This window comes from Epinephelus lanceolatus, chromosome 1 (assembly GCF_041903045.1).
Source record: "Epinephelus lanceolatus isolate andai-2023 chromosome 1, ASM4190304v1, whole genome shotgun sequence".
Classification (NCBI taxonomy): Eukaryota; Metazoa; Chordata; class Actinopteri; order Perciformes; family Serranidae; genus Epinephelus; species Epinephelus lanceolatus.
The window spans coordinates 13,725,575-13,797,663 of NC_135734.1; the positions used below are offsets into that span (position 1 = coordinate 13,725,575).

General features: G+C 40.1%; 3 protein-coding genes and 1 long non-coding RNA gene across 5 annotated transcripts; 3 read left to right on the forward strand and 1 right to left on the reverse strand.

Annotated features, from left to right (window-relative positions):
* Nucleotides 1-16,341: 16,341 nt before the first annotated feature.
* On the reverse strand, nt 16,342-20,464 carry barx1 (BARX homeobox 1). Its single transcript, XM_033627521.2, has 4 exons — nt 19,911-20,464; nt 18,221-18,524; nt 17,332-17,416; nt 16,342-16,877 (listed from the first exon to the last, which is right to left on the reverse strand). The coding sequence occupies exons 1-4, from the start codon at nt 20,110-20,112 to the stop codon at nt 16,710-16,712; spliced, it is 759 nt and encodes a 252-aa protein (XP_033483412.1). The 5' UTR covers nt 20,113-20,464; the 3' UTR covers nt 16,342-16,709.
* Nucleotides 20,465-24,541: 4,077 nt separating this feature from the next.
* On the forward strand, nt 24,542-41,768 carry ptpdc1a (protein tyrosine phosphatase domain containing 1a). Of its 2 annotated transcripts, XM_033627664.2 has the most exons (10): nt 24,542-24,747; nt 30,707-30,802; nt 33,372-33,543; nt 33,907-33,987; nt 34,164-34,282; nt 36,890-37,027; nt 37,121-38,223; nt 39,667-39,852; nt 40,295-40,405; nt 40,592-41,768. In XM_033627664.2, exons 2-10 carry the CDS (start codon nt 30,715-30,717, stop codon nt 40,703-40,705), a joined length of 2,112 nt encoding a protein of 703 aa, XP_033483555.1. In that variant the 5' UTR covers nt 24,542-24,747; nt 30,707-30,714; the 3' UTR covers nt 40,706-41,768. The 2 variants fall into 2 exon arrangements, with proteins under 2 accessions (XP_033483555.1, XP_033483554.2); XM_033627663.2 differs by lacking the exons at nt 24,542-24,747; nt 30,707-30,802 and adding an exon at nt 32,914-33,263.
* Nucleotides 41,769-43,420: 1,652 nt separating this feature from the next.
* Nucleotides 43,421-47,781, forward strand: LOC144458574 (uncharacterized). Its single transcript, XR_013487952.1, has 2 exons — nt 43,421-43,469; nt 45,962-47,781. It is a non-coding gene; the product is annotated as an uncharacterized LOC144458574 (long non-coding RNA).
* A 1,212-nt stretch (nt 47,782-48,993) lies between these two features.
* wnt7aa (wingless-type MMTV integration site family, member 7Aa) lies at nt 48,994-60,440 on the forward strand. The gene is made up of 4 exons (XM_033625716.2): nt 48,994-49,524; nt 49,898-50,124; nt 52,712-52,983; nt 58,728-60,440. The coding sequence occupies exons 1-4, from the start codon at nt 49,454-49,456 to the stop codon at nt 59,205-59,207; spliced, it is 1,050 nt and encodes a 349-aa protein (XP_033481607.1). The 5' UTR covers nt 48,994-49,453; the 3' UTR covers nt 59,208-60,440.
* Nucleotides 60,441-72,089: the final 11,649 nt, after the last annotated feature.

Consider the following 72,089-nt stretch of genomic DNA (forward strand, 5'->3'; position numbering starts at 1 on the left):
ACTGTCCTGGGCTTTAATGGGATGCACTGGCATGTCTGCTTCTGCCCCCCAGTGTGTTAACAGGTCATGAATCTTTTGCCAATTTAAGCACCATACTGTTAGACAGGTTTTTTTTTTTTTCTTCCTCGGAGAGACATGAGTCCGTGTATGGCTCGTTGAGATATTCTTGGCGGCCGCTGTGTTATTTGGTTAATCTTGTGGGTGGAGGTGGGGGAGCAGTGGGTAAAATGGGAGGGATCAGGGACATTATTGGTTGAATACCCATCTTTGATTTGACTGCAGCAAAGTAACCCTAGAATAACATAAAATGTGTCATTGTGGCCTGGGTGGCCTTGGAACAAAACCGTTTTTTTCATGTCAGTGTCATGAGCTGAGAACTTTTGAGATGTGGTTTGGCCGCAGAACATTCAGCTTTCATTTATTCATTTTCTGCAGTATTATGCTTCTGCAGTGCCCCAGAGGTACTACATTAAAGAGCAGTTAGCATTATCACATGTGCTGCACTATAGCAGGAAGGCTTTTCTAAACTTCAAACCTGGCCATTTAATTCTTTGTGTCTATTAGAATAGTTCTGTAGCCATTTAAAAGCTATTAATCATTGACAGTGAGAGCAATACTTCAGCTTTTTTAAAACTTATAGTGAGTGGACCTAAAATGTTGCTACAAAGTTAGCCTGCAACTTGAAAATGAAAACTGTGTGCATCCACAACTATGGCAAATGTGCTTCAAAGTTGAATAATGATAATGACTGTTATGTTTATAATGATATTAGGCTATAAATAATCATCAAAAAGAGCTACATGTAGCATTTTAACAGTAGTATATCACAGTACCAAATATGGCTGCTGAATCAATGTATTCAAATCCAGCCAAATTTTGGAAATAACTCAGTACAATTTTTTCGATTTCAAGTTGACCAGTGCTAACTGAGCTATAGCAAGCTAACGTAAGCTGTCTTGACAGTGCTGACCAAAGGAAATGGTGAGCTAGTGACTCCAAACTGGAGGAAGCTAATGTAGCTTGTAAGTTGTGTTGCACCATCCAGTTTAAGTTTCTAACCTTCCTCTGTCAGAGGTTAGCTAGCTTCACAAAATAAACCAATGTTGCCTTCATATGGAACGTGTGAGCTGATAATCATGACATGACAAGCCATGTACACGATATGCTTGCCAGGTTAAGTCGTGATAGTACTGCTGCCAGGCAATGGCAATATGTTAGCTACTGTCTGCTTCTGGAAGCCACTGAAGCTAACGTTTAAGCAAGCTAGCAAACAGGTCCCATATTGTGGGGAATGCAAAGGCATAATGACAAAGGTAAAAGATGTGTCCATTGGGAATTTCAGCTCTTTACTTAGACACATTAATAGATTATGAAGAACAACTCTATACAACTTATATTAACTTACCTTCCACTGAAAAATGTACTTCCATTGCCTCTGCCATTTCTGAAACTGTCAGCCAACAACTAACAGCTAACAACTAACAGCTAGCAGATCGTTAACTCTAGCTTCCAGAAAATTTCCACTGACAAGGTTGTGAATAACACAAGAGGAGGACATTCAGATGGACGACTTCATTTGAAGGCAGAATTATTGTTAACTTATAGTCCCATTAGCAGCAGAGCTAATTCACAGTTAGCATGAGCATTAGTGGCAGGCTAGTGTGTTAGCGATTAGCTTGCCAGTTACAGTTGTTCACTAACTACCCTTACCAGTCGAGTAGCGTCATCAAGCCTCAAGCTCCGGCTGTTTCGCAAGGGTGTGCCACATGGACTGCGTTGGAGCACTTTCAGGTGTGACAGAACATTTTAAACAAGTGCCATGAGATCCAGCCATTACAAACAAGCTACATAAAATCACACAAGAGGAAATGGACATTGTCGTTCAGCGTTATTAAGACAGATCTCTGTATGTTTTCTTCTGCAAAAAGAATGTTGCTTAATGTCTGCCAGCTTTACTAAACAGATAAACATGTTGGAAAATCATTTTTTCATTAGCATCATGAATGCTTCCAGCAGCTGCTGATGACAGAAAGTCAAAGCTTTCTGTTTTGTCACATAAATCAATTACCACAGGCCATTTTCACAGCAGACCTTTTGACTTGTCATAGCATGGAAAGCATGAGTGTTATTGATAACATTAACAATGGCTCTGTTCTATTAAACTATCCCACTAAGCTGTGACAGTGTGACAGCAAGCTAATGCCAGGACCCTGAAACCGAAGCAGCTATATGGAGTCGAGGACATTCAGTCATTCCAATGTTCACACCTGTGTTTTCCTGGTGTGACATGTCTAAAGTCGAGCTAAGTATACACACAGTATATGTGTATACAATATATGCAATGTGTGTGTGAGGGTGTGTGTGTGTGTGTGTGTGTGTGTGTGTGTGTGTATGTGTATTTTGGTCTGACACCACTGTTGGCAGAATGACATTGACGTTTCCAAAATAAATCTTTTCCTGATCTTGCACACTATGGTTAATTTTGGTTAGGTTTGTTACAAAAACAATGTGGTTAGAGAAAGATCGTGATTTGGATTAAAATAAGTATTTTGTCAAGGTTACAAGACCTGTGTTGTCATGGTTACAATAACAGCAAGTTGGTTAAGGATAGGCGTGTTGGTTAAAAGAGTCGATGTTGGGTAGAAAATGGGCAACAAACAATGGTTATAACGTCAAACTGTTTGTTGACCCAGCCATCCACATCCATCTCCTCCCTATTTGGACTTTGTGGTTCTATAATAACGTCACCTGACTTCTTCCTTTGCTAATGTCATAATCTCAGCGGCCACTAGATAGAGTGGTCACTCGACCGTAAACATGTTATTTTTGTGCACTTGCTGAAACAACTGATGCTGTTGGGATCACAGCCTCACTAAATAAGATGTACTGAAGAATAGATCATAAAGCCTGAACAGATAGGAGGATGTATAGAAGGTTAGGTAGTCTAAGTCATGTCCAACATGTTTTCCATGCACATCTTTTACATCCATCCTTTTACATCCACATGTTAAGGAATCTCTTCCACATATCTTGCCACTAGTCATGGCTATACAACGGTGATTATAACTGTCACCTCTTGTTACTGTCTCCAAGGCCATCATAGAATTACTTACAGTTCCTGTGCCAGGAGTTTCTGATTGTTTTCACTGAAATCCACATAAGGCCTGTGAGGAAACTTCTCCAGTGATTCCAGAGCCATGTGAGGCACATCTGGGAGATTACTACGACCGTGTCTTCCAGTCGACAAACACCGAAGGCCTTCTGCTATTTTAATCCACACTGAATATTCCAACAGCCTGCAATCAAATCAAATGAGAGAGGATTGGAAATACAACAGAAGGTTGTAAAATTAAAAGCAATTGCCGGAAATTGAGCAGTATAATTGTGTTGTGCATGTCTTGTTCATATAAATACTCAGACAACATGTATCCTGAAACTGCTGTGATGCACATTCTTTGAAGATGTCATTGTCAGGACTTCATAACCCATTAAATCAGAAAACAGTTGTTGTGATATGTTGTAATACAAGAGCTAAAACAAAGCCTGAGAAGCTGTGATTGTGCCTTTTGAAATAGCCAAACCAATTTTCTTCTTTATACTTTGTCTTTGATATTGGGTTAAAGTATTTAGAATTACTGATAATTGCAATAATATGATGCAGCTGCAGTCAAGCTGTCATAATATCATAAATACTGGAAACATTCCTGGTAATTGGTTGTAATTGGTCTAAGGGGAATGATTTGTCCATTCATGCACATACTCCAATAATGTATTAATTATTACTGTCTTGCATTGTTAGAAAAGAAAAACATAAAAGGGAAAAAATATGATGTCAAGGGATCAATACAGGAAATAAGAGGCAATCTTTCTCTGCATGATTCTGTAATGTAAAAAGACATTTAGATAACAAAAAACCTCAAGAACACAAGGGCGTGGGTTCCACTTTTCCACTTTTCAGAATCTAATATTTTGCCCGGGCTGTGTATGAAATCACTTCCTATTTACTATGCAGTGCATATTTACCATCTACCTTATTTATTTATTTATTTATTTATTTTGAGTGTCCCTTTTCTAAGCGTGAAAAGGTTTCCACTTCAGGATTAACATGACCAAGTGAACGAGGGAAGGAAAAGGTTCTTGGGGAAAGAAATTACGCAGGGCTGAAAAGAGCTGATGCAGAAACACATCAGACAAGCCAGTCCATCATCCTTAGGTCATCAAATACCGACGCTTTGACACACATCTCAACATGTGAAATTGCCCTTGGTGTCTGAGATGAGATGCACCGAGCTTTCAAGTCACTTACTGTACGCCCATCCATAGCAATAATTGACGCTGAGAACACCTGATGTAAGAGAGGATGTGAAGGGATCAAACAAAAGAGGACTTTCACCCAGGAGTTTGTGTCCTGTGTGAAAATAAAAATCAATGTTGTTTTAACGTAACTTCACGTAATTAAAATGTTGCGCACTGACTTCAAACAGGTGACGTATTTATGTCATATGACAAACATATTTATGTTGACCTAAAACATGATCTTTTTTCTAAACGTAACCAACTAGTTTTGTTGCCTACACTTAACCACAGCATTTTCACAATATTAAGCACATGTTACAGTGTGTTGCAGCTGTCCATCACATGTCAGAGGGTGCCCTGTGGGTCGCTATGAGATGTCAAGGGGTGTGACAATGCATCCGTATTTGACAACATAGGAATGAGAATGTGATGGACAGGCCAACAAGTTTAGCACCTAAAATATCATTAATAATTCCTCATTGCACACTGTGTGGCAAGTATGAGAAGCCAATGTCAAACCAGGAAGTCACTCTGTAAACTGTGACAGGCAGTTTTCTCCTCTAATAAATGTGACTAACCTGAGGTGTGTTTTAAATCTGTGTGATTTGTCTGCCTGCTCCTGCTTGTTGCCCGCTTGGACCTATCTCTAGTGATGACACCATGATCCCAGATCTCAACAGTTAATTTGGTGAGACAATATTATCATAACCAATGGAAGTATTGGATACCAAATAAAACCCAAGTTGTAGTTTTTCCTCAGTGATCGAGAGCTGTAACTCCTTCATACATCCAAGGCACAAAGTGTGTGGGATTTAGTGGCATCAAGTGGCGAGGCTGCAAAACTGAAACTTCTCCTGTGTGCTTACTTGCTTGGCACACAGGAGAAAACCCAAATGGCCCGACATGTTTTGGTTTGTCCATTCTGGGCTACTGTAGAAACATCATGGCGACTCTGTGGAAAAGGACCACCAGGTGATTGTAAGCTAATGAAAACACAGTTATGAATGTTATATTTCCTGCTAATAGATGGCCCAAAATCCTACACACTGATCCTTTAAGTAACCTGTCTCCTAACATTATGAAGAAAGAAAACATCGTAAAATCTTCATTTTAAGGACCTCACATGATATTTGGTGGGTTGCATCCAAGGAGTTAGAAATAACCAAACAGGGCATCGGTGGCTTAGTGGTAGAGCAGGCGCCCCATATACAAGGCTGTTGCCGCAGCGGCCCGGGTTCGAGTCCAGCCTGTGGCCCCTTGCTGCATGTTCTCCCCCTTTCACACTTAACTGTCCTATCCATTAAAGGCAAAAATGCCCAAAAACATATTAAAAAAAAAAAGAAATAACCAAACTTAGAGTGTGCTTCTAGCTTTTTATTTTCTTATATTATTGTACATTTTTTGGACAACAAAACACAATTTGAAGATGATACTTAGGATCTTGCAGACTAGTTTAATCATTTAATATTCAACAGATGACTAATTAAAATAAGCTGCAGCCCCAACCCAAACTCAGCTTTAATATTCATAATGTCAGAGTGACATAGACCATGACTGATTCTTTAACTACAAATCAACCCTTCAGAGGATCAAGTGGTGCTTCAAAGTAGCTTCTTTAAAGACCCTCTGCAGATTGTACTGAGCACACCAGCCTCAACTACTAATACTTAAGATAATAACATAACTTCAGATAATAACTTCTGAACTAAACATGTTCTGCTTGGGGAGCCACCTGAAGAGTTATGCTAAATGATAAGAATCAGGAGTCGGTAGCTCAAACGGCTGTTATGTTTTCTCACAGTGTTTCTGTGCTGTTCAAACGAAGTTTCCACTTCTTGGGTTTCATCTGTTTTCATAATCTGTATCACTTAAGACAGAGTGCTTTTGCACGGCTGCTGCGGAGCTGCTTTCAATCGTTTAGCCAGTACAGAAATGCTTAAGACTATCAGCTACATCTAAATAACAAGCACAATATGAACACAGGACACATCCGCAACGAGTTAAAGAGGGCTTTAATGAGAAATGAAGTGATAAGATGTCTGTAGTGAAGGATCTGTCCAAACAGCTCTTGGGAGGCAATGTGAAGACGGCATGACAAACTGTCATGACTTTGTATTTTGTTTAAAGAGTCGAAAAAAAGGCCTCAGTGTTTTAGGAAATATGTGTAAGAGGTAATAGATTTGGTTGTGTTCTGGAGAGTAAACTAAAGAGGAATCTTTCACAAAAACAAATGAACGACTGGGTAAATCCTTTAGCTATGCACTATGGGTAACATAAGTCTTGAAGCTGTTACCAAAGATAGATGGCTGCCTTGTCATGTCTTACTTTTGAAAAGCCCTAGAAAGTGGGATTGACTTTCAAGTTGGATTTTGAAAGGGAAGGGGTTTTGTGCTGTAATTGCTATATAATGAGGGTTTCACTGACCTCCTGCCACATCTTGGCCATGTTTTTTTATTTACTCGTCGAGCTAAAGGCAACGACTCTGTTAAACAGATGGAAAAAATATGTCTCCCCAGCTCCTGCAGGAATTTGATTTCTCCCAACAGCTGTCTTGCTTTATACAAGCATGAAGTCAGGGAATCGGCCATCTCAAATCAATCACGCCGGCTGACGTTTCCTGCAAACTGTGCTCACAGAGCTGACTGGAGGGGTGGTGGGCTGAGAGGGGAGCATCATGATGGGCTGATGTGCTCTTGTTTATGTCCTCTAATGCCTTCTCCCATTAGCTGCAGGACTGAGAGCCGTGATCTGAGCCACAGGAAATCACCTGACACCTGCAGGAGGAAACTTTACTTTAACACAACTCCATTAGGTCTGAAAATGACTCTGAGAGTGCATTGTGATGATGATGATGGACCACTTTGCTACTATTACAATTTCTTTGACTTGGATTTGGATTTGACTGTGAAAGGCAGCAACACCATAAAAGTAAAAACCCATGATATTGGCATATAAATAGATGTCTTTTTTGCTACTTACTACAATCCAACCAGCTGAAAGTCGTAACATTACTGCTCATAAACACACTGATAAATAATAACCATCTTTGCAAGTCTTTAATTAACATATTTTTCTTTAACAAGGGAACATTTGACAGTGCGTGTGCTGAAATGAGATCTTGAAAGACTAAGATTGTTGAAAATGGCAGTCCACTTCAAAATATACTTAAACTGTAAGTAGTTGATTTTTATTGCTTACAAGTGAAAGGGATTTGGAACACAACAATATGCTAAATGACTATAAAATTGGTCTATGTTGCTCTTTCCTGGGAACAATCTATCCAAGGCTTAAAGGAAGCAATGTGTTTGGAAATAACTCTGCATGTAATTATGAGTTGAAACCTTGGATTTCCTTCTTCTGACTAGGAAAATAAAAGAATAACATCCCCTTAATGCCATTATGTGTCGATATTTTAGCATCTTTCATGTGATCCTGATGTTCTTGGAATAAAACTGAAACAAAACTGGTAAAAACTGGAGCAGTCTATGCTTCATCTCAGTGTTCCAGGACAGATTCAGTTTCTTTTTCTGATACCACCACTTGCTGTCTAGTGGGACACCCCATGCAATCTGTGGTGTTTTTATTTGTCCACATCTTGAGTCATCAGTCTTATGGAAATGTTGTGCAAAGAAATGAATACAGAGTCCCCATTATTCTGGATAATCCATGCACTGCTGTGAGCAGTTTTCATTGGAACTACCTTCTCCTGAATGGATAGTTCCCCTAGAGGAACCACAAAGTTCAGATGCTATGTGTTGTCTGGACACGGTTCCCAACATGGAGGTGGCTTTCCTGGTGGCTGGCTGTGCTAACTCCATACACAGCGCTAACTGACAATGTTAGCAGAGCTAAGCAGGGGGAGCCAAAGTTTGGGTGCTATGTTTCTGCGACAATGCTGTTAAAACATCAGTGATCACCACCTAATGAGCAAAGTGCAAAGTGGCGGCGATGAGCAAGCCAGTGGGATCGTACACATGGAGTGACATCCATGTGCAGCCAGACGGGTGAACTACAACAAATCACAGAGGAGTTTGGATAACAACACACACAATTTGAGCGTGACTCTATTCTTCTCAGGACACCATTGCCACACTATATCTTTACAGGGCAAATTGCTGTTTGCTTATCCTTTTAGATAAGTTTTCAGATAGCATGAGAATAAGGTAGCATGTAGCCTACCTATAGAGAATTGTGCACCAGTTACAGGAAACCAAAGGGTCAGAGCATCACTTAATTCTAATTTAGTCCATTGTACGCAGGTGAATATCTCAAAATCAAAACATATTAAACCCAAAAATCTATTTTTTAATAATTTGGTGAACTGACGTTTAATTTCCAAATCTTGTGGTGACCTCAGAATAATAACAACATCACTGTAATGACATCATGCTACTGACACGTTGATTTTGTTGAGAAGTCGCCTCTTCAGTTTGTTCACTGGGCTCGGCCATGTTTGATGTACCTTTAAAGGTTTGCCATGTGAGTCCCATTGTTGTATTTCCATCAGAAACATATTAAACAAGGCTGCTAAGCTGCCCACTGGACTTTTCTTGTAAACAAACAAAAGTTAGGTTTACATTCAGCGTTACTCACCAAAACACAATGTGTGTATCTCAGAGGTTCAACAAACATGTTGAATGCATTTCCATCTGTTGGTGGCAGTGGGAAACTCTGGGCAGATAAAACCCCAAACTAAGTGCATGGCTAAACACATCTAAAGGTAAGTAAGTATATGTTTTTTCTGTAATTTTGGTGAACAGACCATTTAAATGTCATCATTAGAAATGAAAAATAATGTCATAATATTGAATACAGTGTGAGACAGAAAAGTGATTTATGGGAAATGTAGTGCTGTGGCCAGCTGAACACGAAATATACAGAAATTTAAAAACCATGAATTTCATAGATCATAGTGCTCACCATGATGATCATAACAATAATAATATTACCAGTGTTATCACTTTAATATTACTTCTCAGCCAAACTTTGCATATCCAATAGTGTAGATCCAACTGTTTGGAAAAAAAAAAAAATGTAAATAAATTACATCCTGAGAAAAATGATTTTCCTTGGATGGATAGTGCAACTAGAATGTTCATTCTGGTCATTCTGAATTATAAAACATGACTCTGAAGTCTGAGTACACATAGAAAATAGTATTTATTTAAACTGCAGCCCTGGGTGAGTGCCCACTCACTGGCACAAGTTGTTGTAGAGAGTGAAACAGTGAGGACTTTATTCTCCGTCACTTCAAACTGCAAATGTTGCTCTGCGGTTCACTTCATGTCCCCCCTCAGAGTGCTGAGAGTTCAGCCTCATAATGAATGGGAGTCACACGGAGCTATTTATAAAGCCGAGCCTCTGTGAACGCGTCATGTGTTAATGTGACTGCAGCTGATTTGCCAGGATAATTGATTATCATGCAAAATGTAGAATTACTTTGGAAATGAATCATCAAATGATTTTTTACAGTGCATATTTACACCAGAGAAGTGTTGGTAAATCATACCCAGCCATGACTTATGAAGAATCTAATTGGTTGGCAGCTAGTCCACTATCCTTGATACTTTAAGGGTTTTCTAGTTGAAAAATCTCAGTTCACCCATCGTACAAAAATAGACATTCTGCCTTACCTGTTTTAGCCATGCACATAGTTTTTTTTTTTTACTTTCCACTGAAGATACAGTCGATGACACTATTCACAGTGAGGCTGGATAATTAAGGAAACTATTCTAAAATTCAACAACAACACAACAAATACTACAGTACAATAGCCTATATATAATATATAGTCTATATATGTGAGGGGTGGCCCAGGGCAAAAAAGAGCTGCTGTGCACCTCTGGACCCCCCCATTCCTCATACATTCTTCGTAATAACATATACGTCAAATAAAAATGCAATGATGCAGGACCCACCTCAATCTCTCTCTCTCTCTCTCTCTCTCTCTCTCTCTCTCTCTCTCTCTCTCTTTGTCTGCTTGTGAGCAGCAGAAGCTTATAATGTTGTTGTGGAGAACATACAAAACCTGACAAGTGTAAGTCCAATATTCATTATACTTTTACCTCAGTTTAGGTCTCCACCAAATCCTTATGGAAGTATCTGACTCTTTAGCATAAATGCTCCACTTTCTTCATCGTCTAGTCTCTTGCTGTGTCTGTCTGCTTACTGTTGAACAGTTATGGTTTGGGGGGGTAGTAACTGCCATATCAATCTGGTCTTAGTCTGAACTCGTTAAGTGCCAGCACTCGGGCAGTGAGCTCTGTGTCAGACACTGACGAAAAATACCATCCTTTCACGCATGATACGGGAAAATGTGGATTGATAACAATGTAAGTTAAGGGGAGGAAAAGTTTGAGTAGGGTTGGTGGGAGGGGTGCAGGATGGGTCCAACAATCACGGACTTTCCCTCAGGAGGCTGGTGTTTGCTTCCCGTATGAATGTAAAGCCAAACTAAACATAATCATGCTGTTGATGGGGGAAAAAAAGTCAGTTCATGGTTTTGTGCTGATATAGAGCATTAAAGTGAAAGAGACTGTATGCAGACTGTACATTTCCTGTGTAAACAGAAGTGTATTTTGAAAAGACACAATGCATGTAACAGGCTGAAGTTGACCCAATGTCCCAGAGCATCAACAACAGATGAACTCAGGCTACCTTGCATGTCATACGTCGACGTTGAAAGTCCATGACCAAGTGCCGATAGTTGGCTGGACCAGCTTAGCACAACAAACCACAGAGAAGCTCGGAGACTAACACACACAGAAATGGCGTGACTTTATTCTCTGATCAGGACACCATTACTCCACTCCCTTTACATAGCAAATAGTGGTTTGCAGCTATATTAATTCTCTGAATGTTGCATACACAACCTTTAAAACAACTTTTGCTACTGGTTGATAGCTAAAACAGTGAAGTTGTGGCCCATAAAACCAAAACAATGAGCAGATACCAAATAGTTTTGTAGAGCTGGGATTCATTACAATGAGCCAATTAGGCCATTGTTAATATAACACTATTGTTTAGTGCAGCTTTATAGCCCTCGTAATGTCTTACACGCTCCCAAATTCTCAATAAAGTAGCATAAACCATTTGCCCCTTTTCCCAAATGGTAATTGAACCTTGACACCACAAAACAGAATCACCTCAAGGTGGAGGCCAATTTTTTTTTATTACAGCCAGATATCTTAACATTTGAATCTATTAAACTAAAAATATCTACATGGCTGAAAGGAAAGTGAGAAAAATATGTTTTTATAATTTGGACAAATTTGAACATTAATTTTGAGATGATCTGGTGCCCTCAGTAAAACAGTGAGTGTCTATAAAACTGGTAGGCTTGTAATGACACACTCATTTTGTCCAGCAATTGTCTCATGACTCAGCTGGCTCTATCTTTGTTGTTGTTCTGGCTGCTTCAGAAATGTTTCTCCTCAGTTGTTTACCACCAAAGCCCCATGCTTGTGTTTCCATTATATTGAACAATAATAACACTGAATATGAACATCATTCAGTTAGAATTATCTCCTCAAACACAATCTAAGACAGCCTTATAAAACAGGCATGTTGTCAGGGAACGTCCAGTGAAAACAAAGAGAAGAATGGCAGAGCTAATGTGGAGCTGGGCCTGCACAGAGTTGGGTTTCAGTCTAATTGGGATCATACGCCGCATGTGCAGTTTTGGCACATACGTTAGATTAATCAGGGGCTCTTTAATCGTGGAGAAATTCTCCTGTGCGTGGCTGGGCGGACGCTGCCCCCCCTCCAGACCCCCAGCCTGGGCTCTGTCTAAGCACAGACCTTTTGACTCCATAAACACCCGCTCTCAAAAATTGGGGTCAACCTCTCATTGCTCGCACCGGAGCGCTATCATGCCACCACAAAGGGTCCCCTTAATGATTAAATTGCGTCGAGTATGGATGTTCCGAATCTGCAGATTCCTGGCGGCTGACTCTTCCTCCTGATTGTAATTTATGTCGGAAGTCATTGCTGTCCAACACTCGGCCCAGGAGAGAGGATGTGCACGTGGATAAAGCCTGCATCATCCAGCCTGCTGCAGCTTTAATCCGCACTGTGAAGCAAAGGCCACCTCACACACGCACCTTGTAGCAGTTACAAGCTGACAATAGTGAGAAAGGCATTTCTAAAAATGTGTTTGTCTTCTTTTTAGCTCTCAGCTCTGTTGTTAAGGTTAACTTGTCATTAATCTGCATATGATTAAGCCCTGACATAAATTTGACATTCTGGGCAAGGGATTGATTAGCCAAGATGATGATGATGATGACTGTGTGTGTGTGTGTGTGTGTGTGTGTGTGTGTGCGTGTGTGTGTGTGTGTGTGTGTGTGTGTGTGTGTCAGGGACTTGCAGATGTCCATGTGGCTCCTTAGGTGAAACTGAGAACGGTTATACAAGACCACCAAGTAAAAAAAGGAGGTGCACTTTGAAAGAAGAGGAAGATGTTTGGGATGATTAGCAGGAATTTTAAGAATCTCCCTAATTTGTAAAGAGCAGCCAGTGAAAATGAATATAGAGAGTTTATTAAGCCTCAGAGGCATCACCACCCTTCAACTGGATGAAACCAATATAAATATTATGAACTCCTAATTTAAATTATAAGGTTATTTCGTCTGTGCAATAATTCAAAATATGCCACTTTTTCATCGTAATGTGAATTCCATACTTAACATTCTAAGCACGAAAATTGGTTTTGTCTTTATGTAATTACGACACCTAGGTTGCTGGATTAAGTGCTGAACCTTACAGATGAAAGCAGGTCTTTGAAACTTAAGGTGCTGGTAATTTTATATTAAAGGGAGAATCCAAGAAAATGCCTCTGTATGATGGATTTAAGACAAATAAGCACAGTAAAAGTCTTTTAAGTATAGTGTGTGTGGGTGGGTACTTGAAATTCAGACCTTTAAATTCTGTATTTAAGACACATTTGCTTTGAAGTGAATGATCTGAGCACTCTTCTTCTGTTTACAGCACTTTAACACACACTGACATAAGCTGATGTTTGCCGTGTTAAGATCCAGCTGCTTATTGATCCCACACACTGCCAGCTTCAAGGACAATATCTTAACCTCAAGGTCATCAGGCCCAAAATAAGGCTGGTGGAAACCGCAAGGTCTGAGCAATTCTGTTTCATGTGCTTGTTTTTACCACAGCAGAGACTGTCAAGATTTAACAAAATGTGTTTTCATTCTGTCAAATTGCACTGAATTGTTTTCTGAGGCACATAACACACACACACACACACACGTATATATATACATATGTACATATTCCACACTAATGTCATATTTTTTGCTTAAATTAAGCGTTTGGCGTCAAGGAAAATTTAATAACATTTTGGAGAACATTTCATGCTATTAAAACAGATGTTTTTCAGATCAGCCATAACTGTCTCATGATTTTGTATAATTTGTGAAAATGGATATCATTATTTTGTTTACAAAAATTATTTTATTTGCAGGTTGATAAGTTTGAGCCCAAAGGGGTGCCCAGTAATTTTTTCTCTGTTTCTACATATTTTTGGCTAATGTGAGAGTGGCTTTAAAAATATAGCCTATATATTTTTGATTATCAATCTTTCTTTTCTTTTTGTTTTTGGTTTATATTTTATACAAGCTTTGGCACTCGTGTCATGGTAGGTAACATGACATGATGGAAGACGGCGTTGCTGTTTTATCCCGTGCGCACTGACGCGTTATTACAACAGTCTTTGACTTTATTGTTTTATTTAAGTGTCGTTGTGAGGCAGATTTGAGAAAGACAGATGTTCACAACTTTTTTTATCCGTATGACGCCATAATTCAATTTAAAGAATTGGCTGATAAAGCAGAACCAACTCAAAATGTCTGCTCCGTTTAAATATTATCTGAGGTGTGTGTCGTCACAGCTGCATCTGCTTTGTTCATTTACACATTCAATTGGGTGTTTTATAGTTTAATGAAAAGGCGACTGAGCCTATTTAACTAAACGTGACTTTGTATTAACTAGCTTGGATTTCATGTTATTGCTCAGGCCTGTTTATACTGTTTTAGTTTGTCGATTTCCCTTTATTAAAAAGCTGAATAACAAACAAGCTATTACCCGTGCTTATCAATAATTACTGAGTTACAGACTGATATTCACATGAAAAGAAAACAGCTAAACATGCCTGTATAACGCGCTTAGAGGACTCCTGCTTCAAGATATTGAAATAACTTTAATATTCCTGCTGCACACTGGGGGCTCTGCAGTGATCTCACACGGATTAAATGACTTGGGTTGTTTAGACTGTACTTTTACAAGTATTTGGCCCAGTAGGCTATATATGTTATTAATACATTCCAAGAAAAAATAAAGTATAATAGTTTGCGTAAATTTGCGTAAAAACACAATTTAGCTTAGAAATGCCATTTTAAAATCACGTCTCTGACCGTGACAGACCCATATGGGTTCCCAGTTAACTTAACACTGATTCCGATACAAATCTTCCGATGGTATAACTTATAACTAATATTAGGCCTGTAATTGTACCGCTGTGTTCTGCCTTTGATCAGCGTCTATAACTCATTCCGTGACTAAACCTTCAGCGCTTTGAGCTTTACGCACTCTGTTTCTCTCTCTCTCTCTCTCTCTCTCTCTCTCTCACACACACACACACACACACACACACACACTGTACCTAGTTGACATAAGAAGGTATGAAAGGTTATGAGAGGAGGCCTCGGTGGAGTTCAGTCCACACGGTACGTTTGTGTGGAGTTCGCGGCCTGCGTGCTGTCTGGAGATGTTACTGTTAGAGTGTTAATAATTCCCATCTGCATTCAAAAGCAGTCCGAGTAAGTTGTTTAAAAATGCAAAATGTTCTCCACTTCATTTGACTAAACCTGCTCAAAACTGATCTCCTGAACTTAATGGAATAACTAAAACCACGTGAAAGCTGCAGGTCAAACTGCACACAGCAAATGATTCACATAATAAATGTCTCTGCCACATGAATTAGACTAAACATTTACACATTCTTTGTAGGTTAAACGTAGATATTAACAAATATCGCTTTCATACCAAAGATAATTTGCCAAGAAATGCTTATTTGTTTCACACGCGTTTTTACTGAACCTGAACGCCTCACAGCCGTTAAAGCTGTCCTCATTGACATCTCTGGCATCTAAACTCAACTTAAGGTTTAATGTTAACTCCTAAAAAGAAAATGAAGTCCAAATAAAATTATATATGTCCGGATCGAGGTAAGATACCACCAATGCTTCAAAAAATGCTGGGAACAAAAAGAAAGAAATGAAATATATAAATAATAAAATAAAAGAGAGTTTCATGTCTCTGCTGAAGCACAGTCACACAGCATTAGGAATATATTACAAGGCTGGAAATGTGTAAAATAATATTCGAAAACATGTCACGGGCCTTTGATAGAAATTAGAAAAATAAAAGTTTTTAAATCAAATTCAAGCAAAGCTGTGGGCACTGTGCTGTGAGGTCATAATAACACTTAAAAATAAAACTCTCTAAGTAAATAAGCCTAAAATAACCACATCTGGTGTAAATATGTCTCTCTCACCTGCAGCAGAACATTAAGATTTTTAAAAATATTTTAGAAAAAAACAAGTTTCTTTGCTTTGTTTTCCATTAGCCCCTGGGACGAGTCAGCATCTTTCACAATTTAATGAACCACAGCACAATGTGTGAATCCACATGTCTCCTGCTAGATCCTATTATGATAACATTAAACCGGTATCCACTTCTAGAGCTCTGTTCAAGTGGTAACATTTAATAATCCTGGCTGCATTTAGTCTTTCTCTCTCTCACGCTGTTATTTTTTTTAATGTGTGGTCAGCAATCAATGAAACATTTTTCTTGTTGTGAGGATACGTAACCATATTAGGCCCTGAACTATGTGAAAACAAGTGTGTGAGACTGATGAGCTGTCACCACCACCATCACCATCACCATCACCATCACCATATTCACTTGTGCCGTACACACTGGATTAATAGTTTATCACGAGCCTGTGTCCCTTATAATAAACAGAGAACAGTATTAGTGAAAATATATTTAATAATTAAACATAGCATAGTTACACAAAGGGAATGCAACAACAGATGAGTGAGAGTGGATCCATAGAATATAAAGTTTAGACCTACTGCAAAGGTTTGAGCTCCCTCTTCAACAGCAGCAAGTTCATCATGAGGGAATGCATGGTAGGGCTACGACAAAAAAACACATGGCTGTTGGAGGATGTCGGCTTGTACAGTTCAGGCTCCTGCGGGGCCTGCAAGTCTTTGGAGTCTGCACAAAGACGGTCCAGCTTCGAGGAGCGTCAGAACATCCTCTCCGCTCCATTTTACAGTCTGGCTCCATCCTGAGCGTCCCAGAGGCTCTGTGTATAGAGTCAGATATCTGCTGGGTCATTCCTCCTGAGTGCTCTCTAAGTGGGAGCTCGAGCCTTCAGACTGGCGGTCAGTGTCGGCGGTGGATCGTTCTTGTTCAGAGAGCTGCTCGCTGCTGGGGATGGAGTTCTTCTTTGGGCGGCCTTTTGGTTTCGTGGGTGACTCCAGGCCTCCTCCCTGCAACACCTGCAGGTTAAACGTAGGCAGAAAAGTCAGCTCAACTACAGACTGTAATGCAAGTTAAGATAAAAAAGAGAGGTGACCTGTGTGACCTCTAGTCATCACACCAACACAAATGTTAAATAGCATATTTTCAGTTTAGTTATGCTGCATATTCTCCATTATGAACTAAATGCAAAGATATAACACAGGCCTTTACTCTAAACTCATCTAATGTGGCCCTCGTGTATGCAGGGTTGAGTATACATTTCAGTCTGAGTCAGTGTCAACCCGTTCTACTGAGCTACGCTTTCCATCAACATCTGCTGAAATCACACAAAGCAAAACTGTTTCTTGTTCTTTGTTCTTGTTTGCACTGTTGTTGTAGGCCTGACTTCATAAAATAACCACCACCACATCACCATCATCATCATCTTGGTTTTTATCATCATAATCATAATCATAATGAAGAATAACTTACAATTTTCTTCCATTTCATCCTTCTGTTCTGGTACCATGTTTTCACTTGCAGCTGACTGAGGCCCAACGACTCCGCCAGGTCTATTCTGTGAGGAACAAATACGATAAAATCAGTTATTCCCAATCAGGTTAAGCTTTTGCAAACATTTTTTTCTGTATGGGCAAATGGTTTTCTAAAAACATAGCAAAATAAACTGTCAAATCCATGTCATTTTAGTAGAAACTTAAAGGGACGCTGTGAGATATTCATGGCTACCTCAAGGGGCATAGGTTTAGTTTCAAAATTGAGGGGAGGGACACTCTGTGCCAGAAAATTATGAGCATTAAACACTTAATTTCCTGCATTCTGGTGATTTTTTATGCACCAATCTGTGCCTTATCTGCATCACTTTATGGTGGAAATGTTTTTCATTTTGTCAAAATAAAAGTTCTCTCCTGGTTTTGTATTTTTATCGGGTGGGGGATAAATGCACATGTTCTAACTACTGAGAGGGATGTATCCCTTGTGTTCCCCCCAAAATCTACACTTATGCTTTGAATCATAATGTAGCTACCACTGAAAATACTGAGGTCATGTCCTGTGTATTTTTTGTGAAATCGTGAGAATTAGCAACATGGGGAAGTTTCTCCCAGTATTTTTAGACCTCATATACTTACATTTAACCAACAAAATAAAAGTATAGCTATTTTATTAGCAGTGCAAAAAAGATTTTACACATCACTGTTGGGGAATAGCATCTACAGAAAGTACAGTTTAAACTGTTAAAGGGGAAAAAGTCCAAGTAATAATGAATATACAAATAAAAATAGCTACATGTTTTTGTCTAGTCAAATGTCGGCCTCAGTAAAACTGTCTGCAGCCCTGCTCAGCACACACACTGTGGACCCACCTATCAGGCGTAGACAGATACTTCTGCTTCTCGAAGCGCTTCTCCAGCCCCATGAGCTGCAGCTCGGTGAACACAGTGCGGCTCCGGCGGCCCTTCTTGGTCTTGCTGCCTCCGTCGCCTCCGTGCTCCAGCTTCCCGCGGAGGTGCAGGTCCAGCGGCAGGTGGTGAGACGCAGCGCCGAGCTGCAGGCCCGAAGCGGCGGACAGCAGAGGGGAGCCGAGCGGGGAGCCGAGCGGAGAGCCGAGCGAGCAGGACAGCGGGGACATGGGGAACTTGAGGAGGCTGGTCTGGTCGGCTTTGAGGACTGGATAGACCAGAGGAGGAACAAAGACACACAGACAGAGGGGTTGGTTTCAGAAACTGAACTCAGGTCACGGTTTACAGATAGTTTAGGTTAGTTTAAGTTGGAACAGGACACACCAGGGATCAATGGGCTTAATTTTACTGAATGTTATGATATGTGACTGTCTCTACAGTCGTCTACAGAAACATCTGAACTTTACAGACTTCTAAGGTTAGAGTTCAGGGCCGTGTTGCTTCCACACAGGAATCAAAAATCTCACAACTACAGCTGATGGATCAGGAGCAAATATATTCATAACGCACTCATGATCAATATGAACCTGAAGTTAGGCGAAACTCTGTAGTGATACGGGGCCTTATTGTAAACTTGATTGGCCTGAGACGTTAAAATAAGACCTGTGTACTGTCTTGTTATATGTATTTATATATAGGCTGTCATCAGGTTCTATTAAAAACAGATTTGGATATATGATTGTGTCTTTAATTCAAATAAGGCACCTGATTTCATCATTAAACAAATAAAAGCATGTGATGGACAGCGCCACGCCTTTTCCACACAAACGGTTATTGACGTTAAATTATAATTTCAGGTGTTGACATGTAAATTAGATTTATAATCAGAGGGTGTTGTACCTCTGTGACTCCGGACATTTCAATTAAAAAAAGAAAGAAAAGAAAATTACGCACAGTAGGTTGCACTCTGATAGCCTGGACACATTTTGGCCAAATAAAGTATTGCATTTTTTTTCATTATTGTTATTATCTTAAATCATTGTTTCTATTATTTTATTTTTAAAACCAGGAACACGACTAAATATTGCAACATCTCCCCATCATGTTTTTTTCTTCGCTTGAGAAGACATCCGGCTATTATCCACATTTTACGCACGCAACTTAAAACTAATATTATTATCACAAAGGCTATTTATGCTTGCTTTTAACCGTTATGTATTTTTCTAAATACAAATAAAATCAGACATTTCCACTGCTTAACATTCCAATTGAATTTATCCCGGTTATTTCCTGTAACTGCGACATTTACTCAATAATTTCGGTTATATCTGATTTTTGCTTTATTATTGCAACTCGCTAGTTATTACTGGATTCTGAAAAAAAACAGTCTTACATGCGTCAAAAGTTATTTGTTAGGAAATGATCTTTCCTTGAAAAACACTTTTTAAAAAAAAATCAGGAATAAAATACGCACTCGCTTTATTTGTTCAGTTAAATATAGGCCTAATCCTAATTTTAAATCTATTTTATCATTAATAATCCCCTCAGAATTCATTATGTTATTATTTTCTGTTCTTCCAGTTTTCCCAGCATGTAACCACGCTCATTGTCTCGATCTGTTACTCATTCATCCTCTCACAGCCGCGTCTCTTACCCAGTTGGTTATGGAAAGGCCGGGTGGACAGGAGAGCCTGTACACCGAATTTAAGGAGCTCCCCGGCCGGAGCCGACGCTTTGTGCTCCGGATGATCAGTCAGGATCTCCTCTATCATGAAACTCCTGTAGCGATGGGTTCTGTGGTCAGGGTGAACTTCCGGAGGATAGTAATGCGCCCCCATGTCCAAAGGATGCTGCATTATGTGGCCGTGCGGTCACCTCAAGAGACACCAAGCGCGTACACCGATTATCACTCCTTCAGTGGCCAGCTGTCATATTCCCTCTGAGGTGCCTCTGTAGTCCGGAAAGCAACACTGTGGATCAAAGTTATCCTCAGGTCAAGTTCAGGTAGCCGACTTCTCTGCCTCTCTGTCTGTGCGTCCTGTGAGAGATTTACGCGTAACTTCTGCTCAGAGTTGATTGTTAGTGGAGAAGAAATGTGGAACCGAGAGCAAACCTTTGACCAAAAATTCCCGAGCCCGGCCCGTGTTCATGCCCACACTCGCTGTGTGTGCGCGCCGCGGAGGTCGGATCTATTCGTCAGCCGCTGAGCGCGTCACCTTGGCAGTGAGTTGAGGAATAAGCTTTGGGTTTTATGAGTCTCGTCATAGCTCCACCTCTTCTCCGAGTTTGTCTGCACGTTGCCTTCACTGACTGAGCCAAAGTTACATGCAAAGCCGCACTTGTCCTGCATGGATTTATATGCAAAAGGGAAGAAAATAAGGAAGGAAATTTCAAATCCCCTGCAGGTGACTTTGTGAGATATAGGGCATGGGTTTGATGAAGATGATGAGGAAGCTCAGGTTAAAAGGTAAAGTTAAAATTAAAACAGGCAGTGATCAAAGCGTTTATTATTATTATTATCATTATCATATTATTATTATTATTATTATTATTATTATTATTATGTGAAGATTTGTCTATATCAGGGCATTGCATGCTACATTCAGTATCCACTAGGTCATTGAATGTTTCATTACATGCCTTTAGCTTCACACAGGAGTTCTCAGGTTAAGTGTACATGTTTCTGCCAAGAAAATTATCAGTATCTTTTTTTCTGATAACCCAGCCCTTGTGGTGATGTAATATGACGTGATTATTGCCTAAATGATGTATAAATGATGCAAAGTCATTACAGACTAATCAGACCTCAGCTGATGGTATCAAGCTGTCAGGCCCAGTGAAGCCACTGAAGCAGCTCAAGGGAAAATATTTCATTCTAGAGGTCAAAAAACCCACGCCAGAGCACCTCTGGGATTCTTTCCTTTGCGGTTATTTGGCTCAAAAAATTGTGAAATATCTCCCACAGCATATTTTTAGCATGTCTCAGAGCTACTTTGAGAAAAAGCTCTGGCCATCTAAAGTCAACCTCGGAGCTGAAAACCTTAAAGAACCTTTGGATGCTTCAAAGCTGGTGGTCTAATTAGATTTTTTACTTTATAAATCTCGTGTTGAACCTTTTTATTAAAATATGACACAGTATACAACAGGACTATAATACCCATAAACTGCTGGGTGCAAATACCACTTCTAACACATCACTGAATATATCTGGAACAAAAATAACTTAGATCTCAAAAATGGTATCCAGTATAAGCAGCATAAAATAGCATGTTGTGAGGGAGGAAGGCAATATATATGCAACTGAGAAGCCTACTGCAGTTTAAGTGTAGAACAGTGCTACCTAAATGATAAAGTACTAAACAGTAGACCCCTTTAGGGACAGGAGTGAAAGTCTGGAGAAAAGAAATTTCTAAAAATTGTATCACCATGTGTTATCCAATGGGTAAAGAGCATTATATGATATAAATAGGATATTTTACACTAACCATGTTTAACAAAGGCACAAACGTATGTACCAACAGAACAGGAGAATTATGGGATTAATAGTGGTTTTATATCTTATACTGTATAGCGTATATAAAGAGCAGTTTTGTACAGTATGAAAAAGCATGAATCTACCAAAAGAATATGCCTTATGCAATTATAACACAAAGTCAGGAAAACAAAAACACTAATCTGAAGTTTAAAATAAATGCTGCCCTTGCCCTGTTCAAATGAGCTGTCACTGCTCTTATATTTGAAAATGATCAGTGAAATGGTTCATGGGAATCGTAGTCAGATTGGTATTTTAATACACCGGAAAAGACCTGTCTCTTTAATTGCAACTTAAAACATGTTTCTTTCTTCTTTTTTTCCACTAAACAGTCTGAAAAGTCGAAAAAAAATCCAAACTTAAATTGTGAAAATCTTGTCCTCTGGAAGAACTAGTAATCTACAATAATGGATTTGCTCAAGTTGTTAAAACATGTTGCCACAAGTATATTTTTATCTTCTTTGTTTGAATATATCTTCCTCTGGTGGTCACTCCTGAGATTGCAAGGAGAGTTTCCAGGGGGTGTTCTCTTTAAGTGCTTTGAGAGCCATCTCCACAGCTCCTTTCTCTGGGCCAGAGCCCTTGCTATGATCATCTTCCACTTACAAACTGTTCCAACACTGCATTCAAATACTTGTGCACACTATAGTATGCATGTTTGCACACTACTTCAAAACCACCAACTGCATTTCTCACACCTTGTAACATTCCTGAAATGTTTGACATAATGTACAATAAACACATTTAACAGAAGCTTATTCTTCCTGTAAATTTGGTTGTATGTATTTGTTTTTGTATATTTGTATAATGTGATGTATTTATCCTTTTTCTTATATATGAAATGTGTTTGAAGTTTGGGAATCACTTTGCAGAATGATGTACATGCAGAGTCTGATGTCTTTATATTCATCTGCTGAAGAGCAAATGTTTCTTTGTGCTCTCCTTACATCTCAGTTTAACACCTGGATGTACCTGCAGGATTTTGTGACATCACAACTAGTTTGGAGCCAATCAGGATTGGCCACAAAAGTAACGTGGAAACCATGAGCCTCCAGGGCACAAAGAGAACGGACTTTTCACTGGCACATGGTCTCCAGCAGTTTGAAACGCTTGAAATAAACAATATTTGCACAGTCAAATATTCTGGATTGTTTTAATGAGGGAGAAGGCGTGTGTGTAATTCTATCATTTACTAAGGTCAAGATGCAAAGTGTTATTCACAATGGTGTGTTAACATGTCTGGAGGGAATCTTGAAGTTACCTAAGGTATCTTGTTCATCTTCTTACTTTTATTTCATTATACTAACACTTGCAACAAAACCAGGTCCTATGAAGATGAACTTGGGGACGGTTTTCACCTTAACTCACGACTATTGATAAATTGGTGCCAATATACCCTAATCTTGCACATTCTTCCTGGTTTGTGATTCTGCCCACTAAATCTAAAATCCCAGAGCAGTTGTACTATTTTGAGTGGCCTTAACAAGTATTACAGTATGCATGTGGACATTGGCCCACAATTTCTCTGTACTGAAAATGAATGACAGGCTTGCTTAGCTGTTTGTTCGCTACACTCTCAGAAAGGTCACCCTTTTGTACCATAAGACCTGGGACTACATCAGAATATTATGGGATTGTGTTTGATCTAATTGAGGTTCTAAATGTGAAGTATAAAGCACACCAACATAATGCATCTCTAACATGCAGCATGTCAGTCTTCAACAGAATCCAGGCAGCATTCTTCTTCCCTTTCCTTCATTAGTTTGAAGGGTGTCAACACTGAGTGGTAACATCCTACAGACATGAGGTGCTTCCTTTGAAGGTCCAAAGTTTGCTTCTTTCAGTGACAAAGTCAGTGTATAACTTCAGCTTTTATGACCAAAATCTAAGAGGAATTCTGTGAATAATAGATCCTTCTGATCCACACTGTGAATTAAAAGACTTGCACATTTCAACATTTATGTTAATAAATCCCAGCCTATGTTTTGTACCAAAAAAGAAGTAATAAATATAAGCAGTTTTCCAATTGCGTGTTTTATATTAATGTACAGTAAATATTCTTTACAACTCAACAGCATAAACTGCCACTAGGCTGCACCAGAGGACTTTAGAAAATGATGCTCTGAGCTGTCATCTCTTTTATGCAGGGATCTTCATTGTTATAGGGAGCAGTCATATTGGCAGCCACACACTGGGCCCTTGTTATGTTAAATATTAGATATTAATGAATTGTTATTTGAAAAGCATTTACCTTCAAACATAGCCTACCCATAAACACACACAAAACCCCCAATGCCAAGTAAACATCTGTTTCCTTATTTCTCAGGATGACCACTGGACAAGTCTGCATGAGAGCAAAGAACCAATAGTAAAAGATAAAATGAATAGCAACTGAGCACAAAATGTAGTCTAAGGTCATTTTGTAACTCAAGTGCCAGAGACTCAGTCCGCAAATATTGTTTTAATTGTGTGGTTTTTTTTAAAATAATAATAATTTAATCTAATTTTAAAACTCAATTATTATTATTTTTCTTTTACAGAAGAACGGGAAAAAATCAGGGTAAGTGTCGACATACAGCTGTTTCAGAGCTGTGTGACAGAAACAGAATAGTGAATAGAGAATTTCACCACCAAATAACTCACTTTATTGTGTAAGAAAAGCGAAAAAACATTTTTATTCATACAAAAACACTCAGTACTTTTCGATAAACGATAATTACACAGTGTTAACGGAGCTCTCTCTGTGGTCACATGACGTAACTGTGCCGCTCTACACGACAACATGTCAGGTTGCTAAGTTAGCTAGTTAGCTAGCTGCACTTAGCGGACCAAATGATGTGGCTCAAAGAAAACCCCGGTTTACTACGTGCCAGCGATAAGACGACAACGACTTCAGAGAGATGAACCTATTGTGCCAGATAGTGTGAAGACAGCCTCGGACTCAGACGACAGGAAAACGGTAAGTCGGGCCTTCTGGAGCTAGCATGCTAGCGGCGGTTAATACAGTACGGTAAGCTAATTAGCTAGCGTTAAGTGTTCAGCTTGCAGCATCAGCACCAGACACTGCTGCAGGGGCCGGCGTTACACAACACCCAACAAGTCGACTTAATGTCAGTCTTTATAAGTGCTGTGTCTTTAAAACTTGACACTTAAGCAATGTCCGTGAGCTTTATGCGAAGCCAATAAACATATAATCGGGTGTTAATAACAGAGCTAACGGTAATGTTAGTGCAGCCAGTAACGTTAACGTTCAGACAGACAGGTGGCAAAACGTTGAGTTGTATGCTGCTTATCAACAAGCTCTCTGCTTCATTTCACACCTGTAACTTAGTAAGCGGTGGTGATAGGTGGTGTCACTATGAGGAGGGCCATTCGTGCTCTATATAACAGACATAACGTTAGCCTTGCGTACGAACCAGTGTGTTTTCCCTCACCATTATTTTACTTAAATGAGAATATGTAGTCTAACGTCAGTCCTGTGTCCAAGATTTGTAAACACCTTTGCTCCTGTGACAGACCTTTGTCACTGACACACTCTGAAAAACACAGTTCTGACTAATAACATTAATGCTGGCTCTTTTCCAGTGAGTATGCAGATGCGCCACGTCAGGAAGCCAGCATGCTATTTTAATTGGGCTAACCTATATTTTATCAGGAATATTCACACTGAGATTCAGCATTTCTTTTACAAGGGAGTTCTGGCCAGGACACCAGCATAACAAGTCTCACATAAAAGAAACAAGCAAATTACATTAAACAGTGAATTAGCAGTGTTCAGTACCAGGACATGTGCATTCAGTGGTCAAATAGTCTTGTTGTCCAAACAGTCCTTTTTTATACTCTTCCATTCTTAGTAAATAATCTAGTTTAATAATGGTTTAAGGTGAGGGTGATGAGGGTGCAGACAAAAGACAGGTGGGTCTGAGGTGACCCTTAGGCGATTAAAAACGAATGAGAGCATATGAACATTATATTCCATTTCTGCGAATAGATGCCCCTAAATCCAACACACTAGACCTTCAGAGGCAGTTTGTGTAACATGGCCTTATTATATGCATCCTGAGAAGGGAGACAAATCTATTATTCTAGGCCCTGGACCTGGCACACTTTAATTCAGCGTAACAAGGAATAATGTCAGTAAATACGCCTGTGCTTTTCCTGGTAGTCAGAGGCTGTGTCTGAATCCACTCCCTATACTGTGTATCATACTTACTGTCTGCGGTTTTATTTGGGAGTCTGAACTCTATACTATTGTGCTCTTACAAATCAGTCTGTGATGATATAAAAGTCTCAATTTACTGCAAAATCTTGTCTGTTTTATAGGGAGTTTTACACACAGCACAAAATGTCTGTTATGAACAATTCCTATAGTTTGCCTAGCTATTGATGCAATGATTTGTTTATTGACTTGATTTGGTTTATTTGCTACTGAGAACACCAGTTAATGGTCTGTAACCAATATCTTCTGTGCAACATTGCCTTCATTTACTGAGCAAAATCCACAAATGAAACAATTTTACTCAAGACTTTTTGCACAAATGTTCTGTAAACAGAAGATTAAGCCGTGTATTTCACATATTGAATTTTCTAGATATAACCAAATACCAGGGATGGGAATCACCAGAGGCCCCCAATGTGATATTATCATAATACTTAGGTCATGATACAATATTATTGAAGTTTTTAATGTTTTCCAATATTCTCAGTATTGGAATAACATATATTGCAATTTATTACCTTTTTTCAACTGCAGATTAAGAAGAAACTTTGTCAACATTTCTTTTATCTTAAAATTTTCAGTCTGTTTATCTCACTTCAGTCATTATTATTGCAGCAAAATGTATCTAGTGGACTGAAAAGCAATTAATTTCTAGTAGGCTACCAAAAATTTAATTTATATTTGCAATATCATTTATATAATTTACAAAAAGATACTTGGCATCCATGTATTGATACAACGTTGCCACGCAAAATATGCTACTATACTGTATTGATTTTTTCCCACTTACCCCTACCAAATGCTTCTTCTAAGTACATTTCTTTATATTTCATAGCCCCATTTTGCTCGGCTTGATCACCTTACAGGCCTATAAACAGGTTTTTAAAGGAACATTGTTAATAGAATTTTATGGCCCACTCACAGGCCTCATCACACCCTTTCCCTGGCTACCTGTGTGGTGGTAAAAGTTGGTGATGTGAAGTGACTTTGGGCATATGAAATGATTAGTATAGTATACTACTAAACTTTAAATGTTTTTTAGCTTTCTAGTAAGAGGCTGACACCTGGGATGCCAAGTGAGAACAGCTGACTAACTGCTAAGCCACACATAAATACCAAAGGCACTCCATGGTCCAGGTTTGGAGTGGGATTTCACTTGTGCCACTGTTACTCATAGTTTGAGGCGCACCATCTCCTCTGCCATATTTCTTTATTAGCACACTCAGTGGAAACAACTCGCACATCCCACACTCATAAGAAGCATCCCTGAAAGATATCTCTCAGCCTTCACACCATTTCCCTCATATCCACCAACACACTGGCATCCCAGTGGACATGAGCGTATGGATCAACCACAAATGTGTTAAGTGTATTATTGGTTAAGTTGTTCTTGATTAGTGGTTGAGTGAAGAGATTTATTTGTAGTTGCTATATTAGCTCACTTTCATATAATTGTTAATATTTGATGCGCATACGTCACATTTGTCATGAAGAACACCTTCTCACTCACCAGCTTGTTATCAAGAGCTTCCTATAAACAATGCCAAGTGGTGTCAGGCTCCAGCAGGACGGACTGCTCAACGGATTGGATAGGCTTCTTTCCGGCTGCAATGTTGGCAACACTTAAGCCAGTGTCATACTAGGTTTTAGTGCCATATTAGTTTGTAACAAGACATGTGGATTACAGTGTAAAAGAAGTCCAAAAACAGTTGCGGATGGAAAAAGACAGGCTCTAACTTTACACCATCAATTATTCATAGACTACAGAAGCCTCACACTTAAAAGGAGTGTCACAAATGTGACCTGCCTCTGAAGTTATAAAAGATGTTTTTCCATAACATTTTGTCACCTACTGTACATACAAAGTCTTTTTTAGACTGAATAATAGAAAGTACTGTACTGGCATTAACTAACCTATTCCTACTTTATGTACAAAAAATACTTTCAGGTGGTTTGATTGATTCTTAAATGCCTACATGAGAGCTCAAGGACAACATATAACATAGTATTTTTTTTACTTGTGGCTGATACTACAATATGTGACTTACCCCGTTAGTAAATATAGTAGCACTTTTAAATGATTTGGTGATTGATTTTCAGAATAAGTGTAAATGTGAGTATACCTATTTGTATGTTAAATTTAAGACACAGTAGATTAGTTTGTTGATTTTGAAGAAAAATTAAATCAGTGGTTTGCTAATTTTCTCTGTATATTCGCAAGTAAACATTTAAAGTATAAATTGATAAAATGTTCAGACTCATTATTGTGAAAACAGGTACCCCTCTTAAGGTTTTTCCAAAATATTCTTTGTTCAGCAAAACAATATTTCAAGGTATACTGTCACAGTAGCACAGGAGTATACAAAATAGAATTACTGGTGGCTGACTTTCCATTAGCTGCCTTGGTTTCATGGTCCTGCTATACTGTGTGTGCTGGCTCTCACACTGTCATGGCTCACTGGGACACTTGAGTAGAGCAGAGCTGTCATTAATGTTATTAGTAGCACCTGTGTTTTTCCTACTATGACAAGTCAGCATGTCTGCTGTGAAAGAGGCCCATTTAAAATGAAGTTTTAAAAGTACTTGTATCAGTTGGTGTATGTAATATTTGGTGTTACATTAAGTGAATTGTTTAAAGTTTAAAAAACAAAATGATGTGTGCAACTAACTAAATACACATTTCTGTAATGTGTCACATAATTAATATTTAACAGCAGATCCTGCTCAGAACTCATTTTCTGGTTACAGATTGAAACATGGTAAAATTTATTGTGTTGGATGAAATCAGATTCAAAGCACAGTGCAGAATATGGTAACACATGGATGGCTTTGGGGTGAATGTGACAACCATCATAGGACATTTTTTTAAAAAAAATCACTCATTGCCCATTCTTTCCCAAAATGGGTGGCAGGGCCCCTGGTGTGCCACAAGGCATGACATGTTTTTGGCCTACAAAGGCGGGCATGACAGAAATAGTTGGGGAACCATTGCTCTAAACAATATGAGGAAGGATAATTAAAGGTTTGAAAATTAAAAAATCCATTCAGCTTTTTGAAAAGTTGTTTCTATGCTGTCAGTTTAATGCCGGCCTTACACCAAACAATTTTTCAAGCGATTTCATTTTGGCAGACAAATTTCCAGTGGTGTGCACTCATGTTATCTCAATTGTTTGATGTAAGGTAGACATAAAACTCAGTCCGAGCTATCTTAGATTAGTCTTTTTCCTGTCTGATTGTTCTTACAAAAATATGCATATTTTATGTTATCCCAAGTTTTCAGTCTTGGCTCATGCAAATAGTGAAGTTCAATGAAGTGATCATTGTCAACAACCAATAGCTACACTCTCTCCAGCACCAAACAAGAAGCAGTAAACTAGGTAGACAGTAAACATAGAGGGTAGAGGCAATAATGTTAACAAGTCCCGGTTCTCTTGTGCTCTGGAGAATGAGGGTTGGTGTTTTAGCCGGTGTGTATCTGATTCACCTGCTGGCACTTATTTTAGTGAGAAATCTAAATTTTTACCTTTCATTCTAACGGTCTCCTCCTAACCAACAGAGGCTGGTGCGAGTTGAGGCGACAAAATCCAAAATGTAAATTTTTTATCTGTAGGGAATGTATTGATGCTGAATTGGCAAAAATACAGTCAACATATGACCTTTTATCCTGTGTTTCTACAGTTATGTGTTTTTGTGGACATGTCAGGAAATGTTAATATGTCATATTCCTTGAAAGGAGTTTGGAGTTATATTTTTCACCGGAAGCAGCCCAAAGAATAATCTCAAAAGGCTTTTCAAAGTCCTCTGGTGTATGGTAGGCATTAGAAGCATTTTATATTAAACAAGCCAAACTTTGCCTCTTATACACCCCTTACTCTTTGATTAAGCCGCCCTACTTGACTTTATCAAAGAGGAAGGAAAAACAAAAGGTCAAGGAATCAAAAAGTTAGCATGTGAGGTGCAGCGACCCTGCTCAATTGTTAATGAACCACAGTGAGGAGCTGTAAAGGTGCTGAGTTTCACTCCTGCAACACCAGTTAGCACAAGTGATGAGGCCCATTAGAGCTTTGGGTGTAACGTGAGAAACAGTTGGTCCCGGGAGTTAAGCTGACACTCTGAGAGGTGTGTGTGACACAACTCTGATATCAGGCTACATAAATCAGATGTGCAAGTCAAGAAGTACTGCCCTGTAGCTGCACAGTAGCATGTGGATGTGTTAATTTGAATAATTGATACGTGTGGCATTAGCCCAATGAAATAGGAGTGATTTCGCCTAATCTCTTATATGCAGTTTAATATATTCTAAATGGTTAGTCAAAACCTATTGAATTGGAGATCTGTCTGCTTTGTGTGGGTGATGCTGAAGTCAGTGCGGTTTGTAACTCAGCACTTTGGATCGCGGATGTGCTCCTAGCTCCCACTGTTGTCTCCAGGCCCTGCCCACCTGCTCCCAGAGGTGCAGTGGTCAGACTGACACATGAGCTGCTGACATGGTGGCTCACTTTGCACATTTCCCTCTCTCCCCTGGGTTGTCTTGCCAGGCAACGCAGCTCCTCACGCTCCTCATATCTCATTTGTGTGCGCACCTTTTCACTGTTTGTGTTATCAGCACAACCAAAGCTTCTGTGAGCTGTTTTTCTTTTCAATTTTTTATTTTTTTTTCATCAGCCTTTGACACACAATGTTTATTCACACATTTCAGCCCGTGCCATGGCAGCTGGTGTCAGCATACTGAGTGACCTGCCTTACTCCATGAGTGGAGCTCGCAGTGGAGAGATCAGCACAGAAATGGAGACAGGTAGGAGAGCTCTGCCACACAAAAACAACACAAGAAAGCTGATTGATTTTTGTATTTTTTTATTTTGCAAACAAAAGCACATGCATGTAGACTTGAAATGGTTTGATTCCATGTAGATAAATTGTCTTTTTATATCATGTTGAAATGCTGAAGAAGATATGAATTATAAATCAGACAATATTTTTTTTTAATGTTGGCTCACAGGGTGACAATTTGCAGGTCAGCTCTAGCACCGGGACAAAAATTTCAGATGAACAAAAGTGATTTATTTATCATTAGAAGATGTTTTTCATGTAGCTGGTTTACTGTAAATTGGAATGTAAGATGGTTATACAGTGGTATACTTCAGACTTGATCACGGGCACAGTAGATTAATTATCTGACAAGGATTGATACTAAAGTATGTTGTGATATCCTTACAGGTTAACACCCATCCACGCTATTTACATCAGTGTTAGAAAACACCAGTATCTTTTTAGTAGTAATGCTGTTTATCAGTGTTTTGTTAATAAGCCATCTGTCATCAGGGATGCCACAGGTGTTGTGAAGCATTGTCAGGTCTCTTAAATACACATAAACATGTCAGTATGGGCTACCCTGATAGGGATTCATGAAGCAAGTGTATTCTCTGCATTTTTTTTACATATGGCTTCAATAATTAATACCTATATGATATACTCTGAGCTGAAGTTATACTTTTGACAATGTGTCTCCTCTGGAGCGAATTTCTTGGTTTTGAAAAGCATTATGCAAAATAAATCTGTGCTTTTTTAAATTTGCCAAATATTAACTCAATAAAGAAAAAGAGCAAAGAAAACTTGATCATAGTAAACTGTTTTATATAATTGAAAATCAATTAACAACCTAAACTACCAACTATGTAACAGTAAGTTATGTAAGTAATGAGTGTAAGTGATGAAAACCTAAAATAAATGAACATTATAAATGATTTAGTTGTATGTTTTTATAATAATACTGTAGGCCACATAGAGAAAGCCATTTTTGTGGGACTTGGTTACAGAACTGACACTTGGATTTAGCATTTCCCTTCTTCACCACACTTAATGGGATATTCTATAAATATAAATCTATTTGTCAGCTGTAGCTAAGTGATATTTCCCTTATAGTCCAAATTTTGTCCACAATTTTTACATTTTTCCAGTCTTAATTTCAGAGGAAAAATAGTGTTCCTCGGGTCCTGATTATATGACTATAAGCCAAATTCAAGAAGAGAGGTAGAAACAGAACAGAAACAAATGGCTGATTTTCAGTGGAATAGATTTTGTGTCCAGTCATCTAAAGGTTTCTGCTGCAGCCCTCTCTCATCTTTGCTGTTTGTTAGTCTGCCTGCTGCTCCCACACACTGAGAGCCAGCAGTATCATTTCACCTTTTGGCTTCAGTTTGATGGAGGACTGGCTGCTGAATGCTCGAGCAGACTTAAAGCACAATGTCAGTATTATAGTTAAATAGTATTGTCTTAAACCAGGTGATACAAGTTGGGACATTGTTACAGCACTTTTGTTATTAATGAAACAAAAGAAGTATACAAAAATATATGTGTTTTTTTTTAAATAAGGCTGTGATATTTTAAAATGTATGCCCCATGAAACAACCTAGTATATCCAGCTGGTTCCAGTTTTAAAACTGAATGCCATCAGACAAAATCAATAAGAATTTGTTGCTACATAGATTGTTGATATTTTCTCTTTGTGATTTGTTAATAGAAAAAGGTGAACTCATTCTGAAAATAATCTACAAATGTATTTCTAGAAAAATGCTAGCATGTTTAAAAGGATGTGTCATATTAATATGGTGTTATTCAATCAAATGTCTGATCCTTGTGCGATTAGTGTTATGTAAACCACTTTGCTGTTGAGAGTTAAGTCGTACATGCTCTGTGTCCAGGGCTGTACGCCACCAGATGCGTGGCCTTTTAAGCAAGCAAGTACAGCATTTTCCTCTTTCATTTACAAGCTGCCTGCCTCAGATCAATGTGGTGTGTGTGTGTGTGTGTGTGTGTGGGTGGGTGCAACATTCGCCCCCATCTACCTCCCACTGACGACTTTGGAGATGGTTGTCATGGTGACACTTCAAATGCTGCTGATGAACTGATGGGTTGTATTTGCCTGTCTTTGCCAACGGGTCATTGTCGTGTGATGATTCACCATAGGCACTGAGCTGTGGAGCTTTTGTTAGTAAAGAGACTCTCGCAGTGCAGGCAGCAGCACAGTCCGCACTCTGAGATGCAGCGGCACCGAGGACGCCACTCTGTAAGCGGGGAGATGATGGGCAGCATGAGGAGGCACAGCCGCAGGCACTCAGCCTCGGACGTCCTGCTGAAGGTCCTGCAGCGCAGACGCAACTCTGCCCTTGAGATCCTCTCCTCCTCCTTCCACCGAGTCATGGTGGCTGTCAGCGTGAACCAGCCTCAGCCTCCCACTGAATACAGGATCAGGAGATGTAACGGCACTGGAGAAATATGACTTGACAAGGAAAGCATGCACTCAGCACTAATGAGTCTTGTCAAATTGTTCTTATGTTTCTTTTTTTTCCCTGTTTTTTCTGTAGCCAATACTAGGGTCCCCACAGCAAAGTACACCAAGATGGGGGAGACCTTGAGGCATGTCATCCCCGGTCACATGCAGTGCTCCATGGCCTGTGGAGGGAAAGCCTGTAAATATGAGAACCCCTCTCGCTGGAGTGATGAGGAGCAAGCCGTCAAAGGACTCTACTCGTCCTGGTACATTTGCCAGTCTTACCACTAGCTTTCACACAGACCTCAATGTTAATGTACTTTACCTCTCAGTGCTGTGCTCAATCTGTGCGGGTCACTGAAGTCCACATCAATAATTACATAAAAAAGCCAATACATTTGTTCTTGTTTTGTTATGCAGTATGATCTGGTGGTAAAATGGAATCATTGAACAAGGGAGAGCTTTAGTTTAACTGCATCAGTGTGTTTGCAGGGTCATTTAATATCTCTTTTCTAAGGGTCTTTAAAGCTGTGTTTAACTTGCTAAACAGTCCTAATTCAATTTAATTTTTTATGATTTTGCTGTATATACCACACCTCCCCCTAACTTGTCATATTCTCCACTTACAGGATTACTGACAACTTGCTAGCTATGGCAAGGCCTTCCACTGAAATCATAGAGAAATATAATATAATTGAACAGTTTCAAAGGTACAGTAGTCTCCCTCTTTCATCCCTCATTTGGTTTATTTGATTCTTTATTAACATTTAGATTAACAGTGAAATGGAGGTTGGTTGTTGTCAGTGCTCACGTGCAGTGCTGTGATGTCATGTTGTGTTGATTTGTGGTGATCTGTACGGTGACACAGACCTGTTGCTGTGCTCAGGTGTGGTTTGAAGACCATTATTAACCTGCAGCGGCCCGGAGAACACGCCAGCTGTGGCAACCCACTGGAGCAGGAGAGCGGTTTCACGTATCGACCTGAAACCTTCATGGAGGCAGGCGGTGAGTCTCTATATCCACCCTCAGCAACACATACTGAAGAATCCCTAAACACAGGACACAAACCAATAAACATATCAAGTTGTAGTTCAGAAATACAGATCAGGTGATTTTGACTGTAATAAACATGAACTAAATGAAGGAATATGTTCTGAAGATGAATGTGATGGGAATGATCTGATACAGTTACAGGAACATGCTCACAATACATTGTATTTCACAAGAAGCCTTAACATCTAAGAGTAATATTTAGACCTACCTCCTGCTACATGTAACTGTTGCTTATGTAAGTGATAACTGTCAAAAACTCGAGGAAAAGAAGTTCTGCACTTTAGCAGCTTAATTACAACAATTAAAATGTAGCAAAAAGCGCTAGCTAGCTAACAACTATCCATAAACTAACACAGACACATGGATGCTTTACATTAATGAACTACGAGCAAGATTTTAGCATCTTCACCGGTTCCCTCACCCAAACACAGCGTCAAGTGGTTGAATCGATGAGAAGCTTGTTGTGCTTCTGTATGATCCAGCTTCCACTGTTACAGGGGACAGCTTACTGACGTAACCACACTGTGGGAGGAGTAGAGCTTATCTTTGCATTTTGGAGCGACAGATGCATTTACAGCTTTCCAACATGTGGCTAAAGTGCGTTTTGATCATATTTCTGTCAGCTGTGAAGTGTAGTGGCCTGAGGGTGTTTACATTGTTGATTGCTGTCTGATTGGACGTTACTAGCGATGTTTCCTGGCAACCAGTTTTCATTGCTTCATTCATTCAAACCTGTATTTATGACTCGGGGAATCATTTGAGGTAGACCTTCATTTTCACATTTGCCGAGCATGAACAAAGACATCAAACAAACAAGCAATCAATAAGAAAAGCAATTAAAATAAGTTAAAACAGGGGCGAGCTGTAGCTCACCTGGTAGAGTGTGTGCCTCAGGTAGGCTGAGTCCTTGCAGCGGTCTGCGTGTCTTCTCCCTTCTTTCTGCCCCCCCCTTCCTGTCATTCTCAGGTTGTCCTATAATAAAAAAGGCAAAAGCCTGGAAAATAATCTTTAAAAAAAAGTTAAAACATTCAATCAATCAATAAGTAAAACAGTTAAAATGGAAACAAAATCAGTTAAACAGTAACAAGCTGATAGTGGTTATTAAGTATAAGCCCAAAGCATCTAAGGGACATAATGATGTTCAGTGTTAGGTCATGTTGCAACAGATTACACGAGTCTGCTGCAGTAATTCTTAAAGCGGTCTTTCCATGATCCCTCATGGCATGAGGTACTTGACGAACCAACCAGTCACTGGAGCTCTTTCCACATTATTTTGTACAAGACAAAGAGGTCACTGACTAGAGTATAGCGATAAAAAATGAGTCTCTATGGAAGACATTTCATTTGTATTTTATAATTGTACATCAGAATGTGCAGCAGTAAGCAGGTATTTGGTGAGGGATGAAGGTAGATTTAACATTTTCCCCAGACCATCAATGTTTATGTTTTGCCCCTCATCAAGAACGGATGTGACCCTTAGTAACCAAGTCATTAACAAGGGATTCCACATATGTTATGTCTTTGGAGGGTGACAGTCTTGATTCTCCTTCCTAACAAGCTCTCCTGAGATCTTTACCCAAGTAACCTCATCAAAGCATCAGCTGCATTTTCAATGGTGCTTTCTGTCATTTGACACTCGGTAAAGACTGCAGTATGTAAACAATGGCTTGTTATTTTGCTGTACGTCTTTATCATGCAGTCCCTCAGTGTAGATATTTCATCAAAAAAAAAAAGAAATCCAGCTCTGTAGTCCCTTTCAGACATGATGCTCTTTATGTAAATATAATGGCAATTTAATATGACAGTTTCATGTCTGAATAAGCACTGAGTTAGAGCTATGATTTGGCCCCAACAAAATCAGGCTTGACCCAACATGGACCCACGTAGTTTCTGTCCAAGCCTCTCCGAGCCCGAACCATAACAGTAATTTCTGGCCCAAGCCAGATTAAAAACCTCCATTTCCATTGTAAATGTTTTTAGTATTAAAACATTTATTACAGGCCAAAGTCAGCTTTGACACAAACTCCAGCATACACCTTCTCCTGATGTTCAGCACTGCCCAAAAACTGTCATATGCCATATATATTATATAGAGATTATATAAAATTTATCCTCATTAATGAGAGGCAGGAGTTGGGATGGGTTAATGCCAGCACAGTCCTTACATTACACAGACTTAAAGGTATGCACTTATCCATTAAAGTCTGTTTCCAGGTGTTGGAGAGCTCTACAGCATATGTGAAACAAGTAAAAGAAAGCCATTAGTGTGTCCAGAGGGAGCTGTGTGAAGTCTGATTATGTCACTTGAGTTGGCATCAGTTGGGGCTGAAGACTACAATTTTTAAAAGTAAAAAACAGAGGAACATTGGAAAGGAAAAAAGACAGTATCTCTGCTTCTGTTGCATCAATTTTGATTCTTTTTACTGATCATCATGAGCCTGACCATAGATAATCTTTTAATAGATAGATTAACTTAACAGTGTTCCGTTTTATAATGTCTAAAAAAAGACTTAAGTAGATACTGTGAGCTCTGAATTTTTCTGGCTTTGTGTATTTCAGTTTATTACTACAACTTTGGGTGGAAGGATTATGGCGTGGCATCTCTGACTACAATCCTTGACATGGTGAAAGTCATGTCATTTGCTGTCCAGGAGGGGAAAATGGCGGTCCACTGCCATGCCGGTCTTGGAAGAACAGGTTTGTAACACTGGCAATTTGGCATTGCTTAAATCTGAATCGCTTATAAAATAATAGGTTTGTAATTACCTTTTTTTTTTTTTCATCATGTAGGTGTGTTGTTGGCTTGTTACTTGGTTTTCACGTCCCGGATGAGCGCTGACCAAGCCATCCTGTTTGTGCGAGCCAAGAGGCCCAACTCCATCCAGACCCGAGGCCAGCTGCTGTGCGTCAGGGAGTTCGCCCAGTTCCTAGTTCCTCTCCGAAGCGTCTTCTCCTGTGCAGAACCCAAAGCAAGTGCTGTCACCTTGTCCCAGTACCTTACTCGGCAGCGCCACCTGCTGCACGGCTACGAGGCTCGACAGATGAAGAACGTGCCAAAGATCGTCCAGCTGGTGTGCAGGCTCCTCGTCGACATTGCCGCCAACAGACAGGTGGTGATCGAGGAGGAGTGGTTGGAGATCCCTGACCTCACAGCTGAGGTGGAGAAGACTGTGTCCCAGCAGGCCCTTCAGCAGCTCGGAAAGGAGATGAGGGGGAAGGGGATTCCTGTTCCACCTTGTTCATCTAATCCTCTCAGTCCAGCTGCTCTGCAGTCCAGACCTCTTCATGATCAACCTCTTGTCAGTGATAATGAGCTGGACCCTCTGTGGAGGCAGCAGAATGTAGAAAGCCCTCTGCCGTCCTCCCTGTCCAACAACAGGAGCCTCAGTTACAGTGACTCGGTCCTTGACAAACTTGGATCACAGCATTTAGGAGACCTGAAGAGCAACAAACCAATAAACTACCTGATCAAACATTCTTTGTCTCACAGCAGCCTTACAGTCTCAGTCCCTCCCAGATTTTATGATCTCTCTCCTCAGGACATTATCCGCAGGATTCAGGACCCCAATACAGACGCAAAGCAAAACAGGGGATCCCCCTCATCAAAAAAGCAACTCTACAGGGGGCATCAGAGTTTGTCTTTAGATCTGTCAGAGCAGAGAAGGAGATCTCACTGTAACACCTCCCTGCCAGCCTTATCAAACAAGTGCAAACTGGTAACCAGTGAGGAGCAGCTCGGTGTGGATGTGTCAGCAGGTGATGCACCAAGAGAGATTCCCTTCATTACCCTCCAGTCTGAGCTCTCCCCAGAGAGCAGGCGCCTGCTGGTGGCCAGAGCTCTGGCCATGGATCTGACAGACAAGGATTTTACCTTGAAGGTCTCAATGTGGCAGGTAGCGTACCTCATCAAATACTCTCAAATATACCATGTAGTAACATGTAGTGATACAAAAATACTCCTGTAAAACCATAACATGTTGTATAGACACTCCTATTTTTATACGAATTAGACACACATGATATACAGTAATGTGTTTAACAGTGAGAAGAAATACTTTACCCCTCAAATAATCATTTGTATATCAATTACTCACCCTGTGTTATGTTAAATTCATGAAGAAAACTGTTTGTCACTCATGCCTCTAGTGAATGAAGAGTCCAAAAACTGAATTTGATGAAATTATTGATGAAGTCATAGGCATCCCTGTTAAACAACAGCAAAATTATATAAAAACATCTGTTTACAACTCTCATACAACATGTGCACTATAATCCAAGTCTCATTGTTCAAACTGTGTACTCAATACTTCCCAAACAGACAGCCTTTTCTGTGGAATTTAAAAACTTCAGACAGTAATTTAACCTTGCTGAACATGGGTGCTGTTGGTCTTCGACTGCCTAGATCGGTTTGTTTGTTATTTTTTGACTTTGGTGTTTTAAAGGATTAGTTCAGATTCAGCCACAGTAACACAAACTGACTGATTGAGGCAGCGGTAGCCCAGCAGCTTTAAAGAGAGCATAAGCTCTCTTAGAGATAAGCCCTATCCTATTCCTATTTTGGTTGCACAATGGTTCATGCACTTCCTTTGTGCTGTAAATCGAGCCTTCCTTTTCCCGAGAGATCATATCCAGTGGCAGACTGAGTTGCAGGGAATGGTAGAGAACCAATCCAAACACCGATGGTGTCATTATTCTTAAGCTACAGACATGTACTTCATAATGATACGTTAGAGCAAAAAATAATACTTTAATGACATCATAATTAACTCAGAGATGTTTTCCTACAATTACATCACTTACTGTTGCACACCAGGTTCCTTATATCATGCAAGCTGTCTTTAAGTGTCTGGTCATGTCTGAATAAAGCTGTAAGGAGCATTTAAGTAAGTCAACAGTATCTGAGTTCCAAAAGCTATTTTATTTCATGACAGGCAGCAGTGTTGCATATCCCATGTCTGAAAAAGGCTAAAGTAAAACTGGTGATCACATCTGCCAGTCACATGAGGTCACTTAATCTAGAGCTGCAAAAGAGGCACTCCCTCTTTTCACTGAGCCATGTGGCATTGCTCAGCTCTTCAGCTAATGTTCTGAGTAAAAAATATCTTTTCCACAGTTCAGTGTGTGTTATGTAAGTTCATGTAATGCAGCATAAATTCAGAGCTACCATGTATCACATCCCCTTATAGACTGTGCTCATTGTTCATTAATGAACAGACAGATCCATAACTTTACATTTTCAGTCCGTTGTTTTCCCTGATGTAAAGCTGCATTTCTTGCCTAGTGAAGCTTCATTTCAATCAGTTTATCGTCAGAGTGCTGTTTGTTGTGATGTGCAGACGGAGCTGAACTCCAGAGAGGGAGCGTGGGAGAGGCTGTGTATGGAGAGAGATCCTGTGGTCCTGTCCAGTCTGATGTGGTCGTGGCTGGAGCAGCTCAAGGATCCAGTCATCAGCAGTGAGGATGTAAAAGCACTCAGTGAGAAAAATGTAAACCCACAGAACGCCCTCGACTCACTGGAAAAGGTAGCTGGGTTATGTATCTGCCACACCATCCATCTCTGAAGCAAACACTAATAACAGACACTGACACTGTGTAACAAAGTGTCCAGTAACACTGTAAAACTAATTATAATCCTGGTGATTTGTATATTTAAATGCTGTTTTAATTGTGGGTGGCACTTTTTTGATGAACAAGCCCATATTGATGCTTTTTAATACACTCTGGCACCTTATTGACATGCAAAGTACAAAAAAATGTATCACTTTATTGTCATTGCGAATTAGAAAATGGTTGATAGCGACGTCACTACTAGTTATGACTCACATATTTAAAGCAGTTTGAATCCAAGCCATTGGACTGTCTTTTATTCATATGATGTGATGCTGTCATTGCTTTTATAAGAAGTGTGAAAATGTTGCCATGTAATCTGATAGCATGGTACATCCTTCTCCTTCCTGCTGCCAGGACCACAGACTCACTTTGCTGTGTATCCTTGACTGTGCTGCTCATCTCCTGCCAACACCCGAAGAAGTGGAGACTAGTTTTCTCAACCAGTTAATAAAAGTGTTTACGAAGGTGAGTATTAACAGACAGTTTATACTTAGTTTATTAACATGTTTTACGTGCAGAAATTAGGTCAATCAGCTGCTCCATCCGTTGATTGGCTGTTTGAGATCAACTGATGTAGCTGGGATGTGAGCTCAGCTTGACATTGTGTCCTGCCTGAAGTAACACTATGCTCAATTTTTCTTTTTTCTTCAGATTGACCCTGCCGCGGAGAAGAACGAGTCTTTATACAAGACACTGAAAGCAATCCTGACTCCCATTCTCCATGAGCTGTGTGACAAAGCTGTGGAGGAGAATGAAGACTCCTGATGCAGCCTCAACAGGACCAGCCTGACAAGAGGAAGACTCACAAACGGGGTTCCACTCGCATTTTTTGGGCATTACTGTATTTAAAGCCAATTCTTTGCATCAGATACTGCTGAGATCTGCCAATCTGTAGTCTTTCTAGATATTTGAAGACCATGTAAAGTGGTTTAGCATTTCATTTTTTCCTTTAAAGCTCTTAATAGACTCTAAGCACTGCCATTCTCTCTGTTAATGTGCCACTGTGCTCACTTTGAACGCATTTGTTTGTCATCTGTTGTATTGTAATATTTCCAAGGGACTAGATGTTGCTTTTATTACAGAACTGTTAGCTAGCAGGAAAATGACTGAGAAACGTTCTCATGATGTTGATGTAATGTTATTTAAATGTGTAACTCAGCTTTCAAAGCTGTTATTTCTTATTTAAACCAAAATATGTTTTTACACTGTGCAGATGCTACGATGTGTCTTATTTATTCCGATCTTTGAAATGCAGCAGTTAGTTTAATGACTATAGCCTGACGACAAGTTGTGAGGTTGCTTTGTTTATGTAGAATGTAAAGTGTTTTCTTAGAGTCAAATGCAAACTGTGGCCACTGTTATGGCAATGCAAATTCGACAGGCCACAGTGCATTTGCTTTTTCAATCAATTTTTATCTTAATACTGTGTGTACCAAAAAACCTCTCACTGCACTGTTCTGTTGTACATGCATTTGTCGAACATCAATCTGCCTCCACTGTTGCATCTAGCAAAATGCTGTCTGCCTCAACTCAAATGGCCTCTGCTTGGACTGTCATGCTGCTGTGTGTAACATTGCCTCGCCTGTGTGTGTGTGTGTGTGTGTGTGTGTGTAGCCGTTGAGACGAGTCAGTGGCCACCTCTCACCTCATATATGGGTACAGTGTAATGTAGATCTGCTGACACTCGTGAATGTGGAGCACTGATGATAATAATAATGATATGAAGGACATGAGACGTCGTACTGTGGCGAATTTTCAATAAGCACTATTTTTTCATTGTTACAACGGCCTACTTCTTACAGAATTAAACACAACTTACTGCAAGCTATGTGAAGAGTGTGTGTGAGTCTTTATGGAGGTCTATCACTTACCTGCAGCTGAACATACAACTCAGGCAGAAAGGGAAGTGTGCCCCCTGGTGTTGACACAGTAGTCAAACATCCAAACCCATTTCATTTCAAACAGGTATTGACTGTGTGAACATTCATCTTCATCCTCTTGAGGGTCGGGGGGGGGGGGGGGGGGGCTGGAGCCTATCCCAGCTGACATCGGGCGAGAGGCAGGGTACACCCTGGACAGGTCGCCAGACTATCGCAGGGCACACCTACAGACAATTTAGAGTTATAAATTAACCTAGTCCCCAATCTGCATGTCTTTGGACTGTGGGAGGAAGCTGGAGTGCCTGGAGAGAACCCACGCTGACACGGGGTGAACATGCAAACTCCACACAGAAGGGCTCCCACGCCCAGAATCGAACCAGCAACCCTCTTGCTGTGAGGCGAGAGTGCTAACCACCACACTACCGTGCCGCCCCTGTGTGAACATAATAAATAAAAAAATATATTATTTTTATTAACTATTATATAATATTAAAAATAAATAATAAAAGAAATCCAACATCCTTTAACAAATACTGTCAAGAGGAGGAGTTGAACACCTTGTTATTAACTGCAGGAAATATCAAAGAAAGGGGGATCTATAACATTTTGTATAAGAAAGTAAATCACAAATCAAGCTGGGGGCTTTGATTTTCTGCACATGGATGTATTTACACTGCTCAAAAAAATTAACGGAACTCTTAATGGTCACAGTATAACAGGATAACAACTCAGTTAAACTTCAAGAATGGCAATCTGTCCATTCAGGAAGCACAAGTGATTGTGAATCAGTTTCACCTGCTTTGATGCAAATAAAAGTGACAGCAGGTGCAATGTAGAGGCAAAAGCAAGACAACTCCCATAAAGGGAATGGTTTCACATCTGGTGGTCACAGACAGTTGCTCTCTCCTTATCCTTCCTGACTGATTCTTCTCTAGTTTTGTGTTCTGCTAGTGTCCTTGTCACTACTGGTAGCACAAGGTGGTACCTGCAGCCCGATCAGGTTGCACAGGTAGTCCAGCTCCTCCAGAGTGGCACATCCATATGTCCATAAGGTTTGCTGTGTTTCCCAGCACAGTCTCAAGAGCATGGAGGAGATACCAGGAGACCAGCCATTACACAAGGAGAGCTGGACAGGGCTGTAGAGGGGCATCAACCCAGCAGCAGCAGGACCAATATCTGCTCCTTTGTGTGAGGAGGAACAGGGGGAGCATTGCCAGAGCCCTACAAAATGACCTTCAGCAGGCTACTGGTGTGCATGTGTCTGACCAAACTGTCAGAAACAGACTGCATGAGGGTGGCAGGAAGGCCCAACGTCCTCTAGTTGGACCTGTTCTCACAGCCCAGCACCATGCAGCTCACCTGGCATTTGCCAGAGAACACCAGGATTAGCCGCTGGTACCCCATTCTCGTCATAGATGAGAGCAGGTTGACACTGATGTGTGATTTAAGTGTTCCCTTAATTTTTTTGAGCAGTGTACTTATTTATGATTCACAAATACACACATACATAGCCATTGCAGTTATTGCTGTAGTGTACACTCCGAAACAGCAGGAGGAGTAATGCGCATTTAACGTCAGTGTAACCTACGCAACAAACCACGAAGAAGAAGCAGTCGGAGGGTGGAGGAGCATTTCGACATGGCAGACAGGTGGGTAGACTGTATTAATCATACATTTTTTTAAAGAAACAACCTCAGTGCCCGGACATGTATTCTTTAAAACGCTTTATAATAACAATCGGTGTGATTTTGTAGCGAGAGAGCCAGCTGCTGTTCTTTTATCCGACGTTTGCTTTTCTGGACAACCATGCTGGAACGTGCTGCTAGCTAGCTGTTAGCTCGATATGGTTAGCTAGCAAGTTGTAAGGAGTGGTTAACTGACGTAGCTGGCAGAGTGCGGTGCTGCGATTAAAGCACATTAGATATTATGCTTTTAATTACCACATTTAGCAGCACTTTCCTAAAGGTGAAAATATCCATATAAAATGTTGTGCTTCTTAAATGCCCAGTCACGTTGGCTAATTATTAGTACTAGCTAGCTCGTTAGCTTCCATTGCCTGTTGAAGGAGTGTCGGTGCTGGTCTCAGTAACTTCTGATGTTATACGGTTATTGAATTTTGTCAACCTTCCCTGAACTACAAGCATGTCAAACAAGCAAAATACCAGAACACGCCCTGTGGAAATAATATTTTATATCATTATGATGTTGTGGGGCAGCACTGGGCACATGCTAGTGTCATGAATTGAAGGGTTGCTTCCCTTCATGTGGACAATGACTAACATCCGTGTTTGCTTAGAGGTTAAAGGAGATTTGGGTGTTAACATTGGGTAAGGTAGGCAGCTGGCCTTCCTGCTAGCAGCTGGAAATAACCCTCCCCTGTCTGGTGCAGACATGTCTGCATTGTAATGGTACTGGCTGATTATTGCACTCTCATGGTATAATTTCACATCCTCATTATAAAGTTACTCACTCCTCCAGCAAACAGAATGTTGTTTAGTGGCCAAACATTATAAAATTGAACTGCTTGTGGTTTAAGATAATTTTCAGACAAAACCAGCCATTTGAGGAAGTCATCCTGGGCTCTGGGAGATTTAACATGTCCTAGTCCAAAGAATACATCGGCAAATTTCATAATCATTTGTTTGATTTGTTCACTTCATTGTCAAGCAATATTCTAAAATTTATTTTATGTCCCTGGATGTCAGCTAAATACAAAAATGCAAAACATTTAACCAGGCAAGAAAACAATACTACAAAGCACATCAGACATTATAAAAATGAATGCAGTGCAACAGATCAATCATTCCTCATACGTTCAGTGTTAGACCCACAACCACTGAGGCTACTTGGAAGCAATACTCTGATTTAATAGGTTGACAGACTGAGGAACAAAAGAGCCCCACAGCCTGTTCAATCAAGCCTCCGGGAACTCAGTGTGTGAAAGGGATCGGATGTGATATTACCTGCCAGAGACAACATTCTTGTAGTATACACAGCTTAATAACGTGACGCATTTGAATCAAGTTTCCTTGAACTTTAATGATAGATGGAAAAAAATGCTACGTAGATCAACAGTGTTGGTGCTCAAAGTAATCACCTGCTCAGTTGAATCAAATTTGATCCAGACACATCACATCTCGTTATCAGTGTAGTTACTGGATGATGGTTTAAACATCCCCTTGCTCATTTAATGTGTGACCCCTGCTGTGGCACCACTGCTTGATTCCTCTGAAGCTTAATCAGCATAATATATTTCATAAAAATGTAATATTGTCTTCTAATGTCAGCAGAGGCCCTGTTTATTTGAGGGAAGGCGGGGCGTCCCCAAATCGGTGCAGGATACCCTGGTCTGCTTTAGTCAAATAAAATTTACAGCTAAAACTTTAAAGAAAATGAAGGCAAAATGAAACACTAAAATTCATCAAATGTTCAAATCAGTTGTGGCAAACCATACTCTTGGCACACATTTGAATATATTTTAATTTTTTAATAATGTCTGTCCGAATTGATGTGGATAACTGAAGTAAACAGAACGTTTTATCCGGATGTTCGGCGTGCATTTTGCAGCACAATAGTTGATACGTTGCCAGCTGCTGTCCATGGTCCTGAACTTCAAATATACATCCAGACTGTCCTCTGTCATGTTGGGTGTGTTTTAGTTTGTATCTACGTAGACTGGCATGGAGCAGTTTGTGGTTGATCCGTCCCTAAATTAGTCGTTTTTCCAGACGGGGCGCTGGATGAAATTGTGCAGAGGTGCCCAAAGAGCAACCACATCAGTCATGGGGAGCAACTCATTTTCTATTGCTCCCTTCTGTTACACTCAGCTCTCTAGCATGAGTATCTGCCACATACTAGAGGTTATCATTCCTTCCCTTAAAACTGTAGATGTTGGGGTCAGTTCTTGTTGGCTCTGATTGCAGTCGCTTGTTTCCTCTAACAAACTGCATCATGGTTCTCTTGGAAGAGGCCTGAGACTAGGGCTGTTCCCACTTTATTAATTGGCCTTAAAGTAAGTTTATAAACACTCAAGAGTTGAAATACCCTGCTTTGTTCATACATGTTAAAAACCTGCCTTGGGTGTGAATATCATTGATGTAGAACCTAACTTCTCATGACCAATGTGACTCTCTCTCCACAGCTCAAGGTCCCAGCTGTCCATGTCAGGAGTCTCTTCTTCATTAAATCTGCCCTGGTCTTCACTTTCACTGCAGTAAAGAGCTCTGTTTGCACCGTGGGATGAGGTAGTAGGTTGTATAGTTTTAGGGTCACACCCGCACTGGGAGATAACTATTCAACCTACTGTCTTTCTCAACGTGTCAAACACACATCTCGGACAACCCTCCATGTCCTCTGAAGGCCAGCTCTCAGTCAGTGCTCACATGGATCAAGATGTTTTTGTTTGCTCTACAGCAGATTTATCCCAGTTGCTCACACGGTGTGAGGTAGTAGATTGTATAGTTGTAGGGTAGTGATTTTGCCCTGTTTGGAGATAACTATACAATCTATTGCCTTCCCTGAGGAGTGGCATATCTTCAGTTTTGTCCATATTGAATTATATTCATATGTTAATCTTGAAAGAGAGCTTCAGGGACCACGAGACCCTCTGAGGGTGTTCAAGACGTCCCAAAAGACACGGCATGCTTCCTCTGTAAACTCTCCTTTTGCAGTGTATCTGATTTTTGGTTGTTTTTACATAGTTTTGTCTGTTTTTGTTTTGATGTTATGTTAACTTTAAATTATGTTCAGCTGTCTTGCTCAGAGAGTTAGTTCGATATTTCCACATTGCAAAACACAGGATTGTTTTTGGTTTGCTTTTGGTTTTGCTGTGATTTGTGATGTATTTTTGGCTGTCACATAGAATCCACTTTGATACAAAATTATCTGAACATTTTTTTGCCGAAATGTTGTCAATGTGAACAAAACCTATAACTAAAATAAAATCTGAATCAGTGAGTAATTCTGGACCAACACTTAATCAGCATGGTACTAAATATGGATGTTCATTACTGGAAAGTATCCTGTCTCTAAAAACAAGGGGTACAGTAGCTGTCCAGACTCTTTCAAGTAAATGACAAGATTTATTTGTTGTCACTGTACAATACAGGGTTGGACAACAAAATGTACATCTAGTCTGTGCTTCACAAAAACAGCAGTGATTCCCTGTAGTGCATTTTTTAACAACCACAAAGAATGTAAACAGCAAAACACTGGTGAATTCTCTGGGCAGATCATTGCAAACTTTAAATATGATCACCCCACGCAGCTGGTGCCTCCTCTTTAAGCCTGAGTCTGGCACTTTGTAAATGTTATCTGCCTCCAGCCAGTTTTGCGAAGATGGATTCCCAACCAGGCGAAGCAGGGGAATTCCCTGAAGCTTCATGTTCACTGTGTGTCAGCTGCTTTATGCTTTGATTAAAACAGGCCAGGGTACAGTATCTACTGTCTTGCATTATTCTTGTAGCCCTGTGTCAGAATTGAGCTCTAACGACCTTATTTTATTAGTTTTTATTGTACACACAGTGCATTATCCCGAATGAAGTTGTGTTTCATCACATTAACACAACTGACAGACCTGTGCCAGGTCATAGTGCCTCAGCATAGGAGCACTGGCTGGTTCCTGTGGCTCTGCGTGTGCTGCACCTAATGGGAACTGAGTGCATTTTTCTTTTAACCCACGCCCCTCTGACAGGTTAATTTGTCCATACACTTGTGAACATGCTGATGGTAGTTACACAGTTGTGTCAATAGATGGTGTTACAGTCCTTTAACTTAAACCATCTTCCCCACACTGAAGACCACCATGAAGGTTGAGTCACTGGAGAAATGCTAGTCATAAATAATTAGAAAATTTGATGTCATTCAGAGGAATAGTTTATATCAATTGCAGTACATATTATTCCTGTTATTGTAGATTTCCAGAGCATTTGATGCATTTCAATAAATAAAGTATTTAGAGGCTTAAATTCTGTTTCTATGTTTAATTTTCCCTGTTTTTCAATATTTTCTGTCCATGAAGTTGTTTTTTCCATTCTAATAGACACTGAATAGTTTAAGTCTTGAAGCTGATGGTGTTTGGCAGACTACCTGTACACCAGCTTGTTCAAAACAAACATGGAAAATAATGATGTGGATCTGTGTGATGTGGAAGAAGTACTCAGATCCATTACTAAAGTAAAACTAGCAATACCACAAATAAAAATACAATTTATACAGTGTATTACAATGACTCAAATGTTCAATCAAATATTAACTTAAGTGGAAGTATGTAAGTATTACAAACAAAATGTACTGATAGTATCAAAAGTAAAAGTACTCTGGTAGAGCTGATTTTATTTTGAATTTTAATCATATTACTTATTACATCATATTACAAATTTCTTGCACTTTACTTGACTGAATTCATTTCATCCAACTTTATACTCCCACTACATAACAGAGGCAAACATACTGTCTACTCCATTTATCTGACAGCTTTAGTTACTTTTAGATTACATTTTTTATACTCGTCCTGTCCCCAGCTCAGCCACGTTATTAACATGATGATCTTATAGAATATGATGCATTGCTGCAGATTTAACCACCCAACAGTATATAAAGGAGTTAAAATAAACCCAAACCTAACCATCTACAGCAGCAAAATGCAACAGCCACATTTATGCAGTAATCCAGAAACATCGTATATAATAGTAAAACACTGACAGGGAACACTTTGCAACAGAATGAGGACTTTTCATACTTTACATTTTTCTGATAATATATAAGTGAGGTTTTGGATGCAGGACTTTTACTTGTAGTGGAGTATTTTCAGTGTGACGTTACTTTTATATAAGTAAAGTACCCAAATACTTCTTTCACTACTGGCTGTTAAAGATGTTCAGATAAATGTAGTGGAGCAACATGTACAATATTTCCCTCTGAAATTTAGTAGAGGCATAAAGTAGCATAAAATGGAAATACTCAAGTAAAGTACAAATACCTCCTGACAGTACTTGAGTACAGCACCTTTAGTGGCCACTGTCCGCTGGTGTTACTGAATAGGTTTAGAAAAGAAGCTCACATCTCATGACGTGATGTGGAGATGGTTCAAAACGTGCCAGGATGACAGTGAGCCGGTGGGAGGGGCTTCACTGCTGGGAAATCAATAAAAAGTGCCGGTAGTCTGTCGACTGTCAGACATGAAGTGATCGCGGATGATCCGGTGTTCGTCCGGGAGAGCGCGTGATATCTAACTGGCTCCTTGTCTCGGCTGAGGTCAGTCAGGTGTGCAGCTGTGTCAGACACAGGGACAGATGAGCTGAGCGTGTACCTGCAGGCTGCTCAGAGGCAGATCCTCTGCAGAACACGCCCTGATAGAAAAGGTAGACTCTCTCTCACACACACATACACACACACACACACATACACACACTGAGCCTGATCACTGAGGAGCCGAGCTGCTTACCTGAAAACAACAGCCCCAATGCTCCACCGCAGGCTCGCACCACCGGACACCTACCAAATGAAATCAGGACGAGTTGGGTTTGTCCCGAGGAGCTTTGTTGGACACCTGGACAGCCCGCGGGACTCGGGGGAGGAGTAAGGCTGGTTGTTGTGAGAGCAGAGCACTAATCCACCGGCTGGGCTCAGCACCATGAGTAGGAAGACACGGCGCTGGATTTTCCATTTTTTCCTGTGCCTTGGAGTATTGTATCTGAAAATCGGGTGAGTTACTGGGATGACCTGCAGGTACCTGGGCATTTTTCCCACCATTTTAAAACTAGTGCATTAAAATGTTGCAGATTGTAAGAAGATTTGATTTGAGTAAAGCTTCCCACCAATGACAGACAAAATGAGGGGGCCCCACAGTGAGGTGTAGGGTCCTGTCTGGCTGTGCATCTCCTGCAAGTGTATAGTTAAATTCATTATTGCATTCATTTGAGGAGGTGTAGGAAATGGCATCAGACCACATGCAGTTGATAAATCAGAGATCAGTATCTGTTTCCTCAGAATAAACCCCTCACACACAGGATGCATTAAGACACCTGCAGAACTTCCACAGAAAAAGCGCCACATTTTAACCTCTCGCCTTCTCCAGGGGTCTGTCATCGGTGGTTGCGCTGGGAGCCAGCATCATCTGCAATAAAATCCCCGGCTTGGCCCCCCGTCAGAGGACTATCTGTCAGAGCCGGCCCGACGCGATCATAGTGATCGGAGAGGGAGTTCAGATGGGGATCAATGAGTGTCAGTTTCAGTTCAGACACGGACGCTGGAACTGCTCGGCCCTGGCAGAGAGGACCGTGTTCGGGAAAGAGCTCAAAGTGGGTATGTTGCACTTTGATTTGTTTCTAACAAGCTGTGCACCAATGAAAAAATGCATATTTGTGAATTAAATTTATTGGTGCTGTGTGCAAACCCAGATATTTTTATTTCACATTAAATTATTTATTAAATTCCCACATTATTCTGTGGGGTTCTGATATGGATTTGAAGTAATTATAATGCTTTGTATTCATATGACATAAGAGTCTATACAATTTCAATGCATTAGAGTATCAGGATTTATTATTTTTATTTTTAAGCTGCTAAATGTTAATTACACTGAGAGATCCACTTCATCATTGAGCTCTTCTGCCAAAGTGCCATAAAAGACACTGTTGAAACATGTCAGCGTGCCTTAATCTCCATAGTTAAGTGCTCACAGGATTGTTTTCAACTAATAAAGTACTTATTAGTGAGAAATAAGCTGCTTCATTTATAAACTGCTGCAAAACTTTACACCAGCAGCTTGATAACTGCGTGTTGTTTACACACAGTTATCAACACATGCATGTTTTCTTGAGTTGTATGTTATCTTTACTGTTTACTGTCTACGAAAGTTTTTGGGAAGTCTTAAAAAAATATCAGAAATTTGCTATAATTTGTCCATAAATAGTCCAAGGAGGCATTCCTCCGAGGCGCTCGACCTCTGACACTTTGACAAATGTCTGTAAGACTGAAGCTCAGACTCAGTGCATCTGCTCTCGGTGGGAAAATAAGCTGCAGATTTTATCCTGTGTGTGTGGAACAAGGCTCCAGGCGATGCTTGCTCCAAAGACAGGACTGCGGAAATAAGTGGGGAATCGTGTTTAACGCGCTGCTATTCCACTGTCTTGTCCTTTTGAGTGCACCCTGTCATCTCAGAGACAGAGATGCAGAGCTTGGGTGTCGTTTTTCACTTCAAGTGTCGTGAAGGATTGCAGCTCACATCTCAATTGAGCCTTTAACGTGTGCTGATTGTTGCTTTATACATGACGGCCTTATATTATATTGGCTGAAATGGTTGTAGTATTAGCTGCAACAAATATGAGTACAGACTGGATGACTCCTGTAACCCAGCTTGCCTTACCAGTCTGATGCACCCTGTTAAACACTGCATACAGCTTGATGTGTGAACGCATGGGCCTTTGCCTCACTGGTCAAACAGTGTTAAAGCTTCCTATGAGTACAGTTCATTAAGTGACCTCTGATTGCAAAACTTACAGTGATACATTGGCATACTTTAGCGATACTTTTGTCTTATCATCTCAGTGTGTTTCATCATGACTGCATACTGTAACTGTACTGTACTTGTTGCTATTCTGCAGCTTGTAACATGCAGACCTACATGCTCTTTATCTACTCTCAGCTAAACCACCGTCATGTATGTTCATAAAATACTTTTCCCCCAAAAACTTCAAGTTCAGACAAGTACTGTCTTCTAGGTTTACAATTTTACCTCCAGGTCCTGCAGCTTTGGCAGAGGAATGATTTTAGACCACTGCTTCAGAAGAGAACCACACTCTTTATGCGTATCATCCTCACATTTGAACAAAACTCAGCTCAGAATCCATATTTTACCCAAATTTAGCTGAGGATCAGGCTGAGTTCCAGGAGACAGCAGGTCAGCTCGTGCCCTGCTCAGGTCTAGCTGCCCGGCGCAGATACTGTCTGAATCCATTGTTTCCTTTCAGCGGAATGGAACACTGATAGCTGACAGAATACATAAATTTAGGATTTTTGCTGGCAGAGATGCAGCAATGTACAGTATTTTGGCATTAGGATCAAGTATCATCCCCACCCACCAAGCTGGCTACTTGAAGTAACTCACTGTGGGTGCTGACTGCTTCTTTACTGGCTGTGAAGGTTGTTTAATATCCCAGGTTTACACATAAACTTCATTGTTTGAAAGAGAACTGTGACCTGAAATGTCTAAAAAGCAGTTTAATTGATAAAGATGATGATTTTATCGGAGCCTTTTTGCGACTTATTGTCATTTTTGGATGCTTTTCTCATGTGCTCCAACAGGAATTTTCTCCATTTTAATTAAAAAACGCAGCTGACCTGAAGCACTCAGATTTATGGAGTGGAAATCCATCCATGTAGGGAGGCTCTGCATGCCTCTCAGATTCATCTCCACAGGGTGGATCCCAGTGTGACGGCAGTTTGGACCAGGGCCAAAAATGATGCCTAAATATTTAATGATTTATCTCCCACTGGATGGTCTAAAAGAATCATCTTTACTGATCACACGTGCTCAGCAGATTGACTTTTAATTGGTGAAATAAATTAATTATCCTCTCAGATTTAGAGACTAGTTAGAGTCCTGCTGGTTCTTCGATCATAGCTCACTATAAAGACAAAGAAACTGTCCTGTTTTCCCCTTTTCCTCTCCAAACTGCTCCATTATATTTTCTGCAAGATTCAGAGCTTCCTCCTGAAGTTTATCTGTTTAAGAGAGCTTGATTAATGAATTGGACTTGCCTGGCTCATGTATTTTATGATTTGGTTGGAGGCAGCTATGCCAGGTATGTAAGGAGTCTTGACAGAGCCTGAAATAGTGAATTCTGTTGTCGGCAATTGTGATTAAAAATGTACTTCCTCTTTATCACAGGCAGTAAGGAGGCTGCGTTCACCTATGCTATCATCGCTGCCGGGGTTGCCCATGCAGTCACTGCGGCCTGCACCCAGGGGAGTCTGAGCGGCTGTGGCTGCGACAAGGAGAAGCAGGGTTTCTACAACCAGGAGGAGGGCTGGAAGTGGGGCGGCTGCTCTGCAGACATCCACTACGGCCTGAGTTTCTCTAAGGTGTTTGTGGACGCGCGGGAGATCAAGCAGAATGCCAGGACTCTCATGAATTTACATAACAATGAAGTGGGACGCAAGGTATGCTTGTGTTATTCTGTCATCTAACTTTTTATTTATTGTAACAGATCCAAGAAGACACTTTATTTCATATTTCATCATAATGACCTGACAATAAGTCATTTATAGTGGATGCTTTTAACATGAAGACTTCAGTATGAAGTGACAAAATATAAAGTATGTGTGAATAACTGAATTGATAATGATTCAGCCCGTACAATAAACCCATGCATCGATCTACTGCCTCCAAAACCATCTGACTTCCATGACCACTGCACTGATTCTCTCTTGTGCATGCCTGGAAGCAGTACAATTCAAAAAGCATGATGCACAAAGTACAAGCAGTTACAGATGTGCTTCCAAAAGTCTAATAATAAACATGCAAACTGTGCATTATCATCTGCAAGTATTAAAAAATCTAGACCAGTCAGAGAATATCTGATGCAAACATTGTCTATAGGCACTACTTTACTTGCTGTTAATGGTTGCAAGAGCTATGCTAGCACGCCTTGGCTGAGAGGAAGGGTACCACAAGGACATGGCAGCAGTCTGTCAGGTTTGACACTAGGGGTGCTCCAATCGAATTTTTCCCAACCCCAGTACTTCAACTCGGGATATCTGCTGGAACTGATTACCATTCTGATACCAGAGAGCTCTTTTTTCCATGTTTAAAATCTGTCTACCGCACCACATGGAACTCATGGGATCAGTTAAATGTAATATGAGAGCTGAGTCAGCAGCCTGCTGACTGGTAGTGGAAAGGCTGAATTTTATAACGACATGGACAAAGAGAGTGTTCTTAAAGTGGATTGGTCACGTCATGGCCGATACCAGATCGAGCCTATTGGATGGGTGCATCCATAGTTGACACATGTAGTCAGGCAAACTCAGTCGCACTTACGGCCGAGTCAGAGTCTTGAGTTCAAGGCTGATGACTGAGCCACAAGTCAGGTGACAGTGAATGCTGTCTAGAAATGAAAGGCTGACATTTAAGCGGTGATATTAAGAACTTCTTTGAAGGTATTAAGTACATTAAACTGTCTGACGCCCCAGGGAAATTGAGGTGCAACAGAGATACGGTAGTCTTCTAAACTGCAGCTTAGCTGAGGAGTCAGGGATCAGTTGATCTAAAGCTGCAGAAAATAATCATCTGTAAGGAATCTGTCACAGTTACAAAAAAGAACAGAATAGTAAACGCAAAGCAGCTTACTGGTAGGGGATACACAAAAAGGAACACTGGCAGAGAGTGGAAACAACATTGTTTTAAAACATACGGTAAAAAGTTTATGTATGCAGTATTTACTTACACTGCACGGTATATTGTTTTTTAATTATAGTTGCGACGTCAACTTGCATTATAAACACATTGCAAAAGAATGCAATATTGCACTTATGGATTTTCTAGTTAAAAGAGCTAATAAATGTCTGTAAACTGGATATTGCTACAACAATAGTGACATCTAACCAGAAGTTCAACCAACCAATCAGCCAACAGCCCAGTACATTTAACTGGTAATAGAGTGACTTAACAGATCAAACATATTCGATCAGATATGCATGCAAAGATGTATTGAAAAGAATTATTGTTACATTTACTGTAAATTAATCAAGGTAAATCTTGTAAAAAAATTACAGTTTAGATCATATCATTCAGCCCTGTTTTAGCCTATGTGTGTTGGGATATATTATTTTCTCACTCTGGTGCATTTACAATTTTTGCTTCGTAAGCATATGCAAACTTTACACATAGTTTGTTGATTAGCTGATTGGTATGATTTCGGTATGGGCCTGAGATTGACTGCTCACTTGTTACAATGACACAGTGAGAGCGTACATCACCAAGATGAGGGAGAGTTTACACAGGAATAAAGTAAAATAGTATGACAAGACGTGCAGTGAGGTGAACCCAGGAGGACCATGACCATATGAGAGTGCATTAGCCAGACTCTGACAGGTAGCTAAGTGACAGATCAATAGAAACTGCAGGACTGTCCACAAAATGGCCCCACAAGAAAGCAATTCACCGGAAAAGCCACAGCAGGCACATGATCGATCAGTGGAAGTCTGAAGTAAACTTCTAAGAATACTGTACTAATCCTTATTAACCCAAAGCATTTCGATTTACTAGTTAAGGTCTGTAAAGACATCAGATTTTGAAGGTTAAAGTAACATGTGTGCAGTTCATGTGTCCTGAACATTCAGTGAAGGTTGGCATCAAAGGAATAAGGAGACTTGTGGCATTCTATCTAACTGTATGGTAAACATGAAGATACAGCCAGTAGTCTGTTAGCTTAGCTTAGCACAATGACTGGAAATAGTGACCACCACTCTGAACCATTTGCTTACATTTTAACTTGCTGACTGGAAAACAACCGTTTAGAATTAGTAGGCTGACGGAGAGGCTAGCTTAACAGGCAATGCAGTCAAATTGTATCTAACAGCCAAATCACAATTGCTCTCCCTCTCCATTTCATTGTCTTTTAATTCTTATTATATTGCATGTAAGAGAACATCTGTTGACCCCATTATGGTTTTAGAATATACTGTGCCAATGCTGAAGCTTTGATGTGCATGGTGTAAAAAGAGAATGCTTAGCAGCTGCAATGTACAGAAGCTGACAGTGGCCATGCTTGAAATGACTTATTTTAATGCTGTTATCTTGAGATCTCAAGTTAATTATTTTATTATTTCATGAATGAGCTGTTATAACGAGAAAAAAAGCTGATTTCTCCAGATAATGATATAAATTATCACACGAAAACGTGTTTTGTCTTCTCAAGTTTACGTGACAATTACAGAAAATTTAAAACTGAGTGTCTTGTTCATCCGATCACACCTGCTTTCAGCCTTCCTCCAGCAAGTCTTCTTCTTAAATGATGAGGACTAATCTAAATGTGATCTCTAACAGAAAGACCCAATGCAAGTTCTGCCTTTGTTAGACGTTGATAGAAGCCTACAGTCTAATGCTTTGATCAATAATGGCTACTGCTTGATTTGACATTTACTTAAATCAATTACTGCAGCTATTTATGCATGCTGGCATGGCACTCCTGATCTCTGATAAACATTACAAGTAGCCTAATAAAAGGAAACAGCAGGATAACAGGTTGATTATCTCGTTATCTTGAGATAACAAAGCTTGTTTTCTCAAGATAACAGCATTAAAAAACACTTATTGAATGCATGGCCATCCTTGGCTTCTGTAGCAATAAACATTATCTCAAATGTTTTCTATTTGACAGTGCAAAAATATCTTCTGTTGTTTCCATTTGTGGAAATTCCTCAATATGCACTTCTTTCCATCAGAGGATTATACATGAAAATATATTTTTAGAAGACTTTGTGTAAAAATCGAAAAACTGAGAAGTGAACTTGTTTCGAGAGACCTCGTGTCAGTGCCATAGTGACAGGTTGTGGTCCCATTCAGGAGGACTTTCATCTCTCTGGACTCGGCTTTGAGGGGAGGCAGCTTCATATTTGAGGTCTGGCATCAGTCAGAATGTGATACAGTGTGAGAATCTCTTAATATACACTTACTAAACTGATACCTCTGTAATTATTGTAGTAAGGCTTTCATGTTTACTCGGAGATGAGAATGTGTGTGTGTCAGTGTTTGTTTTGAGTGCCAACCTTCAAATTTCTGGAGAAGAATAAACAATAGTGTAAAAGGTGCCACGGGAGGCTTACATGGGTTCTGTTAGACAAACAATGGCAGCTTGGTTGGCATTTCACTTCACTGAACTCCATGAATTAAATGTTTGTCAGGTCTTGAGGGCATGACCACACTAAGCTGTATGCATCCAGGGCTTTTGACAATTACTCCACGAGACTCCAGAAAGTCTGAGGCCACATCACAGTGGAATAATTAAAAAGCAGGGTGAGGCTTCTCTAATGCCAGCGAGGGTTCCCACTCAGTACGGAAGAAGGAGGGTAGGCTGATGTCATTCAACTCGAGGCACACAGAGAATACCCCGGCTGCTTTGCCAAATACACCGAAAGGTTCCACTCTAACCCTGAAAAGGCCTTTCACCGCTGCCAGCCTGCTCGCTGTAAATGCCTCCATGTCTTCACGAGAAGAACTCATAAATTAATCCGGCTTCCGCTGAATTAATTGCCTCATACAGATTCATCTTATTCTAACTACACACCAAGAAGAAGTTTTGTGGTCACTTTGCCTGTTTGTCTACAGCAAAGCAGTTGGTCAAGATAGTAGACCTCTGAAGTAGTGTTGTGGTACTTGAGATCGATCTTGGTGTCAAGACTCTTTGAAGGTCTCAGATTCGTCTTGGACTTTTTTACTCAGTCTTGTCTCAGTCTCGGACAATACGGAGTTGGGTTTTTAATTCAAGACTGGTCAAGATTGTGTGGGGTTATCACTGAATTGCATGTGCAAAAAGAAGTTTTGAATAAAGGTGGTGAAGTTGATTTCTGATCCGTAGTGTTTGTTTGTATGTTTGCTGACAAAAGAGGTAAATGAAGAGGAATCTTCATTTGTTTTCTGTGTTTTCTATGTTTGAGGAGTGCATATGGTTTGCAAGTCCCACATTTAATCATGAGTGTGTTGTCCATTGTCCATGGTCTTGGTCTTGTCTCGGTTTTGCCCTGCCTAGGTCTTGGTCTTGACTTGGTCTCAACTCCTCAAAGTCTTGGTTTTGGTACAGTCTGTCTTGGTCATGACTTGGTCTTGGTTTAGGTGGTCTTCACCACAACACTGGTGTGAAGTAAAACCAGATTGCTTTGCATAGGCATGAGACAAAATATGCATGGTCTCTGAGGTGTTTGCAGAGATGCACAATATTTAGGGCTCCTATTTATTTTCATGAAAACCAGGTTTTAAAAACCACAATAATGCAAAATATGATGTGCAGCGCAAATCAATTACTGATTTTCTAACTGACTGAAACGAACAATATCACTTATTTGTCTCTATTTTGCATCTAATGGATACATTTCTCAGGCTGTTCACATAAAAGTGATAATTCAATTTTTGCAGCAGGATATAGAGAAACCTTATGGGGCATTTGTTTGTTAAATTTGGGTGAAAATCTATCTGCTCCTATGAAAAGTATAGTGTGTATAAATGTATATAACTTTCTAATATTTGTGCTGTAGTAACTTTATATTATTACACTGTTGTTAAATGCCTGAAATGTGAATATAGGGTATGTCCCAAATTGTACCTTCCACTCTCAGAGTGGTTAAAGATGTTTACCATTCATAACACTGAATAACAGGACAAACATGAACTCAGAGACTTTCCGTGCTTCTGTGTGAGTGTGTTTCTTCCATGAATGTGCTTTGAGGCTCATCCTGTCTTGTAAAAGAATGGCACATACATAGCTACTGGCCATAGGGTGACATACTGTAGCAGCTCTGAGATCTCTGGAATGCTTACATTCATTTGGAATGCTAGAAAACTTTTGTCTCAACCTGTTGAAGTATTCGTGCAATATGTAAGACTGAGTATTTCTCCAAACTCGGATGTTTCTTACTTGCTAATTATGGAAAGACAGCAACAAACAATCAGTAAGAAATGTGTACAATGTTAGCGCTTCTTAACTTTGATCTGTTGATAGTGTAAAATATCATAGATTGGCACAGTTTATTCGGGAAAGCTCTGATGATGGTGCAGTAGAAACAAATAAATCAAAACAAATTAAATAAGTTAATGTGACTGGATTCAGTCAAGCAGTTGTAACTCAGCACACTTTTCAGGTTGAAACTTTGTAACCTTGCTTCATCTCAGCTTTTCCTCTTTGTTGTAGGTCCTGGAGAAGGGCATGCGTCTGGAGTGCAAGTGTCACGGTGTGTCGGGATCCTGCACCACCAAGACATGCTGGACAACGCTCCCCAAGTTCCGTCAGCTGGGATACCTCCTCAAGGACAAGTACAACCAGGCTGTACACGTGGAACCGGTACGAGCCAGCCGCAACAAGCGCCCCACCTTCCTAAAGATCAAGAAACCCCATTCCTACCGCAAGCCCATGGACACAGATCTGGTCTACATCGAGAGGTCACCCAACTACTGCGAGGCCGACCCTCTGACCGGCAGCATGGGAACACAGGGTCGCCTGTGCAACAAAACGGCCCTGCAGCCCAACAGCTGCGACCTGATGTGTTGTGGTCGAGGATATAACACACACCAGTACTCACGCGTTTGGCAGTGCAACTGTAAGTTCCTGTGGTGCTGCTATGTGAAATGCAACACCTGCAGCGAGAGGACAGAGGTGTATACCTGTAAATAGAAATATTTATTGGACGTGTATTCAGATGCACAGCTAGACTAGACTTTTTAAGAATAAGGATTCTCTGTGGCTGATACACGTATGTGGAGTGATGCCTTGCAGTGTTGGCATTACAACAATCACAACAACCGGTTCCTCCAATGTGTGTTGATTATACTGATGCCAATGGACATCTGCCATGACACTGGACTAAACTTATGGACTCATAAATTCCTTTTTTACATTTTGATTTGAATGCCATGTCCTGCCCCAGGCTTGACTTGTCTCAGGCCACATATTGGCATAACTCACCTCAAACAGTCATAGTTTTATAGACTAATAATTTATTAAATGAGAAAACTACTGATGATTTTTAAATTCACTGTTAACTATATCTGGTAAGGTTTTAAGTTGGTGCAGATGCCTTCAAGTGCACATAAAAACAAAAAGATTTTTTTTTTTTTTTTGTTAACAAGACAACTTACACACTGGAGCTGAAAACTGACACAGTCAGAGCTGAACTCGACTGAAAGACATATTTGAGTGTCTGCAGCCTATTTGCGTTAAGCCTAGCAGAAGAACATTAAACTACTGATCCTGGGCTCGGTATGATAGTATTGTTTTCTACATGTTTCTGTCCCCCTCCCCCACAGTTTGCTGCTAGTTGTCTGGAATGTTCTGGAGTTTGTGACTGAGCAGCCATATTGACTCTTTAAGCTAAGTTGACACCACCAGGAGCAAACGAATGCTTCCAGACATAAATTTCCCTTAATGTCAGTTGATAGAATATATTTTGTAAGAGATTATTTTTATATATTTTTTTATTTATTTTCTATCTTTATGTAAGATATTTTCCCTTAGCATTTCTAACTGTTCAGTTACTGAGTTTACCACTGAAACACTGTTTTAAAATTGTGCCTTGTTCCTCAGCAGTAGAACATAATAATGTTATATTGAAATGTGCCACATTGTAACTTGTAATCCATTTCAGGAAACTTTACTCACCTGCTTTGTTACTTATAGAGAGCCAAAGTCCTGATGTCACCTCCACGCTAGCTACTGTACCAACGTTAGCTTAAATGACTCAGCTATCTGTTGTGCCTTTTATCTGTCTTTCTAAAAAAGTCAACTGTGTTTTTGTGGTTCCATACTCTAAGTTAAATTGGTATCTACTACAGCACTTGCCATGAAAATTTGAACCCTTCTGAATTTTAATAAAGTTAAACAAATAAATCTGTTAGCATTCCAAAACTACAACTAGCTTAGTATGATTTTTTTAACAGCGTAATACACCTGTAGTAAGTATTACCAGTCAACCTGTTCTCATTCCAAAGTCGTCAAGCTTGGTCACTGATTTTGGCACCAGACAAAACAAAAAAGGCATCCATTCACAGTGGTATGATACCCCACCATGTAGCGTCAGTGCATAATGCCACTGGGCAGCGTCTGTTTGAAACACCGCCAGACAACAACGTAATTTAAGGAGCTGGAAAGTCTGTATAGGGCGGACAGGCGGGACAGCAAATTGGTCCAACAAACACCAGATTTCCACCCGGTGTTTGCTTCCTGTATGAATGTTGAGCCAAACCATGATGTTTCCTTTAAACCTAACCATGTGCTTTTGTTGCACAAGGAAATAAACATAAATTCAAGGTGTTTTACTGATGTTGTAGGTTTATTTTTAAAAAGACAATGCATCTAGCGAGCAGAAACTGTACATTTCCCATGAAAACAGAAGTGTACCATCAAAAGACACAGTGCATGTAACAAGCGTAAATTGACACGGCATCTCAGAATGTCAACAACCCAGGATACCTAGCGTGTCAAATGTTAACATAAAAATCCACTGACTAAATAGCGATATTTGACGAGCTGGGAGTGAGAATGTGTTGTACAAGTAATACGTCATTCTAACTGTTGGTTTCTCCCTTACCTACGATATCCACTCTCAGTCTTTTTGTCTTTCCATCTTTCAGCTGTAATCTCTGCTGTCTGTGTTACTCTGTCATGACTAGCTGGTAACATGTAACCCACAAAGGTCTTCAGTGGTGTTTGTTAAACATAATGTTAAAAAAAAACATAAATATTAAACATAAATAAATGGTAGATTATCCAGACATAGAGATTGAACCACATGTCATACTGTTTCAAGGTTACGTTCCAAGATTGGATCTTTAGCATCTGTGTTCCCACATATGTGATGTGAATGAGGTTACAATACTTCAGGGACAGAATCTGAGAGTAACAGTGTCACTTTGGCTCTCTATAGGGTTTACAAGTGATCCACAACTGTGCTTTTGTGTCAAGTCTCTCACCAACATCGACTGGGGCTGGGAATCAGTTCATACAGCCTAGGCCTAAATATTTTTTGGCCTTTTATTAGACAGTGAAACGTAGAGAGATTGGGGGAGATGGATGGGGAATGATATTTAACAAATGTCCCTGAGTGGATATGACCTTGGGATTCATGATTGGCGCCTTACCTCTGTGCCACTAAGAGATCCCAGCTGTGTATTGTTGGCCATTATATTGCTGGAAAAATTTAGCATATCCTCATCAAGTGGCTGAAAAATTAAGCCAACACTAAAGTGCCAAAACTGCAGTTCTTTGAATGGCCACTTGAGGCTGACTCAGGAAGCGAGTCAATCTCCATAGACACCCACGATAAAATGCCCAACTTTACAGAAGGAATAAACATATTTATTGCCTGAAACAAAAGACAGTTTTCATCTCTAAAGCTAATTTCCCCCCTCATGACATCTTTATGGGGGTGCATTTTTATATATGTCCTTAGCTTCTCAATCAGATCCACCCCTCGCTCATCCTCCCTCTCGCCCAAATAGGGTCACTTCTGGCTCCAAAAAAACCAAGATGGCCCTGGCCGTCATGCCAAATTGAAGGCTTTAGTTTGGGAGTCCGCAAACCAATCGGTGACATCACAGTAGCTACATCCATTATTTTTACTGTTAATGACCTCACACAATGTTCGTATGAATATTGGAATATGGAGGAGGACAGAATGCAGTGCATAGGTCACATCCTGTCTCACAATTACGTGGGTTGTATATGAATAACATATAATAACAGAAACAGATATAAGTACAAACACTGACAATACATAAAATAAATAATAAATACAATAAAGTTTTGATTAGATCATGAAATATCTGATTGAAGTGATGGAATAATTAAGACATAGAATCCAGACATAGAATTCAATCGAAACTTTTGACTCTTAGCTCGGCGGACACATTCCGGTCTGTGCCTAATAAGTATGACGATGTGATACCCAGTCCTGATCCTAAACAGGAACACTAAGCACCAGTCGTGACTGTACAGTATCATGACAGGTCGATAATTGGTAAAACTGCCTTCAGGTTGGTTACGGTTGCAAAAACCATCCAGTTTCGGTTATTATAAAGAGTTTCTAGTGCCGGTCAATACTGACTCAGTCCTCATTAGAGCTTGTTCTTGTATATGATTGAACTGATGAAATTATATCACCCAACTGCTGTAGTGCTCTTAATCTGAGGTCATTGTTGACGTATTTCATGTAAAACCACATTGTTATTTCATTCATCTTTGGTTAATAAATGTTGTCTCAGACTTAACAGAGGGAGGTCATTTTGTATTTAATACACATTTTTCAGGTCTTATTCATCAGATCAGAGTGAAGTAGGTGTGATTGAGGGCTGTGGAGCAGAGGGTGCCACAGCAGCGAGCAGTGGGAGTGTGGAGCTGCCGGCTGATGGATTACTCTGACATCTGCTTCATTCACTCCTCAACAACGTTGCTACAACAACCACACTGTGCCCCCCAAAAATGCTCTTCGTCTCATCAAGAGGCCAGACTGCCCATTAACAAAATGGTAACCATGCAAAACCCAGATAAAATTTGGATGCTATTTATTTTGTGGAAATGGCAAATGGGACGCAAGTGGGGAGGGGGCTTTACAATTGCAAGGGGATGATGTCAAGAAGGATTTCAATCTGAGCAATAGAAAAGGTCTTCACTCCCGGAATAATCAGCACAAAACATTCCTCAGCTAAACTTTGCCTCAATAGAGTGACGCTTTCAAAAGGCAGCTGGCCAAACAGCCTTGCTGAGAGTAACACCGAGGCTCTGTCACTGAGAACTCAACAACGTTATCTGAGTGTCTGACAGAGCACTGCCTTGTTACGTGCTTCACTTTTCTATTCACAAATTTAATGATACGGCCTCTAAGTAATTCTGTCAACATGAAACAGACACAATCACAGATGGAGCAGTGATACCTAAACATGCTGATTATCTTGTTATCTTATATAGTTTATCTGGACCAATCCTCTTCATTCACTAGCATACCTCTGTTTATCTGTTACTTCCTAAAAATACTTCCTTCATAAAAGCCTCATTAATGTAGATTTAATTCATTTATAGTTCAGTTATAGGCAATTATGTAGCATTATTATTGTGGAAAATATCAGGCTGGTTTAAACTGAAACTTCATTGTTGACCATGGAGACAGTCTCAACCCAATGTCCATTTAATAGTGTTCTGGAGATTCGTGTATTTTATATATTATATATTATAAAGCAACATTCTAAGTTGTTTAACATTCAATATCACAATTAAAATAAACTGAATTTGGCTCCCGTGGTTCATTTTGAGGTTCACGAGCACTTACCTTTGAACATATCATAGTAATTATCCTGTCATCTGCATAGTAAGTGCCTACCATGGTAATGTCAGTAGCACCATGGTACTATTATGGTATGTGGCATACTGTACCATATCATTTCAACTGTCAACTGCTGTTTCCAAGCTCAACCATAAACTTTCAATCTCAATTTTTAGAGGCGCAGTGTGTAGACTTTATGGGGATATATTGGAAGGATAACTTCATAACAATATTTTCATTTATTTCTAATAACCTGTAACTAAGAATCATTGTGTTCGTTACCTTACAATGAGTTGTTTATCACAACACAGGGAATGGCCCCTCCTACAGACACTATTATGGATCTCGCTGCTTTTCTTGGCAAGTCCCCCCTACTGTGCCGTGGTTGGCTAGTATACATGCTGTGATTGGCTAGTACTCTTCACGTCAATGTGTCACAATTGAAGATAGTTAGGGTTACAACAAAGAGCTTATGGTTAGGGCTTGTATTAGCTAATCAAGACACAGCAGGAGAGGACTTTATGTAATAAGTAGAGGGATCCATAAAAACGCCTTCTATGAAATCTGCCATGTTGTTTCTATTGTAGCCCAGAACAGACAAACGAAACACTCGTTCTAGTTTCAGTTGGTAACAATCTGCAACCTCACCGCAAGATGCCACTAAACCCAACACCCTAGACCTTTAAGACAACATGGATGAGAAGTCTTTAAAGTGCTCAGAAACATATAAATGTAAACATCTACAGTTCCATGTCAACTGGGCAAACACTGACATCAGATCATGTGATTTCATTCAAAAGCTCCTAAACAGCTATGAAATGGACCTTGAGGTGAGTCTGTTTTGTCAGCACCGCCTGGCTGGTGTTTATCCTCCTCCAGCGTCACACTTGCTTTGACTTGTTAGAGAGTTTTGAAGGAAGACCGTCTGGAAAAGAGCTGCAGATGATTTGGACCAAAATCTATTTCACAAGATTTTAACAACTGCACACCTGATGGATTAATGTCAAACCCTTTATGAATGTATTGACCTTTATAAGTGCAGATTACTTACTAGCCTTTGCTGACAGCTTATTAGAAAGTGAGAAACTGATGAGATATTACTTAAAACAATATTTCTAATTACTGTTTGTCTATAAAATTTCACAATAAATTATGTTCCTGGTGCCAACATGACATTCAAATTGCTTCTTTAGTCAGACCAACAGCCAAAACCCTAAACATATTAAAGGAATAATTCACTCCCCAAATGAGCATTTGTGTATCAATTACTCACCCTGTATTATGTTGAATTTGTGAAGAAAACTTCCCCAAAGTCACACAATAACACAAATTACCCATCAAGGCAGTAGTAGACCAGCAGCTCCGGTTTTTAGTTAGGTATAATTGTTGTTTTTGTCAGTGGAGTGTGTCTTTGAAGAGAGCATAGATAAGTTTCGCTTTCCATTCAGTTCTCTGTCAGAAAGGGCGTTCTGTTTGAAAAGTACTGAGCATACGACTGGATAAATGAGACCTGGATTATACTGCACGAGTTGTGTGAGAGTTTGTAAACGGATGTTTTAGCTTGCTGTTATAGTATATAGTTTTGTTGTTGTTTAACGTGGACCCCTATGGCTTCAAGTCATCAAGTATTTTCTCAGTTTTTGGATTCTTCGTTCACTGTGGAGGCATGCAAGAAAAACAAAGTTATCTTCACAAATTCAACACAACACAGGGTGATTGGTTTATATACAAGTGTTCATTTAAGGGGTGAATTATTCCTTCAATTTGTTTAGGATGTGGGCTCCTGGAACGACTAAAGAAGCAGTTTGAATAAGTCATTATATAGACAGAGACTGACTTCTAAAGCGCACTGCAGATATGAACACAGCACTAACTCTTCCTCCAAAGGCCTCACTCTGTCAAGATCACTAATGAACTGCTTCATGGTGTTTTTCCTATAAACACCAGTACGTCACTGCTAAGGTTCCCGGTGTTTACTGCCTCTGGTTGTTCGAGGGGTCTGGGCCTGTGCACCTGTGAACACCTGCATTGAGGTGGTGCTCTAAAATGTATGACGCATGATCTGGTTCTATTGTTGTAACTGCCTTATCTCCATTTCTGTTTCTGCTCATGTGATTTGTAAATTGCAGTAGATATTTCTTTTTTGCAAAGCTTATTTCTTTAATATGGAACTGTGTTTGATGTGTTTAGATCTGGGTCTTTTACTATGAAAAGCTGACAGGTTGGTGCCCTGCTGCAAATGGCGCTGGAAGCTGTCACGCTTGGCTTGTGCAGGAGAGATTCTTTGTCAGAACGTTGATTATTTAAGACAGGGGCTGTTTAATAACTATCATTATAGCAGTACCTTGAGAGCGAGGGCCAATCAGGGTCCAAACAGAGATCTCCTCTGCCAACAATGACGTTGTAGCAAAGGAATGAGCCAGAAACAAGGTAGACATACTTTGGAAAACCAAAGGGTGTTATGAAGATTTTAATTGAAGGATGCATAAATCAAACAGTTCATATCACTAACTTTAAACACTGCATCTTCAATAAATCATAATTTGGCTCAGTAGTGAATGAATAATGAATCATGTGTTATTTGTTGGTTAAAACAGGCCGAGGTTGGGGCATGCCAGATAATGATAAATCTATAGCCCTGAGCTAAACTCTGCTGTCTGGTTGTAAAATCTTTTCAGTGCTGTGGTGGCCTCACTGTTAAAGCAAATGCAATCAAGTTGTTTGTAAAGGTGTTGTGCATGAATTCTTGCACAGTTTAGGAGATTTAGGAAGTTATGGCCTCATCTCTGATCTTTCTCGCCTACCTCTTGTGGCTTTCAGCCATGCAGATAGTTTTGTTTTTATTTGATCAGCTTGTGAAATATCCAGCCCAGTCACTAGAATAAAAGGTTGGCATTGTATGTTTCTGCAAACCATGGATATGGTACACTTGCACATCTGATAGGTTTCATATTAACATTTCTAAAGCGACATACCTCACATTACATGCATATGAGCTGAGTCAGGAGTCCTCATCAGGAGGAGGGAAGGATTCTGATTGGCCTGAAACTTATAGGCAAGACATCTGCCAAGCAGCAGACAAAAGCAGACCACTGGATGAGACCAACAAATAACAAAAGCGTTTTTTTTTAATGAAAGGTCGGGACATTTTCAGCCATGTTTGTGGCAACCAAACCTGTTTTTAAGCCCAGACATGACGCTTTCCTAAACCTCACCAAGTTGTTTTTTACCAAAACCTAACAACATGGTAACCATAGCATTGTCACAACATAAAATTGAAATGTAGCGAAAGGGAAACATTTATTGTGGCGACTGGGTTAAGGTATCATCTCTGAAACATTTACCCCAAAACAAAGGTGTTGCTCACAACACTGAAAAGTGACATTTGGAAAATTCTTCTCAGAGGCAGTTTCCAGGTTGTAGAACGTAGTTTTATTGCTTTCTTGTAATTTGGGTGAAATTACCTTTTCAAGGCTAACCTGGTCAAGTCTATCTTAAGCCAAAATTTACATCTTCATATGTATGTTGCAAAGGTTCTTAGTTGCTATAATTATTCCTTCTGTCCATACTGGCAGTGATTACATCGAGCCCGGTCTCACTCCGAAGTTGTCGAAATCCGACGCTTGGGCAGTGACTTGCATCATCAGAAAACAACAGAAAAGGCATCCTTTAACATCGGCATGATACGCGGCCAGTTAACAGCACCCAGCGGCATCGGGGGGAAAGGCGGTCAGACAAGGACGAAAGTTAAGGTGGTGAAAGTCTGATTGGGGCGCTGGGATGGGTCCAACAAACATCAACTTTCACCTGAGAAAGCAGCGTTGCGTCCTGTAAGATTATAAAGTCAAACCCTGTTCTTTTTTCCAAACCCAACCATGTGTGTTTGTTGATGAAGGGAAAAAAACATCAATTCGTGGTGTTGTACCAACATAGTGTGTTTTTTCCTGTGAAAATGGAAGTGTATCTTAAAAGAGGAGAACTTGACACAGTGTCCCAGAACGTCAACAACCAATGCACCCAAGGTACCTTGCACGTTGTATGTGGACGATGAAAGTGCATGACCAAAACATCAATATGTGACGACAGGGGACAAAATCCTCCCAAAATTCAGTTAAAGTTCAATCAAAACTAAGTGGGCATTTCATAAAGTTACAATCTACTTAGTATCAAAATCAGGTTTACTGCCAAGCAAGGGATTTTGCACTGTGGTAAACATGATGGAAATGTGGCATTCTGACTATATCATGCATTAATGTGAGGAGGGTCACAGGCTCCTCATCGATCCACACAGAGCTGATGTTTTTGTTTGCTGCAATGTTTCATTTCTCATGTTTCATGTACGCAATGATTGTTTTGCTAAGCTTTTTCCATTGCAAAACATCTTTACGATGTTTCTTTTTCTTTTGTTTTTTTTTAATTTCCAGCATTCCACTCAGCTTTGTTTTCAGTATGTGCGATTTATGCATGAAACTGTGGATGTTAACACACTTAGTGAAGAGCGGGTCTAGACAAAAATAAAAGAAACAGGCAAGTTTTGAATTCAAGCTTGAGGTATCAAACACAAACACACTCTACACACACACACACACACACACACAGATACACACAGAGTGAGAGCACAGTCTTAGTTTGATAAAGATGTCTGTACTGTTAGCTGCAATAGCCTTTTGTGTTACAAAAACACAGATTGCAAAACCACTCCAGAGATTACATTTTAAAATAAACCAAGCTTTAAATTTACTTCCTGTTTAATGTGAACACACTTTGAATGAAAAGATGGTTCATGCAACGAACATACAACTGGCTAACAGGTAGTATTCCTCTGCTGCCACTCAACAATAAAACACTTTCAGTAGTTATAGTGGAACCCCAGAAAGTTTATATTGTGGTGGCCACCAAAACCAAAAACCAGAACTGAATTTCAGGAATTCACTGATGCTGTTGAAGTATACAGGCTAGTTAGAAACTATGTAAAAATGAGAGTTAAGAAATTGCGTACTGATATACCTTGGGTTCTTATTTTACAGTTAATTTTACTAATTATCTGATGTGCGTAACCATTACCTGTACATTTAACATTTTGAGTTCCACAATAACCCTGTTTTAATGCGCAGTGTATCAGGTTAGGTAATTTATTGTTCCTAAAATAGGTTTGTTGTCCTTTTCCTCAAGAAGACAAATACACAGCTTTCATTTGAAGAAGTACATTGATTGTAAGGAGCAAAACATGAAACAAGAATTCTTAAGTTTATCTTGTTCAAGTTGTATCAAGCTCAAGGGAGCCCTGTGAAAATGGCCATTCCAGTGGTTCCCTTGCCAAAATTTAGCATTACGTTTGAGCATTCCATAAAAAAATGAGTGTGCCACAGCCTCTTAAAGACAGTAATGTCGCCCTCCAACTATTTTCGAAAAAGCGAGCCAGCAGTTGTATCAGGGTGGCCATGGTCCCTCCTGGACCCCCAGTGGGGGCGCCACTGTGAAGAAACTTAAAGAAGCACCAAAAAGACAAGAACCCTGGAAAAACACCCACTTGATTATGCTAACTGAGACTCATATTAGCTTTGGCTTAACTTAGGAATGCATTTTGCATGGTGGATTGTGTCCATATTTTACAGTGGAGTTGAGCAATCGCACAATTACTTTATGGCTAGTATGAACAGGAGTGATCACAGCAGCAATGTCAGTATTAAAAAAATCCAGCCCTATCTAGAGTTTTGAATGACATCCACTTTCCACTTGTTCTAATTTTCCTGCTAATCTCACCTGACTGATGGTGTCATAACGTGGACGCAATGTTCTCATGATATTCGTGACAAAAAGGCATTTTGTAAATACTACACAGAACTCTGTATTTAAAGGATTATATGGGTTTCTAATGTTGCAGTCATGCCAACAACCTGCTTTTTCCATCTCAGTCCAAACAGAGATCAGTGTGTGGAGCTGGTAGAGATCTCCTGCCATCGGCACTGAGGCGTCATGCAGTTGTGCTGTGGTTACGCACTGAGACATGAAGCCATGCAGGAGGTCCCTGGCCCCCTTTGTTTCCTGCCGTGATTGACAGGCAGCTTAATCCCAGAGAAGCCAAAGGAAATAGCATCAAGATGCACTTAATTATCCTTTTTTTCTCCTGTAGGCCTTTCTACCACATGTGTGGCGTGTATCTGAAATTACACTCCACGTATGAAAAGGATCAGAAATGATTCTCTTGCTTGTGTTAGCTTGCACTTCATACCAATTTGTGGAGTATATAGGAGAGTGTCATGCTGTTATTAGAGCTTACAGCGCAGAGGAACTAAATTATGAGTTGTCCCTACAAAGGTTTACATCAGACACTACACCCTCTGCTCTTTTGACTGTAAAAATGTGTGAAGAATGTAATAATGACACACGGTGTGCACCGTATGAACCGCTGTACTGACAGCACACGGGAGGTATGTCCCTGTGGCCATGCTGACATGAAAACCAAATAAGCAAGCATCAGCTACACAAACGACTTCCTGCTTTACGCCCAGCAAGCTATAATTTCTCCCCAAATAAAAGGATGTAAAAAGTTCTTGAAGCATATTGAGACATTAGATGATGAGAAACTGTGATGTCTGAGGCCTGAAGCAGAGCGTGGGCGGAGAGGTCGAATCAACAGCTAATACAAGTCCTACATCCTGTTTCAGTTTACTGCATGAACGGCACAGATCGTTCTTTACAGAGACAGCAGGTACGCTTTAAGTGACGCATACATTCCTGTGTAGAATTTGCTCATTCTTGATGGTTTCATCACCTCACACCATTCACAGTTGATTTAGGCCGAGGAATGTGGTGGATCATCCCGCAGCAGAGAGGAGGGCAGCTGGAGGAACCTGAAAACAGTTGTGACAGTCATGCTAAAATAAGTCTGAGTAATGAACAGCCTGATGACAGACTAATGCTATATCAATATATCCAAAACAATTGTGCCCTCCTCAAATGCTGTGAATGATGAATGAGAAGCATTTATAGGAACTTCTATTGCACAATCCCTGAGCTGTCATTACAGCAATAACCAGTGATGTTTCCTGTCCATGTCCTGTCCATACTGCTGATATTAGTGATTCTACCTTTCAGCTGATTAAAGCTAGATGTGTCTTTCCTGGCAAAAATCAATTGTGCACAGGAAGTGACATACTTTCAATGTCTGTTTCCTTCTTTTTTATTTTTGAATAAATCAAAGATATTGATATTTATCATTCACAAAGATAAAGAAAAAGGAGAGACCTCAGACTGTTCTTTGTATCATGCTTTGCTTTTCATTTACTTAAAGGTGATGTATGATGCAAAATGCACATTTTCATGGCTTTTAAATATAAATATGTGTCCCCGGTGTGCATGGGCGGATTATGAGACAATGGGCCTCTGGGCACTGATATGCCAAAGACACCAAGACCTATATAGGAGCAAGGCACACAGATTTTGTGGTGGTGTTGCCTCTTCTTTGTTGTTGTTGTTGTTTTTGTTTTGCATCTCTTTGTTGTCACTTTGTGTCTCTTTGTGTTTGTTTGCTCCACTCCGAATTCTATGTGTCTCTTTGCAGTTCCTTTACATCTCGTCATTTTGAGCCTCTTCCTGATAAATTTGAGCAACATTTTGCAGGTGAAGGCCATGTGGACCCCTGAGACTTTGGGCCCCTGGGCCTGTGCCCCTTAAGCCCCTTCAGTAATCAATTTATGCTGGCGTCTCTAGAGACCCCCAAAGTTTGAGGAAAGATTGTCCTCTCCCTTTTTCTCCTGCTCCATCTGTCACAACAAGCAAGTAAGTCTGTTTTGCTGCTGGATATGACGTTCTGTGGGGCCATAGAACCTTCCAGCTAGGTAACCGTCCCTGCCAGTGAAATACCTGCTGGATCTTCTTCACTGTCTGCCACTGTGATTTCCTCATGGACCATGGCAGGAGCAAAGCATGTTACTTGTTCTGTTGTTGGCTGCAAGAACCAACAGGAAAGTCTTAATTTATCATCTGAGGATGTAAAGACCCAGTGGATTAACTTTTACATACCATACCATTTCCATGTTGTTTTACTGTTTATTTTGCAGGTTAGCCTGTTGAATTAACCTTAGCATGTTGCGTGACTCATACAGCAAGCTAAATTGTAGGTTCGCCCACTGGATCAGTGTTGGATAAGTTACGTAGTACTGATAGAATCTGTGTGAATGTTACGCCTCATTTGAAGTCAGTTAAATAACGACAATAGGGTGGATGTGTGTTGTCTCATG

Bases quoted from the DNA above. Each gene is read 5' to 3' on its own strand.
- barx1 (XM_033627521.2), bottom strand. From the start codon at position 20,112: ATGCAGCATCCTTTGGACATGGGGGCGCATTACTATCCTCCGGAAGTT. The intron at 17,417-18,220 runs GTGGGTCCACAG...TGTTCCTCACAG, and splicing joins TATCTGTCTACGCCTGATAG to AATAGACCTGGCGGAGTCGT. The intron at 16,878-17,331 runs GTAAGTTATTCT...TTTAACCTGCAG, and splicing joins GGATGAAATGGAAGAAAATT to GTGTTGCAGGGAGGAGGCCT.
- ptpdc1a (XM_033627663.2), top strand. From the start codon at position 33,047: ATGCAGCGGCACCGAGGACGCCACTCTGTAAGCGGGGAGATGATGGGC. The intron at 33,544-33,906 runs GTACATTTGCCA...CTCCACTTACAG, and splicing joins AAAGGACTCTACTCGTCCTG to GATTACTGACAACTTGCTAG. The intron at 40,406-40,591 runs GTGAGTATTAAC...TTTTTTCTTCAG, and splicing joins TAATAAAAGTGTTTACGAAG to ATTGACCCTGCCGCGGAGAA.
- wnt7aa (XM_033625716.2), top strand. From the start codon at position 49,454: ATGAGTAGGAAGACACGGCGCTGGATTTTCCATTTTTTCCTGTGCCTT. The intron at 50,125-52,711 runs GTATGTTGCACT...TCTTTATCACAG, and splicing joins CGGGAAAGAGCTCAAAGTGG to GCAGTAAGGAGGCTGCGTTC. The intron at 52,984-58,727 runs GTATGCTTGTGT...TCTTTGTTGTAG, and splicing joins ACAATGAAGTGGGACGCAAG to GTCCTGGAGAAGGGCATGCG.